The sequence below is a fragment of the Cuculus canorus genome, chromosome 6 (assembly GCF_017976375.1).
Source record: "Cuculus canorus isolate bCucCan1 chromosome 6, bCucCan1.pri, whole genome shotgun sequence".
Classification (NCBI taxonomy): Eukaryota; Metazoa; Chordata; class Aves; order Cuculiformes; family Cuculidae; genus Cuculus; species Cuculus canorus.
Window position 1 is genome coordinate 34,748,649 of NC_071406.1, and position 60,948 is coordinate 34,809,596.

General features: G+C 37.5%; 1 protein-coding gene across 1 annotated transcript; it reads left to right on the plus strand.

Annotated features, from left to right (window-relative positions):
* Positions 1 to 12,708: 12,708 nt before the first annotated feature.
* On the plus strand, positions 12,709 to 60,665 carry COL3A1 (collagen type III alpha 1 chain). The gene is made up of 51 exons (XM_054069606.1): positions 12,709 to 12,927; positions 28,459 to 28,664; positions 30,516 to 30,554; positions 31,143 to 31,259; positions 32,106 to 32,177; positions 35,547 to 35,612; positions 36,199 to 36,252; positions 36,463 to 36,516; positions 37,132 to 37,185; positions 37,343 to 37,396; positions 37,832 to 37,885; positions 38,367 to 38,411; positions 38,616 to 38,669; positions 39,578 to 39,622; positions 40,335 to 40,388; positions 40,846 to 40,944; positions 41,064 to 41,108; positions 41,220 to 41,318; positions 42,061 to 42,114; positions 42,234 to 42,341; positions 43,543 to 43,596; positions 43,721 to 43,819; positions 44,953 to 45,006; positions 45,337 to 45,435; positions 45,591 to 45,644; positions 45,775 to 45,828; positions 46,351 to 46,404; positions 46,709 to 46,762; positions 46,978 to 47,022; positions 47,114 to 47,212; positions 47,314 to 47,421; positions 47,957 to 48,010; positions 48,985 to 49,038; positions 49,144 to 49,197; positions 49,802 to 49,855; positions 50,189 to 50,296; positions 50,462 to 50,515; positions 51,025 to 51,078; positions 52,433 to 52,594; positions 52,721 to 52,828; positions 53,619 to 53,726; positions 54,147 to 54,200; positions 54,378 to 54,485; positions 54,791 to 54,844; positions 54,953 to 55,060; positions 56,289 to 56,342; positions 56,543 to 56,650; positions 57,318 to 57,597; positions 58,088 to 58,275; positions 58,460 to 58,702; positions 59,738 to 60,665. The coding sequence occupies exons 1-51, from the start codon at positions 12,852 to 12,854 to the stop codon at positions 59,882 to 59,884; spliced, it is 4,377 nt and encodes a 1,458-aa protein (XP_053925581.1). The 5' UTR covers positions 12,709 to 12,851; the 3' UTR covers positions 59,885 to 60,665.
* Positions 60,666 to 60,948: the final 283 nt, after the last annotated feature.

Below are 60,948 nucleotides of genomic sequence, written 5' to 3' on the forward strand. Positions count from 1 at the left end.
GTAGTGCAAACAGGGACATGGAACCTGGAAAGAGTTTAGGTATGCTGCCCACTTGTGTAGGGATGGGGTCAGGAAGGCCAAGACGCAGGTGGAGCTGAACTTCGCAAGGGACGTGAAGACTAACAAGAAGGGCTTCTACAGGTATGTCAGTCAGAAAGGAAGAATAAAGAGAATGTCATCCCACTGATGAATGAGAATGGTGACCTCATAACAACAAATGAGGAGAAGGCTGAGGTACTCAACATATTTTTGCCTCAAGGCTTCACTGACAACCGCTCTCCTCACCTTTCCAGGACAATAAGATGGTGACCAGGGGGGCAAGCCCCTCCCCCTGTAGGGGAGTATCAGGTTCATGACCATCTTATGAACCATGAATGTATACAAGTGTATGAGACTTGATGAGATGCACCCCAGAGTCCTGAGAGAATGGGCTGATGCAGTTGCCAAGCAAACTCCATAATATTTTGAAAAGTCATGGCAACTGGAGAAGTCCCTGGTGACTGGAAGAATGGCAGCATTGTGCCCATTTTTAAAAAGGGTAGAAAGATGATCCTGGGAACTACCAACCTGTCATCCTTACCTCAGTGCCTGGGAAGATCATGGAACAGATCCTCCTAGAAGCTATGCTAAAGCATGTGGAGGACAGGGAGGTGAGTAGTGGCAGCCCAGCATGGCTTCACCAGGGGCAAGTCCTTTATGACCAACCTAGTGGCTTTCTGCAATGGCGTAACCACAGCAGCGGACACAGGAAACCAACCAACCGATATGATCTATCGGACTTCTCTGTAAAGCCCTTGTTATGGGCCCCCCGCAACCGTCTTTCTCTCTAATTTGGAGAGCTATGGATCTGATGGGTGGACTCTTTGGTGGATCAAAAGCTGGTTGGATGGTCATATTCAGAGAGTAGTGGTCAATGTCTTGAAGTCCAGATGGAGATCCGTGAAAAGTGGTGTCCCTCAGGGGTCTGTATTGGAGTGCTGTTTAATATCTTCATCAGTGATATAGACAGGAGATTGAGTGCAGCCTCTGCAAGTTTACAGCAAGTTTACTCCAAGCTGAGTGGTGCAGTCGCCACTGCAAGGGTGGATGTCATGCAGAGAGAGCAAGTTGGAGCAAGTTGGAGAAGTGGGCCTGTGAGAACCTCGTGAGCCAAGAACAAGGCCAAGAACAAGGTCCTACACCTGGGTAGGGGCAAATATGCAATTTCAATACAGGATGGGGGATGATGTGATTGAAAGCAGTCCTGTGGAGGACTTGGGGATGTTGTTGATGTGAAGCTGATATGAGCAGGCAATTTGCGCTTGCAGACAGCCAACAGTATCCAGGGCTGAATCAAAAGAAACGTGGCCGCAGGGAGGGGAGGGGATTCTGCCCTCTATTCCGCTTTTGGGAGACCCCACTGGAGTACTGTGTCCAGTTCTGGAATCCTCAACTTAAAAGCATATGGAGCGGTTGGAATGGGTCCAGAGGAGGGCTACAGGGATGATCAGAGGGCTGGAGCACCTCCTGTATGAGGACAGGCTTGAGAGAGTTGGGGTTGTTCAGCCTGGAGAAGAGAAGTCACCAAGGAGACTTTATAGCAACCTTCCAGTACCTGAAGGGGCCCTACAAGAGAGATGGAGAGGGACTTCTTACAAGGCATGTAGTGATAGGACTAGGGAGAATGGCTATAAAATAGAGAGGGGCAGATTTAGACTAGACATAGGAGGGATATCTTCACGATGAGAGTGATGAGACAGGGGAACAGGTTGCCCGGGGAAGTTGTGGGTGCCCCATCCCTGAGGTATTCTAGGCATGTTGCATGGGGCCTTGGGCAACCTGATCTAGTGGGAGGTGTCTCTGACTATTGCGAGGGGCAGTGGAACTTTTAAGGTCCATTACAACTCAAACTATTCTATGATTCCTAAGATAATTTTTATTGTTTATAATTCATGGAATTAAAAGCTACACCTTATTTCCAGAGCTTTATATTAAGAAAGTTTTTAAAAGTTCAGAACCTGCACATCCCTAATTTCTGGATGCACTAAATTATGAGGGTTAAAAGTTCATTACCTGTTTCTGTTGTAAGGTTTACTCATTCCAGACTCTGTTTTGGACCAGAAATGGGTCTATACCTATAAGAATTTTATTTCAGACATCATATATTTAAATTTATAATTTGTAAAATATCTGATTCCAGATCAGTTTTCAATGGAATGGCAGTTGTTATTGGCCAAGAAATGTGCTGCTCTGCTGCTGCTGCCTTTGCCTGGTGAATTTGGAGGCACCAGAGTTCCTCTTGCCTCCTACACCTTCCTACTGTACTTCTCTGCTCACAGAGTAGAAAGGCTGCCAGTAGAACTGGTGGGCCTGAGATGTCACCCCTTCCGCACTTCTGCTCTGCTCCTGGACATAGTTTTTCTTCCATTCACAGAGCCCATGGTGTAAATGTCAACCTTTGCCTGCATACCTGCCTGGGCTTGTTGCTACCTAAACCTGAGTCTCATATTCTCTGCATCCTGTTTCCTGGTTACTCTAGTCAGGGCCATCCTACACACCTTGATAGTTAGCTCCTCAAATAGCTGACACTCTGTTCAATTGTCTGTTTTGACTGGAAATTGTTTTGATGGTTATCATTGGTTGTGTTTGAAGGGAGAACAAAAGGCAGAACAGCCCAGTTTCTAATATCTGAAATTAACACTGAAAATATGTTACTTGAGTAGTTAATTTGAATTTGACCTAACTGTCAAAGCAAAAGACAAAGAAATACTGGAAGGTCTTTGGGGCAAACTTTTCTGTCCATGGTACACATGTACTTGCAGTGAAATAGTAGGACACAAGGAAGCATCCATTTAGATGTCCTTAATTTTTTAATGTGTTAAGCACTTTAAAAAAATCATTATTGAGATGACTCTGAAACTCTGAAATGGTAATAGAAAGAGCAGCTTCTAGCTCCTGATTTGCTCAAGATAGCTAAGACACTGCAGGGTCAGCCAAGCAACAACTTGATGCAAAGTGTCTAGGTTGTGCCTTGCTGGCTTACTGTGAGATTGCTTTATAGTCCTCCAGGGACAAGGGGTGAGGCATTTGGAAAGCCAGCTCTTCAGCTGTCACGGGGTCTGAATATAGCTCATCTTAACTTCCTTGCTAGTGCCTTTCCTTTTGTCCAGCTTGACTCCAGATGTCAGTGATGCTCTTTGTTACTCAATTAATGCGTAATTAGAAAGAATCAGATCCAAAAAAAGAAAATGCAGTGAGTGAAAATTGCAGGTATACAGACCATCCAAATGCTCTTTGGATCTTTTAGAGGTAGACAGAGGTTCCTACTGTTGGGGATAGGGAAATACATATAGTGGTCCTATTTCTACCCTCCTAGTACATTGCTCTCTTGAGACAAACTGATAGTAATTATTCTAAAAATCTTTTTTTTTGTTCTTCGTAAGTACTGTTTGCGTGTGTTTGAACCTAGATTACCAAGGAGAATCAGCCAACTTACATACATAGGTGTAACATTTGGGAAGTCAATATATCTTCAACTCTAAGGAATGTGGTAAGTCTCTTCATGCTGACACGATAGGTCTGTGATGTTTATACTGTGTTTGACATATTCAGGGGTCTTGCTAATGTGTTATTGAGCTCGTTGAAAAGAACACAATGCATTTAGCAAGTTTTAAAACACAGTCTTTTCTTGTTTTCTAATACATGCAACGTCATTTCCCACAACCATTCCTGAAGTTGTAAGAATAACTCTACAATGCAAGAATATTACTACTTTCATGTGCCATTTTGCCTGAATCTTCTGCAGAAAAAAAAAAAAAATGAGTAATATTCTTGCTTGTTTATGCTTTCTTTCCACTGTTCAGGTAATTAAAAGACCTTGTTTAGCCTGGAGAAGAGAAGGCTCCAAAGAAAATCTCATTAGCAACCTTCCAGTACCTGAAAGGGGCCTACAAGAAAGCTGGAGAGGGACTATTCATAAAGGTTTGTGGTGACCAGGAGTGAGGGGAATGGGTATAAACTGGAGAGGGGGGCAGATTTAGACTAGACATAAGGAGGAATTCCTTCATGATGAGAGTGAGGAGCCACTGGACAGGTTGCCCAGGGGAAGTTGAGGATGCCCTGTAACCTGGAGGTGTGTTTAAGGTCAGGTTGGATGGGGCCTTGGGCAGCCTGATCAACCCATACTATTCTATGATTCTATGATTCAAGTTATAATAGTGACTTGCAATAGTGACATAAACACACCACCTTTCACCATTCTACAACAGAAGGTGACTTTAAAATAGTACAAATTTGTCACAACAGTGCTGTATCGTGTGGTAATCTGTTGCAATGTGGCAAATTTGCTGCTGATTTGATGTTTTCTTTCTGCTTGACATTTCAAGGTGCTCTTGTGCATTCCGTGGGTCTTTTGTTTTCCAGCCCCCAGGTCTCAGAGCTGGGCACCTAGCCACTTGGCTGGGCACGTGAAAGGGTGTACAGAGAAAGCGGCAAGGCTGTCTAAAATGATCTTTTATTCTGTTTTGAAACAAGTAAATATGCTTGTCAGTATTTTCTTTTCATAATTAATACCTACAGGCTGCATGTTTCATATCATACTGTTCTCTGAAGTCTATGTCACACCAGGCGAATGTGCATGCACAAACCCACAGAAGTGTACTATAATTTTTGTCTCGAGGTCACCCCAACCTAAAAAGCAGTAGAGTAGACTTTAATAGAAGCATCACGCAAGATCCTTCTTTTTTTTGTTGGTTCCTAAGGCAGTGACCTTGAATCATGAAAAATGGAAGGAACTCTGCTTACTGAGAATAGATGTGTGGCAAAAAATCAATTCCCATTGTACTGACATTTATTGTATCAGTCAGTGAAACCTTCTAGTTTGTTGGTACCTTTGCATTGCAATGCCTGATTTAGCTCAGAACATAACATCAACAGCAGAACAGCTTTCTGTAGCTTGTATCTGTGCACGTTTAGAGATGCTAACCATTATAAAAATGTTAATTGGATGCATCCTCCGAAATTTGTTCTATGCTGTGCCTGCATTTAAGAAATGACTTTTTTTTTTTTTTTTTTCCTTCAAGAATTGAGAATTGTAGGCAAAAGTGTAGAAGGTCTGAATCTGGCAATCTGGAGCATCTGGATATTGGTAGAGGACAAAAGAATTTGGCAAAATAAGCTTCAGAAGGTTTACTGTGTTCACTCACGGTGGCACAACTCTAGTTCCAAAGTACAAAGAGTTTTGATGGGAATGCCAATTATGTTTCTGAGGAATAACAGTGAGTGTCCTTTAGCTGGTGAGGAAATAATTTAAGTACATGCCAACCTCCATAAACTGTAATTCATTAAAATGGCACTGGATCAGGACCAGGATTCTGCTCATATCTTTATTTTGTATTTTTTTTGTCACTTCTTTATTTTGGATTTTCCATTTGCTTAACGCAAGATGACACTTGATAAAGTTCTCAGAGATCTAGAGATGATATATGTAAAAGCAATTAGTAATTTTGAACTGTCATTGGTCTTTGACAGGAAAATCTTCCCTCTGCTTTCTGAGTAGCTAAATGATCTTGGGTGATATCTTGGAAGCTGGAAAAAATAACAGTAGGCAGTGGCTTTGTTCACATGGCAAAACATAAAGAGGCACAGCAAGGCAGCTTATGGGAAAGATAGTGCAATAATAACACTGACCTCCTGACATTTAATAAATTAGAAAGAGCAATTTCTAAATCAAAACAGCACCAGAGCTCTGGAATGGAAACAGGCTTAATCCTCTGCCATGTAAAGAACCCAATATTTCCATAACAGCAGGTCAGATTTTCAGCCCTGCCTCTGTGTCCTCTAGTTTCATAAATTCCCGACAGCTGTATCTTCTCCTGGCCTTGGGAACAAGCAGAAGCCAGTAATGAAGATGAGGGATGGTGCCTGGGGACTGGCACTCTTTCCATGCCAATGAAATTCAGAATTGCCCAGGAGGAGGTGGGATATGAATACTCCTCTATTCCCACTGGCGATCTCTTTGCAGTTTGAGACGCTCCCTCCTACAATGTCTACTGAATGGACTGAACAGTACCACAGCAAACAACATACTGCTGCCATTGGAAAGAATGATCCAGACTGGACGTCTCCTTAAAATAAATACTAATCAGATATAAGACATACTCCTAATCTTTACTCACCAAACCTGACTATAATACTCTTCCGTAATCATAGTACTAGCCTTTTCGTCTTGTTTTCAGTATAGTCATACCAGGCTAATTCACTGTTCTGCCACTTGGAAAAAGGAGATTTTTCTTCCAAATATAGATTTAATTAATTGGAATATATACTTCTCTGAATTTCCATGTGTGTAAAAAAAGTGATCTCCTCAGAAGAATGTATTCTTATATTGAGTAAGATTTCAACACCTACTTATTAAAAAAAAATATATTGTTTTAATTGGAACAATATTTTCTGTTATATTTATTTCCACTTTTTCATGAGACACAGTTGTTAGGAGAGGAGGTAGAAAGCATCTCTTGTCTTTAGGAACACAGTAAATGGATCTTGAATGAGAAATAACAAATTTTGTGATTCACAGAATAGTTTAAATCCAATTCATTAGCATAAGTGTTTTCACATAAAATGTAAAAATAAATGTACTATTGCTATTTTTTGTGCCACAGAGTTTTGTGGGGATGAAAGATTGAATGTGTGGTATTTTCATTTTGTTTTCCAGTTGATTCTTCCTAACTGTTTAACTGGTCACCAGAGTCCACCATATCTGGGTTGTTGCTACTTTGGTGTGGTTTGAAATATTTTTTCACTCAGAGTATCTGGCAAAACTTGTCGCTATTGGTCCATTCATAACCCAAAGAGTTTTTATCGATGTACAGCATGATATGTTTGAAATAGGGTATTCTCTTCTGTAATATTAAAACAAATACAGCAAGGCCATGTAAATCTTGGCTGTAAAATTAGTTCAGATCAGTAGTATAACTATGTTCTTATTTGTATTTTATACATATGTATTTCTTTATCTCCCTTATACCTCACATTATTAGTACATGAGGCTGTCCACATACGAGGTGGTGATTTAAGTTCTCAGGACAGGATTCATCTTGAACGAAGGTACTTTTAAAGCTACCTTTAAAAAGGTAGAACAGATCAACCCAAATATCTAAACTAAGGTCCAAATTTGTTCACCTATGCATGATATTGGAGAGATTAATTCATAAGTGCTGCCAGAAGCAGATATATAATGGGCTCTATGACAGTAAGCTAGAGTTAACAGCAGAGAAAAGATGTGACAAGAGGTCGTGGATCAGAAGATCGATGTCAGAGAATCCTTGTAGTCAGCCTCTGAGGCCACCTGCCCACCGGCACGAGCAGCAGCAGGGCTGGCCCCAGTGTGGTACACTTTGCTTTCTTCACAGAAAAACAGCTGGATGCTGTTCCTTCATTCTAGGAAATCAGTGTTCTTTTGGACACCTGGAGCACTTACAGTCCAGAAGAGAATGTCATACCTGACTCATACCCATTGCTAGTGAAAACTGGTCTGACAACTAGTCCTGAAGACTGCTATCTTTTTCTTTTTTTTTCAAACTGAGATATTTTCAGTGAAAAGGCCTTGTATTTACATGTTCGTTGACACTACTTGCACATCTCTAGTGGCCTACATTTCTTTTCATAATTCAGTTGTTTTTTCCTTGGTAATGCTTTTGCTTCCAATCATATTAATACTGAACAGATCAAGAGTTAAAACATTTAATCCCGCGTTCTTCTGTTTTCTCTAAAGGATGAGTCATATGACTACAAATGTTATTCTTTAGTAATCTCAAACAAGAATATTTATTCCCTCGTTAGAAAAACAATAAATCAGCAAACAGGAAAATGTGAAACAATGATGTTTTAAAACTCCTAACTATATCTTACAGTTATTGTACTTTTTTTTTATTCTGAAAAATTCTCCCCCAGCCCCACAAGAAAAAGTGTTCATAAATGTGCTGGATTGCTAGTGCTGAAGCCTAAAAACTGGAACCTTTCTATGCCAAAGTCCCATATGAACAAACAGCTGAAGTCCATGAGTCCTTCTGGGAACTACATGTCTAGTGCAACGGTGAATTGAGCAGAAATAACAGATCAGCAACTGGTCTGAGCAGAGCAACAGAATGACTGTTTTGATTTCCATCATGCCTCCACTTTCTGCACAAACACCATGATAGAGAGGTTAACCTGCTTTTTATGATAATTTGTTCTTGGCACTTCTGACGGATTTAACAGGTTTTTGTTAATTAGAGATACAGCAAAACATGTTTTTTTGTGATTGTGTAAAACTAAATATAGACATCAATTCACAACCAGGTTATTCTTAAATGTATAAATATATCTGCCATTTTATGTTATTTTGATGTCCAAATACCGAAAGTATAGAGCATAAAAGCCTTTACAAGACATTTTTCTGCCAGAGAATATTATAGCCATTTCGTTAAGTACTTCCTTAGGTGAATATGACTGTGATGTTTCTTTAAAAAGAGAAGTTCTGGGGTTTTTGGGTTCCACAGTGGAAAACTGAATTAGGGACAAGAAGAAAGGATTCCTTGCAAAATAATTGGGCCTCAGTAAGGAGGAGGAGCTTCCTCGCAAAGGCATTGGGCCAATGTTCTAAATTAACACTAAAGCTGGTGACAAGAGTAGGTGCATGTTCAGTACAGAAAACCATGCCCTGACTGTAGATTTTGAATTCCCCAGTATTTGTTAAACCCAAAGGTCATTAAACTTGTTTGGCTTGTGTCTCTCCTACTGAGAAGAGAAAATGCTGTGGGTGCTGTCTGCTTCACCCATATGCAGTCATAATGTTGGCTCTGCCTTAAGAGCCTTCACAGCTGTGCTGTAGCACTTAGTTCCCAACATGACTCAAATGGAGAATTTTATTTAATCTGCCCAGGACTTTTGCAAAAAAAAAAAGAGAATTTTCTTCTATGAAAACTGCAAAGATGAAAATAGCTCATGTGAACAAGAGGCTGCATCTCAAAAGCAGATTTCCTATTATCTTAGAAAATAATTTCAGTGAAAATGGAAAGATGGGAGAAGAATAAAATAATTTCATTGACTTGGCCACCTTAATTCCTGCAATTTTCATTAAGACGTCAGCCATAATTTGTCTTCCTTCTAGCTCATAAACAAGAATGGTTGAAGAAGTACATGAATTTTTATGGGTTCTTTGTTTGTTTAGTGGCTCTAGAGTCAGCTTTTCTTGTAAGCCAAATGTTTTTTAAAAGTGGGCTTTAAGAGAAAACACTGTCATATGTGCATCTTAGCCCTGTATGTTGGTTCACTAAGCACAATTTTTTTTCTCCCACCCCTGCTCCCCTGCATTTTTGTTCACTATTTGCAGTGGTTGATTTCTGTGAAACTATACGCTCCTTTTAAAATTCTAAGGTTCTTTACTATCAATAAAATTCACACAGAACAAAAAAATAAATATCTTGTTCCTGACAAAGAGGTAACAATGAAAACTGAGCATTCAGTTCACGTTAAGCTCTCTTGGAAACAAGGAGTAGCCGCTAGCCTTTTCTACAGGTCAGAGCTTTGGGAACTTTTAAAGTAACGCTTAGATCATTTGCTTAAAGATTGAATTTTGGGGAGGTGAACCTGAGGTCACCTGATAATATATAAGACCATGACTCTTATTTGTCATTCTGAGACAGAATGTCACTAACCACAAGACTCAAACACACACAATGATTACCGGTTTGCGGAGTTGGCATGAATACACCAGTCATTTAACATAGAGTCAATGGTTTTGGTTTACACATCTTTCATGGTATTTGCAGTAAAATGCAAATGCATTTGCATTCAATTACTCTTTGAAGTAATTATTCCACGTCACACCATGCAAATATGCACTGATTCTGATATGAGTACCTTTTTCAAGTTTAGTCCAGACGCAAGACATTCTATCCCTGGAGAAGTGAGTGTTAGCCAAGAGCTGTCTGCTAAATACTCCTGAACTCCCTGCAAGACTCAAGAAACAAGACATCTAAGCTTCTAGAAGGAGGGGTTGTTTCTGTGCAGAGGATATGAAAAGGAAGGCTTTGGTCATAAAGCGTCCATGGATATTCAAGGAAGGTTGTGCCGCAATTTATTAGGGCTAGGTAATGAAATCAAAACAAAAATATACAGGGAAAAGAATTGACTCATGGTGTTAAATGGCACTTACCTAGTGTTTTTACACTAGAATTATAAAATCAATTCTACAACCACTGTTATGTGAAGGTAGAATTAATGACTAATTCCAATGCAGCTGAGAATTGCCATTAATTATTTGTTGATGCACAGCAAATATAATGCAAAACCCAGGGAAGATAATGTGCATAGGTTATTTTGCTTTTTATGGGATGTAATCATTAAGTGATAATTGGGTTTTGCTTCTATATGGAAATCTCAGGAGTCATTTTTGTACAAATTCAAGCACACAGATTGATAACCCAATGCCTATGGGAAATAGTAGGCAATGTGAATACATCTAGGTTTATAGTCTAGTTAGAATCTAGTTTAATATCCAAGGTGAATGATCCAGAACTCTTCTTAGAATTTAATTTTTAATTTAAATTTTTACTTGAAAAATCAATTATAAAAATGGAAGAGAAGCATCAGTGAAAGTAAAGTCACCAAGGGCATTCTTTTTCTTTTTTGAAAGGATAAATTTAAAAAATACAGGGAAAGGCTTATTGTAGTCAAATGGGCTGAATATAGAATTCAATAGGAAAGTGTCTTTAAGTCAAAAACTGTGATGAAATATCTCTTTGGTTTTTTTTTCTTTGCTATTTAAACGTTAACACATACTAGTAACATTATTAAGTCTCAGATAAATTAAACAATTACTGTGACATACGTGTGGGCATTAATACAGAAAACAGATGGCAGTAAAAAACTGATCTGCGTGTGATTTTTGATAAGAGGTTAATTTATTTTAACTCTCATCCCAAATCTGAGAATGGCTTGCATCCAGTGTTTGGTCTGTTTGTGCATTTCTATTGAAGACAGCCCAACAAATCAGTCCAGGTATTACTAGATATTGTGGTTCTAATTTTCATTCTGAACATAACCCTAAAAGAGAAGAAAGGTTTGTACACAAAAAATTTGTAAAACTTGAAACATTTTGTCCTGAGCTCGGTGGGAGCTGCTAGAAATTTGTAAATCAAATAACCTAACCCATGAAGCTATATAATACTGGATATAAAAATCCAAAGTTGAATTAAATAGTTCTGCCATCCCAACACAGGCAATGTGGAAAACGGGAGTTTTTAATTTATGCAAAAAAATAGTGTGTAATTCTTCTGAAGTGTATAGAGCCATTCATCCCTTACAAGTGTATAAGACACAGAAAAGACCCTTAGGGTATGTTGACAGTGGCACCAAATTGTTTAAGAGGTTTTCAAACTTGCTTAAAGGTCTTCCTTAAAGGACCTGCCAGTCACCTCAGGTGACCCCAGCAGAAGAAGACTTTCCAGTTTAAGTTTAAGTGTAAATGTATTTCAGATAAATGTATTTTGAAATAAGATCCAATACCTATCCGATTAAAAGGTAACTTTAAGACCTCAAGCTGCCTTCATTTTGTTATGCCTACAGAGATTTGGGTCCGTTTTGGCGGATGACATTTCATGACATTAATGAGTTACTGACTGGCAGGATGGTTCCCTGCATCACTGTCAGCTCAGCAACACCTGATAACGAATGAACATTCCTGCAATTAATGACTGGTTCAAATTAATGGACTGAGAGTAGCAATTAGTTTGGTCAGTGTTTTAGTAGAGATGCACACTGTGACAGCTTTCTGCATTGACTTTTGAGTCTCCCAAACTTGTACTTCAAACTACATTCCCATCAAAACTACATTCATAACAAAACCTGTTTAAGCCATCCTATTTGGATAATAAATTTGTGTGTTCTGATCCTATAATCTCATTAAAATTTTGTGTGGAATAAAAAAAGAACTAATCTCTATATATATATATATATATTATTTTTTTTTCCTGCCACTGTATCTTCTTGTTTGAGGAGCAAACATGAAGAAAAACGTGGTACTTGTTCTGCCTTCCTTTCAAATGTTGTAATCATGGCATCAAAATGAATTATATTGAAAAGTTTTGGTTTGAGGGATAGGTGCTTGTGTTCTTTGTAATTTATTTTTAATATTTGCTTTCTCCCCAGGTCACATGAAATCACGGTATGAGGCAGAGATGCTGAGAAAAGCTCTGGAAGAGAAGTGTTGCAACTTTCAGTCCTCCCTTTCATTAACTCATTGCTCATCAGCAGAAATACCCAAGTTTGCTACCCCACTTCTGGGATTCTTTCACATTATGCAATTGTATCAGGTACTTACCTTCATCTTTGTTAGAGAGCACTAAGAATTAAAAATTGTCTTCAGGCTGTACCCATTGACTCATAATTAACATGAGAAAATGCTTTTCCACAGAGGCTTTACAACAAGACTTCCTTTTACACAGTTGCATATAACTCAAAGTGCACTCTAACTTTTCACATACAGTCTCAGAGTGTATTTCATACACACATACAAAAGTTCCAGATGTGCTGTGTATCTTGTTTAGTCGACTTTATTCTTCTGTAAAGCCAAGAGAAATATTAATCATTCATTTACTGTTAGGGGATGGGTCGTCTTCTCATGTTTCAGTAAAGGGGGTGGAAAAGTAAAGTGAGCCAATTTTTTTCCTATTTAAGGCCAAAGCTGGAGAATGCTTGTGGCTGAGTTCTGTACATGGCCCAGTGCTGCAAGAAAAGGGAACAACTGATGTTGCTATTTTGAACAGATTTTTCTACCCCCCCCTTTTTTATTTTTGCACAGAGAGTCTCATGTCTAACATTTAGACACGATGAGCTTTGTGCATAAAGTATCTTTGCTTATTCTTGCTGTGTTTCAACCCTCAGTTATTTTGGCACAACAAGACGGTGAGTAATTCAAGCTTCTTATGATTTCAATGTTTCTATTTTACTTTTACTTTTTTTTCACCAATGATTTTAATATCTGTTAAGAAATGTGCACTCACAAATCTCACTTTTCCTTTGCTAATTCAGGCATTAGATACCGCTATTTAACGCTGAAGCTGAAAGCTGCAGGAGTTTGCATTACCATCCCGAAGGTTTCTGTGCTTTACTTGTTTCTGTGGCTAAAAGGACTGTACAGGACTCTCTCCCTTTGTTCTTGTTCTTACTTGTTTTCCTCTTGCAGACACCAGAGAGTTTTCAAACTATTTCTTTTAAGTCTTAGAATAACATTTTAACTGTTATCTCTGTGCTGTCTGGAAGTTAATTATCACAAGCATTAAGCCTTTTTTTCCAGCTTTTTAATTTGGAGTTCTCCTTTGTACTTGTATGTTTTCCACTGGCAACACAGGGAAGTGTTTAAACAATTTGTGTGTGGAAAACAGCCTTAAATTCTAACCAGTTTTGATGAAACAGTTTTTAACAGTGATGAGTGTCAGCCTATGGCATTTTTACTTTGACATAAAGCAAGAAAGTATATTAATTCCATCAGCTGAAATAGTTTGAATTGTGTATCTGCAGGCTGTTTTGTTCCCTCACAAGACTGGTTGGCAGCTGATAGTATCTAGAAGTCTGTGCGAGTGTGTGTGTGCATGTTTACAGAGAGAAAGAACACCAAAACCCAAATAAACATGGAATTTGGAGAGAAAAAATACTTCATATATAATATTTCAACTTAGACTGAAGATAAGTATGGTATGAATATTAAAGTTAAACAGCTGACATTCCAAAAGTACAGCTGACCTTTTTTGGATGTACCCTGTTTCTACTTGACAGACATTGTAAACCAGACCTTCCTTAAGAGAAAACATTTTTCTTTCTTGTAAATATGAAAGATCTGCAATGTATTTATTCCTGCATCTAGGCAAGGAATAACTACAAATAACTTGATTAACAGCAGCCAAATGAATTGTAGTGCAGTAAAGGAAGCCAAATGCCCTTAAGACTACACCCTATACTATTATGTATGATGCAAAAATGGAAATTAATACTTTAGCCATTTGTCTAATCTAGCTGCCTCAGCACATCTGGAAAGGCCCCTGAGCTGAGAAGGTGGATGCGAGTCTGTCAGCTATTGGAGCTCAAGGGGTTCTGTGCCTGAGCAAGTTGGGTAACATCATCTGCAACAGTGGTGTACCCAAACAGCAGCCTCCCTCATGAAGCACAGCCACAGGCCAAGCCTTGTAAAATATCTGAAAAGGAAAATAGCACATGTAAAAGTGTTCTATAGAGAATAAATACAGTATACTGTAACTGATACTTTTCTGTTTCTGCTTTTCCAGTATATAAACTGTCCCTTCAGTGATCTCCAGTGAAGAAAATACTATAAAACTTGAGCAAACATATGCTATGAGTTTTCTCTGCTTACAGCAACAAATATTATGCATATTGTATATATGTAATATACATCACATATATTTATATATATATCTTCAGAAGTAATAAGGGACCATCCAATATAAAAAAAAAAGGAATATCAGGTTTATTCATCTCAATAAACAATCGCCCCCTGAGTGCCAGGTCTCTTTCTCTCACTCTGGCCATTTCTGAGGTGCAACACATATTTGACTCAAGAAATGGTAAATTTTGTATAGATGAACAATATATAAATGAAGTGTGAGCAAGTATTCTCGTTTCTCTGCCACATTCCTGTTTCATGGTGTAGCAACATTTCCTAACTGGGCTAACTTCCATAGTACTTACAGGGATAAATTTGCACAGAAAGACTGATAAAACACAGATTATCCCGTAAAATATTGAATTCTGTCCTCTCTTTAGAATGCTCCTTTCCACACATTTGAATATTATTTTCTCACAGAAAATAACAATTTAAGGAGTTGATTACTAGCATCACAGATTCACGTGCAGGGTAGTGATGGACTGGAAGGCCAAATTTTCCACAACTCAAAAGAGGAATTCCAGAGAAGCTAAAATGCTCTTTCTTGTCAAGAAAAAATGTTTCTATGGTTAGTGTCAAATGTAAGTCAGTATAAAATTTTCCTTGGGAAAGCCTGCCAGGAGACAAGACTTGGCAAGATATTAAAGAAACTGTTCAGTATACATTTCGTTTAGGATAGTAAGATGTATCTCTGGTTATGTATTTCGTCTTGCTGTAAGAGCTAGGAATGAAGATTCAAGTACAGCTTCAGGATGAACCTCTTCAAAATCTCAGGATCTGGATATTGTGGAACAAGGAATTTTCTGTTACTTCCGTGATCAAAAGCTGTAACCCACTAGGATGCTTTTAGCCTGCAAACTAAATCACCTTGATGCAATCCAGGTTTCCCAAGTTAGTGTAAGGCATTTGCAAGCTCTGACCATGTTCAAGATAAAATGCATCCTAGTTGCTGACATGACATGAATCTGGTGCTTCAGATCTCACAGATTATTCAGATTCAAGCAATGTATATTGAGTTCCACCATTTGAAGGCACCTTTACATCCTTCATATTAAACTACTGAAAAGTGTAAGAACTTTGAACTCTTCTTTAGAACGAAATCCATCCTCTACCCAGGCAACATGATTTGTGCAACCATTCGCTAGGTTTAAGGCCTACATTCATACAATTTATCTTCAGTTTGTACAGTCAATCTAGACAGCTACTTCCAAAAGACTGCATAATTTTTAGCTAGACAGACTGGAAGGATTTGGTAGTTTCCACCAACTACAAAGGAAGCACATGCACAGTCTGGCTTACATCAGTGCCAAAAGGGAGCTTAGATGGACTTGGGCCTGTCTGAGCTGCATCTGAGATTGCTAAGGAAAGTCTCAGTCACCTGGAATGTGATACTTCTCATAAGTACACCCTGTAGTCCTTGAAGAACTTCACTGAGGTCATCAAGAAAACTACTGCTCTAAATACAGTGATAGCAAAGGCAGAAACCCTTCATTATTATTCCAACTAATTTTTTGCTCTAATGTAATTTATTATTTTCCTTGTGATACAATTATTATTATGTTTGGTCAGGAAACTCATTTCTGAGGGAATGACTGAATCCTAAAATATTTGAGAAGAGTTATTGACCTTTAATATTACTTTCAGTTGCAAATCACAGTTTTAAAATAACCATTACATACTTTCAGGAGGCAACATGCAAAGAACTCTATGCTGAGCCCCCACTTCTGATCCCCCAGAAAAGAAAGATGATGTTTTAGGAAAACTTATAAACACCTTCGTTTAGCCATTTTGCTTTATTCTTTTATAAACTGGAAAGGATTGGATAAGCAATGAGGTAGATGGGTACTGCACTGATGCGGTATACTTGCGAGACTGCCAGACCAATCTTTTTAGCATTTACCTATATGCAACGTTGCACATATACGTTCTTTGTTGATACATCAGCTAGTTTAAGGGTAATGCTAATGACAGAACTATCTTTTCTCAAAGGTTTTCTTAACACAGAAAAGTCTCCCTCCAGATATTTGAAGGTAAAACCAGATGATGCATGACTAGAAGCCAACAGATAATTACACCATCATAAGTAGTCTGGACAATGTGAAGGTATGAAAGATTAGGAATCTCCTGCTCTTCCATTTTTCCTAACTGCTTTTTACCAAGCACACAGGTTGCTTTTTTTTCACCAAGCAGACAAGGTTATGCTTAGGAAAACTGAAACATTCCTTTCAGATCTGGAAAAATCATGCTAAATGAAAGCCTGGGGAATCCACCCCCTCTAAACTCTATATATATGTTCTTGGAAACCTGACAAATGTCATAAACACATTTTCAATCACACATCCCTGGAAGACAGACTGAGGAAAATGAGACCATTATATATCCCTTTCATTATTTTCCAGATTTGTTTTTGATTTGAGACCAAATCTACGTAGATTGATTTTTTAAAAGAGAGTTGGAGCTGGAAACATTTATTACAGGGGGAAGATGTAGAAGGACATTGTGTCTGGCATGAATATTACTGTCAATGCCTCAGTAAGGTTATTTACATTTGCTCCCTTCTTAGTGCTGCAGAATACAAGCAGATCATATTTCCTCTTCCAGCTACTGCCAAAGTTTTGAGGTTTAAAGTAGGCAACCAGTTGTCACTTACAAAATCTTAGCTGGTGCCAGTCTTACGCAACATCTGGGTTTTTGCCTAGTTTTGATTAATGCAATTGAAGAGAAAGAAAGGAGTGAATTACTATCGCTTCTTTGTTTCACTGTCTGATAAACCAAACTGACATGGAACTATTAGTCATTGCCCCACTTAAATACTAATGTTGTTCAAACCTCCTTTTAATCAGAAATGTGCAGAAAATGGGACATACCTGTCTTCATAACTGGGGAAGTATGCTATAGGTCAGTAATGGAAATTATGCAGACTGTCATGTAGTATTTTGGATTAAAAGCATTCTCTTAAGAGTTGAAAAGTTCAGCCTACCAGTAAGGGGTAACAATAACAAAGCATGACTTCCTAGGCTATCAGGTACCATGAAAACTGAAAACTGTTACTTCCAATGTTTTTATGGCAAGTTAGTAATCTGGAGAAGACCTCAAGCCACTGCTGCTGTAACAGTTTTAATTTTTTGGTTTGAAGTAAAAATTCATACTTCAAATTATACTGTCCTTTAGTCATACTTGTTTAAGAAACTAGGTAAAACACCTCAGCTAGAAAAAAAAAAAAAAAAGAAGGAAACCTGTTGTTAATAGCAAAGAACTGTTGCTAACAAAATGAGGGATTTTTGTCTTGAGGTAACTGGATTAGATTCCCTCACCATTACAGAAATTTGATGTGGTGGAGCAAAATTAGATTTATTATTAGCAACACCCAAAAATATAAAACTCAGACTTGAAAAGGCTATAATAAAATCCTTTCCAGTTCAACACAATAACTGCTAGCTCATTCTCCTTGTGGTAGATGGTGAATTTTAAATTGCACAACTTTAATGTAGTTCAGAGTTCAGTACCTACGATCTGTACATCTACAATTTTGAGACATTTTGATTTTGGCTTTTTGCAAGAGTTTCAACCCAAAACGGAACAAATATTTTTGTGTCATCATTTTACTTGCTGCAATACTTAACCAGGCTATCCCTCCTTTGACACATCCATGTTAATATCCCTGTGCAGAGAGAACTGGCAACAAATGTCATTCCTTCTCCAGAGTGATGTAAAGGTTATTTTGCTTCCGTGCCTAAAGGTCAGGCTGCTGAGGGCAGTATGGATGGAAGAAGAGTGTTACAGCCTCTGGTCCTCAGTGTGCTGCCCACTTCCAGCCCAGGGGATCCAGCAGATTCCCTTCTGGTGAGATGGCTGTCCGAGGCTGTGCTGCTCACAATGATGTTGTATCTGTTACAGAGATGGTGCATGGAGACTCACTGTAGTTGGCTTCTCTTGGCCATGTTGGTACTAGATACAGGAGCCAGTGTTCTGGCTTAGTTACTGCTGCAGGACAGTTACACCTCTATGGGTTTTCTTTCTTCCACTGAATCTTCTGATGCACAGGTTTTCTGAAGCTTTACTTTCTGTTCTCTCTGTGGCTTCCCTGACAAGAGATGCTTTGTCCCTGGAAAAATCTATAAGGAATGCCAAGAGAATTTTTGCGCCTTTCTCCATTCAGCACAGACTTTGTGTATCAGGGAAATTACCATATTTATGTTTAGGGAGTATGCCATTAATATTTCACACATTGCTTTGAGACTGTATAACAATTTCAAAGATTAACCCTTACGTTACTCCCGACTGTGGCTGATGAAATGATAACCTCCACAGGCAGTAAAAAATTGCATATTACAGGAGTCAGGAAGTCTCTTCTGTAAATATAACAGAGATAGAGAGGTACGGTTATCCTATCTTAAGTTCCAGAAGGGTGCAAGGACAAATGAGTTCCAGCAGTGAATGTAGAGGAATGCATCTTTCACAGAGAGGCATAGTAGATCATATTTTGCATTTACATTTTCAGGTGGTCCTTATTTCTTCTGGTATTATATTTCCGAAGTTCTCCCCATTTGGTTTTTAGAAAACTTAACCTACTTCTGACTGCTGCTTCTATTTTTTTTTTTTTTTTGCTTCAGAGCCCATCTTGTTGTCTCCAGATTTGTAAAGTTGAAGCCTCTGCCTGTTTTGTGTCAAAATGATGATGGAAAACATGACACAACCTGCTCCAACAACAACCGTTTGTTGGCTTTAATATGGATAAACTTTAGCTCTGAGACTTCTGGCTTTGTTTAATGAAAGTACAGCAGAGATTCCTTTCAGATTAGCTAAGAGACTACTTCCATTTTCTCTCATTTATGTCAAAGCCTTCGTTTAAACATGAACTATCACATTGAGAATGAAAACGGTACCTACTTTAACAATGGATGCATATTTTTGTCTTTCTTGATTCACACAAATACTCTGTGAAGAATTGTCTGCCAGGAGGAGAGATCATCACAGGACGTTGAACAGGAAGAATGTGATGATAACGGAAAGAAACATATTTTAAGACTGAATGTGTTATGTTATTTTAAAAATCCTGGTCTTCTCTTACAACTGAAGGGGCATTCAAATGACTCTTAAGAAATGGGAGATGTGACTCATAGATTTAAGACTTTAGCTGACTTTGTACAAGAATGGCCTTCAGCATAATACAAAGCTGTCCACAGCCACAGGAGACCCCAAGTCTTTCTGCTGCTTGTTTTCTCTTACAGTCACTGTGCATCCCATCCTGGAGGGTGGCACAGGCACCTCCGCCCTTCTGCCAGGCAGCAAGATTTCCTTCCATGTACAAAACTTCTATGGGCTGCTATGGTGGCTTCAGGCACCAATGCATTCCAAACCCCAGCTCTGCGAGGGACAACAGAATCACAGGAACATCCTGTGTATGTTTACAGCAGTAGATATGAAAGGATGATCTGTGTCTGAAAACTACTTCACACAGCAATTTGACATTGGCAGTTCCTGGAAAACTTCTGGACATAATTAATTTCCACTGAAATTCCCCCACAATTCATGCTCAGTGACCAGTCATTGCACTAACTTTCTGCTGCAGACAACTTTTTACCTCTATTCTTTCTGTTTGTGCTTCTTCTGTCTCTTTTCCTTCTTTCCATTTTCTTCTAGGAAAAGAGGCAAGGGCAAAACTGCATCTCCTTTTTCAAACAGACACAACAGAAACGGTTGCTCACCCAAAATGGAAAATATGGGAAGCACCGCTTGTTGTTTCTTTGATGCTCAATGTAATAGCCACACTGAGTGTCAAAGGAGAATGACCTGTATTCCTCATGCTTTTCTTCAACTATAGGCAGTGAAAATAGAATTCATATTATCTTGGAAAACACTTCTATGTTCATGAGACACTTTTTAAAAAAAAAAATATATTTTTGTGTGTGTTTGGCTTTAAATGTACTGTGTGGTGTTTTCTTGTTTCCTTACAGAGCAGTAGTCATTCTGGGCCAGCTGTTTAGGAGAAGAATGTCCTAGTGAAAGCAAACAATAGACTGTGTAGTGGGAACTGCAAATCTTTGAAAAGAGTAATTGAAAACTACTCAGGCGTTTTGAAGATTCTTTGCACAATATTCTAAGCCTGTTGGTGGCTTAGTCTTTGGCAGGGTGGTCCTCTTTTTAGATTCCTCTTTTTTTTGTATGAACAAATAGCATATATATGGGGGGGGGGGAGAGAAAAAGAAGAGAAGAGAAACTTTCAAATCCAACTGATTCTTTTCCTGTTAGAGTCACTGAAGGAGGAGCATTGTAAATGTCTTTCAGTGAAGAGCAAAAAAAAAGTAAAGACCCTCTTTGTTTATCATATTTTCCCTGGCTCACACTGTTCCACTTCTACCTTTTAAGGACTCCAGCAGATAATTTCTGGTGGGTCTGGCTGTGTCTGCTGAAGACGCTTTATATTTATTATCATCCTGTGCCAGCAGCTATTGTTGCCGCACAGAGCAGTGAGAGCTAAATGTGTGCCAGGCTTCAGGCAGCCACTTCAGCAGCCCAAATGAAGGAAAGTTCTAACCAGGCAGCATTTACCCTTAATCAGGAATGAATTGTATACATTCCATTGATTACAACCAAAGAGGTCTTTCTCTACTAAAAAGACAGAAGTATAAATATAACTATCTGAGTTACAGCATTGATCTGTTGAAAGAGGAGCTGAAATCCCAGAATAACATCTCAATACAAATGGTCATTCAGGAACATCTTTTTCCCTTACAAAATACAATTTAGGCCATGATGTTGTCAAGGAACAGCTAAGAACAAAAGGAGTGCAATCACCTCTTGCATCCATCAGGTGTTTTTCTCAAAATTGCTTTTTAAAAGTTCAGAAACAGTTACAACAATCCTCTGGCCAACTCTCAAATGAAGCAAGGTGACAAATATACAGCAATCTGCTCTATCCTGCCTCCCAGATGTCTCAGTATGAAATGACAGTTCTGCCAAAACCAACCCCCACCAAATAAACAAACAAATAAGAAAAACATTTTGTTTTCCTGCTAGTAGTTTTGAAACAAGAAACCTCTTCTGCTATTATTTTTCATGCCAGACACTAGCTGAAACCAGTGGGGCTGATGGGATATTGCTGGTCCCTATTTCAAAGCAACGCTTATGTGGCAGGGCAACCTTTACAAGTTGTATGAAGAACATCATTCAAAGATTTCGACATGCATGCTTGAATAGAGTAATTTGTGAAACATAAATATTGAGATAGAGAATTGTGAAAGATTCAGCCACTTTAGACCACGTTACCTTTGAGAAGAACAATGTTCCTCTGAAGACAAAGGAGAAAAAAAGGAGTTCTTTACATAAACCACACTTTGAAAGTTTAGGGAAAAGCCAATAATCTACATGGAAAATAGAAGCATTTTGAGTTTTACTTGGTAGCAAATACACCATAAGGGTATTTTTATTAGTCCTGATATTTCTAAAACTTCTGAAAGCTACCAAAAGGTTGTAGCATTTGGAGCTTGTAAAGATGAATGAATGGAACAGGCAGTGATTTGTTTAAAAGGCAAATACTTGTTTGTGTTGGTACAGGCCTATGTTGATTTTTTTTTTTCCATTGTGTAATATGAAAGATAGATTAGGTGGGTCTCGGAGCAAGGACAGTTTGGTTATGTGACACAATGATCCTTTGCCAAAGAACCCAGCCTCTTCTTTACATTGCTAGTGAAACAGTGTATGTTCCCTTTCTGCAATACTTCTGACAGACAACTACAGTATTATGATTAACTACCATTCTTTTATCCTGCTTTCCCTTTCTGCTCTGCATGTGAGTCAAGAGGAAAATATCTGGGACTGGTGCACTGGCAGAACTGGCAGAAACACCAGCTTTCTTGGCAGACAAGCATCCCTTGAACTAAAATCTTCAACTTCAGTCTGAAAGCACAGGATGTAGCCATCCTTTTTGGTATGGAACTTGGGAAATCTGTGAACCGTTCATTCATACTCCTTTTCCATTCTACCCAACAGCTGTTTGTCCTCCTACAGAGCGTGGAACAGCAAAGCATCTTAAAAATGGACCTGCTCTAGTTTTTCATAGCATGCATTTAAGCATTTTATCAGTTGAAGTTTCATTCCTCATGCCTCCAATCACATGGCGGACAACCCTTACAAAATATTACATCAGTACTATTAAATGTGAAAGTGTCCTAATAAGTAGGAGTGCCCAAACTGGCCCTTGTGTCCTTTTGCACCATATGAAATACAGTCAATTAATTAGCTGGTTGTTTTAAGACAATTCCAACTGAGAGCAGGTCTGTAGGCCTTGCAGTAGAAAAAAAATCTCTTTAAATCATTTCTTACTTTTCCACATCTTTTCCCGATTCCTATGAAACAGACACTGTTTCAGACTTTTTGAGTACTCAGCACTTACCAGACAGGAGAACCTGCGGACAAACCAGGTCATATTAGCTCAGAAAGCCAATTACTTCATTATGTGAGTCCGTTTGTTTCCATTACTGATCACAGGATGGAATGAGTATGTTTGATTTTCTTATAAACATCATCTTCATACCAGACAGGGAGTCCAAACCATTTGCTTTGAGGTAGACGCCTTGGCATTCTTTTCCGCTCAGTAAATGGAAAGTAGCAATGCTGCAGATGCGGGGATGGATCCCTCCATGTGCTTCAGTGTAACAGAGAATTACAGCATTTCGATTGGAAACCAACAATATCTCTGCTTTCTACTTTGTCCTTTGATTAAACAATGTTTAAAACAGTGCTGGAATACACACTACATAGATGTGGTTACTATAGAAGAAAAGTAAAACCACTTTTTGAAGTAACCATCCAGTGAAGCAAATGACCAAGTCAGAGTAAGGAAGAGCAGACTTAGTGCAGTTGAAAGTCCAGAAGAAGCAACAGAAAGACCCTTCTTAGATTCGACAGAGTTTGGATCATGCCATAGTCAGAGGCAAGGCCTCCTTCATCTCAGTGCTTTAACCTTTAAGAGATTCACTTTAAATAACAACAAAAAACTGTTTGCTTGACTCATTGTGTTTGTGATTAGATTCTCACAGATCAAAGCTCCTCAGTTTTGCTTCCCAAGCCATGATCAAGGAGCTGCTGGAGGAACACGAATCACCTCTGTGTGGACTCTTGCCCTTTCTGAGGCAGAACCAGACAGATTCAAGATGTTCTTTAATTTCTAGCCATTTAGTCACACCTCTGCAAATGGGATACGTGAGTCTGCTACTAATGCAATAGCTGGATATTTGCTTTGTCCAAAGTGGAAAAGCCTGTGTTTTTTTTGAGGATACTATTAGAAGATATTTTCCTTTTGCAATATAAATGTGGTTAAGTAATGATCAAGGAACTTGCACAAATGCAAAGCCAAAGGTAAATACAAAATAGGTCAGCTTCTTAGGTCATGACACTCAATAGCAAATTTCCATTCACCTCACTGCAATCGGGATTACATCCTATATGCCGTCTGCCACCCTTCAGGCCCACAACAACCGGATTTGTTTTCCACAGTACACCTTTGGGCTTTTTAATGTGCCACACTTAGCCCTTTGAGATTAAATGGTGATTTTCCTTTCAGCTTTTGCTGTATGCCTGCTTACATACAGCTGATAGTCTGCTTAGGAAATGGGAAATAAAAACCAGCTTATGATGAAGATTGTGTTGCCTTTTTTTTTTTCATTTTCTTCACTTTTTAGGCTTGACCCAGTGAAATGCTATTCACAGCAAGATCTGTGAAGATGTGAACACTCAGTAAACAGCATAAATGCAAAGTTATTCAGGCTTTCAAATATTAAACTTTCATACTTCGTACAATGAATCATATTGACACAGCTTCTAACAAACTATTACAATAACTACCATTGAAATGAAGTGCTGTATAGCCACCATTTATAGGGCTTTGGGAAGAAGAACAAGATTTTGCATTCCCATAGACGAATACTGTTGCAATGTAATATTTTTTTAAATCTTAAGCTATTATATATGTTTAGAATCAATAAGAAAAGCTGCCAACTCTGTGACTGTTTCACTGCAAGTCTAGAAGTTAGCAAGTCAGATTTTTTGCAGCTTAATTATTCCTATATGTTACTTGTCATTGCTTCAGTATAAATTAGCTTTCCAAAGGATTTGGAAGGTAACAGTTAATCTTCATGAGCAATGCAAAATGCATTATGTCATAACATGCTGACACACAGATCTACATCTGAGCACAGAGGGGGTGTCTTGAATAGACTAAGTCTTCCCAGATGTAAGTTTCCTTTGGAAGCCTATTTAATATTTTCATTCTGCCAAAGGCCACAACAATTTTCATTGTAGCTCTCCTAGCTTATTTCTTAATTCATTTTACAGTGTCCAGAAAATTAGAAGCAGATATGAATGTCATCATATCCAGTTGTCTTCAATTTTTTTCACTCTTCTTTCTGTTAAATAATGCCATCTACTGCAGTGTAAGTGAATGACAAACTTGTAAAACTGCAGAGAAATCTGCTTTATTTCCATATTACTGTAAAATTATGTCAATTATTTTGTGACACATCTTAACTTTCCATTATTTTCATTGATAGTTTTGACTAAAATATGGAGAGGTGAGTATTCTTTGTGTGAAAATTTGGACACTAAGAAAAGCCTCTGCTACAGAAAAGAGCAGCTGTCTTAAAAATAGAATCTTTTCTAACCAGCAGTGTAAAAATAAGAGAAAGATGGTTTTTTTCTTCTCCCCATTTGAGCTTTCTCTTCACTGTAAGGCAGCAGAATCACATCTCTGGAAATAACAAAACAAGGAAAGAACAAAAGTGAAGCAAGAATGAAGAAAAAAAATGACACGTGAAAATGGAAACTCCTGGATAAAAATTTCCTCTTGAATAAGACACTTGCTGTCTTAAACACATAATTTAACAAAAAATGTGGATTTGAAAGGATAAGAGAGTGAAACCAAGAGCTGAGTACTAAAAGTAATCAAACATATCTTAGGAGTACAAAACTGTGTGTACACTATGCATTTTTTAATATATATATGCAATGTATATAACTGTGCATTACATGTGCACACAGCAACACTATTAAGTTCTTTGGGATCTATGTCATGGTATTTTTATTTAACAATTATGTATAAGCTATGTTTTGCCCTGAACTAAAGAAAAATCATCTCTTCCTCATTACATTTGTAAATGAAGACATTTTAACCCGTGGAGCCAGAAAGCGCTTAAGTGGAGTGGCAGCAGAGTACGTCACTCTTGACTGAGGTGGATCTATGCCCACTCATGCTCTCTACAGTGTATCAAACCAGCTCAAGCTCCAACCTCTGTAGTATCTTTAGTGGTATTCTGCCTGCCACAGTATACTGTTTTTGAGGTCTTCTTGTATACAAAAAATGCCTAATACATTGAGCAACTCAGCTTTTGCCACTTTAGAATTCAAGTTTTTTTTCATAAGTCATTAGGAAGACTATAAAAAGTATTTCAATCATAATGCCACACTTCTCAATTTTAAAATGCATTTCCGACTTCTTGTTTGTCAGGAAACATTTGTCATGATTTTTATCAGGGCTGGGCAGTTTAGTGTTTTTTTCCTAAGTTGCTGTCAGTGAAATTCTGGTTTGCTCTAGGAGGAAAATATTACCTCTCAGAACCAGTCAGCAATTAAAATTAAGCAGAGAATCAGCTTATTTACCTGGGATCCACTGACAAGATTATGCCATGTGAGATCTGGAAAGCCAAATAACTTTTTTAGAAACTAAATCTAACTTTTCAGATTAAGGAAGGATGCCTAGATCTTCTTCAGGGGCTGTGGCTACTAGGCAGCGTCCTTTAAGCATCTGATGCTTTGATCCTATGTCATGTGTTGATGTGTGAGGATGATGCTGTCCTGGAAATAAGCAGTTCTTCTCCATCTATCTTGTGAAAAGTCTGAAGTTTCTGGTGAAGTCCAAAACACAGAGAAGTCAAGGGAAAAGGAAAAAGTGATAAAAGTGTTTCTAAGTGATAGAGTATGTCTGAGGCAGATTAGTTTTCATATGCCACTGGAATGTTTTAGATTGTAAGATATTTTGTGTCATCAAAGGAAGGTTATATACTGCCTTCCAGCCTGATATCACACACAGAAAAAAAACATTAGCTCAAAAATATCTGAAAAGGATTTTTGAAACTTCTTGATCTTGTTGTTCTAACCAAGCTGATGGTCACAACATAAGCAAGTGTCGGACTCAACAAGTCAACTTTTTCTAGTTTGCTGCTTTTTATTTTTTATTTTAACTTAATTTGGTGTATGTAGAAGGCCTGTAGTGGTGTTGGAGTTGGGAAAAGAAACCTCCTGTCCCATCCCTTGACCTACTCCAAGATCCTCACTCTAGTTCTCCACTCCAGGAGTCAGGAAGCTTGTATTCCCCATCACCCTTGCAGTGCTCATATAAGGAGGTGATAAATTTCATGGGTGACATAGAGGAAGAAGTCGCGTTGTCGCGTTAAGACAGTCAAGGAAAAGCTGCTAAGTAGGACATTGAGAAGGGAGAAGAGTCTGAAAAAATAAGCTCAGTTGAGTACATGGCAATAAAAGAGGCAAACTGTTCAGGTACAAAAGACAAGAGGATTCAGGGAAGATGACAAAGGAAGTAACATCTTATGGAAAGATGAAACTGAATAGAGAAAAAAAGAACCAAAGCAGAAACAGAAGAGAGGGAATGCGTCCAAGTGTGTACTATGCCAAAGAGCATGGGCATAGGTATGGAAACATATACCCACAAATACAGAGAGAAAGAAAAAGAAAGAATGTAGAGAGATCAATGTTCTAACTTAGTAGTGGAAAACATTAAAAAATGGAGGTGAAAGAGACTGCCTTTAAGAAAAGAAAAAGGTATTGCATAACCCTTATGAATGGGCTGCACAATAAATTTGGGCTCAGTATTGTACTATATGATCATGACTGTTACAACAATTTGATGACATTCAGAATTTCTGTCTGGAGCCAGTGGAAATTTCAATGTCAGAGCTTTGAATTACAACTTCTTGGTTTTGGTTTGTATATTTTTTTTTGATGGATAATGTGCAATAGGTTACTTATTCTAATATTAAAGTTTTAACAACTTTACACAGGTACACAAACAGCCTTTCTCCAGAGTTTTTTGTTTATAAACAGAATTATTTTCTATTAGTGATGAAAAAAAGTTTTAGTCCATTATTCAAGATTTACATGTGCAATCAGAGACTTCTAATAACTTCACAACTCACAGGGAGCTCGTTCACATTTGTGTGGTTATTTTCATACTGGTCTCCTAAATGACTGGGTTTTCTGGGTCTTGTTTCTCTAGGAAAATACAAACCTAATATTTAATCTTTGAAGCTCGTTTTCATCGGTCTCTTCAAACTCATTTTCTGCAACAAACTTGACTAGCAGAATAGCTGTTGGAAAGAATTCACAGAGCCATTAATATTACAGATGAACATTTTTTTTTCTGAAAACATACACACGTAACATTTGAGCAGGCCAGATGGCTCATTCACTGCAAATTATTTGGGCAATTAGTGTGAACATACTTTTAGATATATCGCATACATTGACTTTCAAAAAACACTTTGAAAGCACTTGGTGCTAGCAATCAACGCAAGATGCTTGTGGCAGGAGTTCATGCTGGACAGATGGCTTATTCTGGTTCCGTGTGTAAGAACGCATGTTGGCACATGGGGGCAAATTATAATCTTGTTTGAGAGATTTGGTGGGTTTCCTTTTGAACTGCAGCGGATAATTAAATTGCTAATTACACAGTAATTCAGTCTGACATTAAAATTACTTGAGATGGAAGACTATCACAGATTTAATTGGGCTTTGGATCAGCTCCAGGATGTTTCCACTACTGTCTATTTACAGATTCAGAGCAGATTCTGCCATTATTGTAACAGATCCTCCCAGTGCCTAAAGAGAAATATTTAGCCCTTTACTTCACACATAAATTATATTACTGTACAAAACAAAACAGACTATCCAATAGCTTTCATGTTATTCATCTTTGACTTGGAAAACATTTGAAATAATATTGAACCCTATTTTGTCTTTCTTTCTAGTTGCAGGATGTACCCATCTTGGGCAGATTTATGCTGACAGGGATGTTTGGAAACCAGAGCCATGTCAAATCTGTGTGTGCGACTCAGGATCTGTTCTCTGCGATGACATCATCTGTGATGATCAGGAGCTTGACTGTCCCAACCCAGAGATTCCCTTTGGAGAGTGCTGTCCAGTCTGTCCACAAACGACACCACAACCTACAAAAGTAAGTTTGTCCTCTGTCTTGTTACTTTGGTGTTGCCACCTCCTTGTTCCATGTCAATCTCAGTTCATTCTCTTTCAGGTGCTCTTAAACATTTTTCTTTTAAATACTAAACTTGTCACTTTCCGACCTTAGGCAAATACCTACGATGGGAAATTTTTGCCAAATTAAATTTAAAAAAACCCAACACCTTGGACTTTCACAAAGTTTTATCTTTTTTTTGTTACATTTAAAAATACGTCTGTATTCTATCAGAACATTGGTACCAGTTCTGATAAAAACTTGTTAGCCCTTTAAGCTATGCAGCTGAAAACATGAAGTCCTTTCACTCAGTTTTATGGAGACAACAGGCACAGATAAATAGTAGAAAGGGACAGAGGGTGAAAATTATGCTTTATATTTTTTATTTTATGGAGAAGCATGAGAATAATGCAAACTGCGAATTTGTTGACTGCATGTTCAGTCTATATCCATGATACTGTTGTCAACACAGAGTTAAAGGAAGTTAGACAATTTTTGCAGTATACTGCCGGTCTGCACAATTCTACATCATCACAGAGCAGATTTCCTTTTGCAGAGCGATTGCTGACTTGATGCTCTGTAAAGGAAAAGTGATTCAATCTCTACATCTGTAATTTATCATCATCTTGTTTATAGACACCAACATTATCTAAACCAGTTGCAGCAAGTTAACCTCAGGAAAATCAAGAATGTTAGTGCATGCTAAGTCCGCTACCTAAAACACTTCAGTGAGTGAGCCAGCTATACTGAACTCTAAGGTTAACTGAACATTTCATCCTTGTTTAGGTTAGATTAGCTTTAGATTCAGATTTAGAATAGATTTAGTTTAGAGTACATTTCATTCTTGTTTATATACATGAGATTCTGTTGAAGTATATAGGTTTCCACAGATGTGTTGAAGATTCTTATCCAGAAGGTAAAAGAAGAGCTTGAGGGATGTGACTATGGAAGAGAAAGGGATAAGTATTTCTGCTGTTCTACAGGATATCTACTTAAAAATGAAATATCACATACAAATATGTCACCTAGTGTTAGTCACCCCATACTACTGCAACTGTACTGCTTCCAAGATTACCTTGAACTCTAAAAGAGTGGTACATAAAAGCATGCTGGAGATTTACACACAGCTCCCTCTCTTGTTGTGGCTAAAGACCCTTTTACCAGTTCTGTGGTTCCTGATAATAAAGGATGTGTGGACTACTTCCTCCAGGCTCTGTCTTCAATATATGAGAGTTTGGCCAGCCCACTGGAAGATGTCCTGCTCACCTTGGATAGTGTATAGGGAAATGCCACCTTGAAAGATCCAAGATAGTTCCAGCTCACTATTCTTTACTACCACTAGCAGCCGAATACATAAAACCAGTTTAGAATAGTGGTTTGAGAATCCAGATAGTAATGTGTTACTGAATTATTAACTGAAAAATAATAAATTGGAGGAGTACATAAGAGAAATTAAAATAAGCTACATTATTAAATCAAACATGCTGGACTTACAAGGATACAAGAAGTCTGCTCCTTACAGCTTTCCACAGTGGATTACTGACCTATTGTAATCAGTGTCAAGCCTCTACTGACTTAATTATCACCATGTTTTTGCCTACAGGAAAGGTGCAGCTTTATGGACGAACCATGCAAATACAGATGAAAGACTGATCCATAAGCCATGGCTTTTAAATATACTGAATAAGAATAAACAGAATTCTTTTGATAAAACTATATTTTAATGTTTAAATGTGGGGTTTTTTTCTTGCTTATATATATATATATATATATTCAGTTTTTTGTTTTATTTTTATCTACTGTCTTAATGTCACTACATTTCCTTTTTCCTAGACTCCCGGAGTAATCAGCCGAGGTCCCAAAGGAGACCCTGTAAGTGCAGCTGGGTTTTTTTTTCTTTTGTTTTGGTTTTTTTTATTCCCCCGTGGAAACTGACAAAATCAAAAGCCAGTTCCTACAGTGCTATATACCCCATTCAAGCTGCTGAGATATCCAGTTTTCATCAATACCTGCACTGTCTGCAGAACGGTGCAATATAGTTATTTCAAAGTAGGCCTTTAACTTCAACAAAACTCTCAAAACTTCAAATTGGAAAGAGAAAGAGTAAGAGTTTATTTCCAGCTGTGTGACATTTGTCATTTTTGTTGTATTTCTTCTCAACAGGAAAAAAATAATCTGTGGACTACACTAGTAGTATTACTTTTAGACTCAGGAATTGATCTGTTCTGTGTTTCTAGTGCAATCAAATATCAGCTGCTTTAAGGCTCCAGCACTATGAAGGGTTTCTACATGTGAATTCTTGCTACTATGTTTTTCCTAAATGTCCAGTGTGGCTTTAGTTATGTTTATTAGAGAAAATTTTCCACCACAATTGCACAGACTTTTTTATGTATGAATTTCTCCTGTTGTAGATGGAGCCGGGTGCTGATGTCTATATATGCTCTGTTTCTGTCTTTGCAGGGTTCTCCCGGGATACCAGGCAGAAATGGTGCTCCTGGCCCTCCAGGACAGCCAGGGAGTCCTGGAGCCCCTGGCCCTCCTGGTATCTGCCAGTCATGTCCCAGTATAAATGGTGGTGTAAGTCATCGTTATGGTCAGCTTCTGCTTTGTTCTTCATAAGCATGCAAACAGTACTTTGAGCACCTATCTCTTGCACCTTCACACGTACTTTGGTTTCAGTCACATCTCATTTGAGCCTTTGAAAAACACAGCTGAGAGGTGGATTTTTGTTGATGTTGTTTTGTAGCTGTGTCCACAAAATTTGGCTGGAGTGCAATTAAATCTCTTTGTGGCAAGGTGAATGGGAAGGGAGAAAGAGAAAGATGGAAAATAGCATTAGGAAAAAAGTGCAGAACTCAATTTTCTGAGATGTGTTAGTACCTGTGCATGAGGTAAAAAAAATTATTTGTAATTTGGGGAAGGAGATATGTAGGTAAGAAATATTTTGCTACAAAATAGTCTGAAATGAGACATTCCTAAGCCACAGGTAAAAGAAAAAGAGGAGACTAATTAACTGTTGAACTGTTGCATCTTTTATCAACTATTTCATCAACTTCCTTCAATGACAACTAAGGCCAACAGAAAAGAAGCTGTTAAAGAAAGTAGGGTTGGGGGGAAGCTTAAAATGAGTCAAACAAGAATGAGGAGAGAGAAAGGTAATTATTGGGCCCTGCTGAGGCCAGCTGTCAAGATTAAAACTGAATGGGCACAGAGTAGGGAGCTAATGCTACCAGGACCAAAAAAAGAATGATATTGGCTGGGCTTCTCTTATGGATGTTTGAAAAATATGGCAGCTGTATGTTGAACAAGTATTACTCAGTAGATACAAATGTGTTATTTCCAAACATTTGCCATATCAATGTAAGAAAAGGCTTATTTGGTTTGTAGCAACCATCTTTTTTTTCTTTTCTATTTCTTTTACAGAGTTTTTCTCCACAGTATGACTCCTATGATGTGAAGGCTGGTTCAGCTGGTATTGGTTATCCACAGCCCATTGTAAGATGATATAGCCTTTTTTTCTGTCCTTTCTTTTTTTTAAAAAAGAACAATTTTCTTACTTGTAGATTATGCCTTGGGTGCATGTGGATCCTGACTTTAATTTAACAAGAAAAAATTTAATTTAGTTATTGCCTGCAAGTGGAATGTAATGTAAGGCAGTAGTTTGCTTGGCACTATCATTTGAGAAAGTAACTATAGATTATCTGAGCGATTTGTCTCTTTCTTCCTTCTCTTACCTTCTTTTTCCTAATCTCTCTATGAATCACTTTCTCACACTACCTAGACATTTGTCCCTTTTCTCCCATATATACAATCTGCATTTTTCTGCTTTGGTACTCTTCTACTAATTGCTGCCCTCCCTTCGACCACTTTTTTACGTCTTCCACTGTCTCTAATCTTCCTTTATCCATTCAGTAGCAGTCCAGTCTTACTCAGTATGATACTCAACATTTGTTTGTATTTCCGCAACCCAAATTTGCCTGATAATAAGTTAGTAAACCCTTCTTATAATCTTTATTTTCATCCCAGAAGCTTGGATTAGATTGGATGAAAAGCTTTTCACTTTTTCTTTTTGCAACTATAATTTTTTTTACCCACAGCTATTCAGACTGTTAACTAAGGATGCTGATCTGTTGGTTAGGTCTGGCCTGAGCTTTTCACAGTTTTTTTTTAGTGAGGTTAAGTATGGATTGCCTGAAAAAGTCATGCATAAGCAATGCTTCCTGTATAAAAGTAATTTAAAAGTGGTACCTCATGATTTTCCTTTCAGGCACTGGATTTACAAATATTCACCACTGATTACGTGGAATGTTCTTGATTTAATCAATCTGCTATACAGATTAAGTGGTGAATTGCTATTATTTGAAGTTGGCTGCTGTTTCATTAAGCATAATCAGTGTTTCCAATTCAATGCTCTTTAACAAAGTTTGGGTGTCATGTATTGTAACATACTGAGGCAGTTCCAAGCAAACGTTATTTCTCAGGGTCCACTCAGATCATCTTGTAAAACAAATTTTTATCAGGACAGCTATTTTTCCTGAAATACAGCTCATTATTTCCTCACCTTTATTTTAATCTGTTCATTTCTACCTCATTCATTTGCTAATATGAACATCCATGCACTTTTCTTCAGCCATCCATATTTTTATTCGTTTATTCATTTATTCGTATTCAGCTCCTCACAATTTTTGCCTGCAACTTATATCATCCACATTTTGCTTCTCAGTGTCTTAAAATGGGGTGTGCTGAACCAGGCAGATAACCAAGATACCTTTCAGTTAGCAAACATGGTTAGTCCTCTCTGTTTTGACACTTTTCCCTGGACTTGGGTTAAAACCAAAAAATAAATTAACTGGGCTGCCTAGAATGTCTTCAATCAGAATTGTCTGTGTGCTTACAGGTCATATGCATCAGGCAATGCATGACTACAAAGCCTGTAACAGAAAAGTTACAGGCAGATGTGACTATGCTTGCTGGAACTCAATAATATTTATCACTAACATTACATAGATTAACTTCTTAAATGTTCATTTAAATACATATCCAAATTGAAATGATTTGTAGACGTAATAAAATATATATGCCAGCTGTAGCACCAACATTTGTCCATGGGTGGCTACCATGCCTAGTATTTCCTTAGTCACACTTCTTTCCATTACTGTCTTTTCAGTGGCTTTCAATTGCTTATACTTGTACTTTCTCAGTTTCTCTTTACTTGTGTAACCTCTCCATATGGTATTTCTCTCACCAGTGCACATATTCTAGCTAAAAAAATGTTCATTTGTTCACAGTTTGGAGATGCTGGCAGCAAGCAAGTACCATATCTAGTGATCAGTTTATGTCCTCAGTATGCACCTTGAAAAAAATAATGTCTTGCTTGTTTACAGCTGCATCTGTAGTTTATTAATAGCAATTGATGAGTTGATGGTTCATGCTGAGTTCAAACTTTTATACCAAATGAGTTCTAACAATTAACGAGAGACTGCTAGTTGTATTCATGTATCGAAACATTTACCAGTTTATCCAGACACTAAATACCCTTCCACTTAGTGTATTTCTTGTCTTAGAAAATTGCAAATATCACGATTCAATTTTTCAAACAAAAGAAAATCTAATAAATAGTATTAACATAGTATATGTGTAGTATAGTAATATACTGTACTATGTATAGTAGTATAGCTATACTATTAATCTTGTATCATGAAAATTATGTTCCTGTAACATCTATGCTACATGGCCTAGTTTGACACCAAATGACCATATCCCATGAAACACATTACTTACAATATTAATATATGGAATATACTGTCAGTATTGCAGTACTCATTGATTCTCACGTAATTCATATGTTTCAATTGTTTTGGTTGTATCAAACCCATGACAGGTTTCATTTAACAAAAGTGTTTTTTTCAAGAGCCACATATAGCTGCAGTAAGCCTTTATGATAATTTTCAAATGCTTTCTGTTTTGCAGAATCAAATGCTTTTTTGATTGTTGCTGCAGGAAGTAGAAATATCACCACTCTTCCCAAATTAAGAATAGTAATATTTTACTCCCGTTTACCAGTTAAAATAAGGAACAGTATTACTGATTTGAGTTTAAGCATACTGAGATTTCATCCTCTGAGTCCCTTTATTTTTCATGACTTAGTACTCTTGAAATTCAGAAATTATTTTCTTCTTGAGAATGCCTCACTGACAAGTTATAAAATTATGACCCTAATTCAGTATACATGTAAGTTCTACCAAGTCTAGGGTCATAAAGACAGTTTATAACAAAGTAATGGGCTGCATATGAAATGCAGTTGTTGTATGCAGGTAAGAAATTTTAAAATTAGTTTCAGAAAGCAAAATCTGGCATTAATAGACTAGCGAACAACTTTATGGGTACACTTTGATCCCACAACCAAAGATGGAGGATTAGGCTAATAAAGCTCAGTTACATGGCAGAGAAGCTGAAGCCCGTTTACTCTCTTTAATTAAATAGTAGTTCCAGTTATCTCTCCTTCCAGCCTAAGTAGCTGAAAAGCCGAGTTGTAAAAATCCCTCTGCAGAAGTAGAACAGTGATTCAAAAGAAAAAATTAAACTTCAAAAATACCTTATGGAGTAGGTGAGCTAAGGTTGCAAAGAGAAACACAGAGACCACTTTTCTGGAGGGACTGTAGGTACTAGACAATGTGTTTAGCAAGGTGTATATATATATACTGCTTCATCTTTTTTTTAGTGCACCAATTGATGTCACCGTGGATTTTTTTCTGTACTGATACATAAAAATTTATTTCACAGTTATTGGTGACTGTTGCAACTACATTAAGATTTATAGCTATATTACATGAATATAATGACTGTTTTTAATCTACACCATAGAGTGGCTTTCCAGGACCCCCTGGACCCAGTGGCCCCCCTGGCCCACCTGGTCAGGCAGGTCCCCCTGTAAGTAAAATTAATCTTCTCATAATCATCTGATTATTTTATACATGCCTCTCATTTTCACTATCATAAATATTAGGTGCATTTTCAACCAATAAATCTAAATAATGGATACCGAAGTTCAGGGTGTACCAGCTGTGCACCAGCTGTGCACCTCCAAGACTCAATAACTGAGGGATATATACTGTCTCTGCCTAAGTTTGTGTTGGCCTGGTGTTTTTTGCAGTTCTGGTGGGTGCTGGCTAAGGTTGTATTAAGGCATGCCACTGCCTCTCAACCTCTGTTAATATTCCCAAATGTTTATATATAAAAAAATTTAATAGACTATAAATGAAAGTGGGAATCTCAATACATGTTCAGTGAATACACAGAGGATATGAATTTTTTTATGTACATCTCTTTTTAGAAGAGTAGTTTTTCATGTTTCTCAGTGGAGGCACATTCTTCTTGCTTCTGCTAATTTCACCTTTGCTGTTTTGGAGACAGTTCTGATTTCTTTATGATTATGAGATTGTTAAAAAATATAGTAGTACTATGGAATAGTACATGTAATTGTTCACATCCTAACTCCCTTTTTGATGTGTTATAGGGCTCTGCTGGGTACCAAGGTTCCCCTGGAGAACCAGGACAACCTGGCCCTCCTGTACGTATACATTACACATCACTATGTATATTAATGGCATGATTATACAAGCATGAATTTGTGTTGTCACTGGATTGAAATTTTACAGTTCATCCTGTCTGTTTACTAACATGTATGTCAAATGTACAAGTATTTTATGACACCTAATGCATTTTTAATTTAAAAAATTAAATTTGGTTATTACAGTCAATATTAATTATTTTTCTACAGGGACCTCCAGGCCCTGTTGGAATGATAGGCCCAGTTGGTCCACCAGGAAAAGATGTGAGTTCACTATTATTCATCCAATAGTTAATAAATGGGATGAAAGAAAGTTCGATAAATCAAGTTTTAATTTTAGAAGGCAATTTGATTTGCACAATTTAGAAGAAAAAGAATAGAATACTTAAGCATGAAATACCCTCTTTTGATCTGGTGAAAAATAAATCAGCAATTAAAAAGAAAAGCAGATAGTAGTAGTAGCTGCCTTCCTTCAAATATTTCTTTAAGAGTTGAGGCTGTTAAAACCACCTTTTGTTTCACAGCTGGAAGTCCTGAATAGGTATTGTACAAAGCAAGACAATCAGCTAAATTTTTTGTCCATTTTGAATGGTTCACCATGAAAAATAAGCTTTCTGTGATAGTCTTTTTCTAAAAGCCATCTTGAAATGAGTTAGATCTTAAACAAAATCTTATTAAAAAATTCAGTTTATAAATTCTGGCAACTGTTTTTCAGAAGGCAGCCATATACTGAATCATCACCCTGATGTTAATTTTCCCCACTGTATTTGGTGAAAGTTTCACCTCGTTATTCCAAGTTGCTTTGATATACTAAGACTGATTCTTTGCCACTAACTGAATCAATAGCAAAGCAATCAAAAAATTACTTTTCTTCAATAGGGAGAACCAGGAAGACCAGGCAGAAATGGAGATCGTGGAATACCTGGATTACCGGTATGGAAAAGTCCCCAATAACAATGGTCTTCTAATCAAAGGGTTTGTTTTCCAATTTCAAGTTGTCCAAGTGAATATGACGCACAATGAACATTGACTTGTGCCCTTCATACAGTAAGTATGGAACTGATGCATCTTTCTGTATTTGTGTGTGCAGGGTCACAAGGGACACCCCGGAATGCCTGGAATGCCTGGGATGAAAGGTCAACGAGTAAGTATTGAGTATTGCTGAGTGTTACTCTACTTGAATTATGGTGTTGAACTATTGTGCTCTTTCAGTCATCATTTCCCAGTGAAAGAGACTGAATCATAGAATTAAAGATCAATTTCTGGACAATGTAACCTGACCTTCTGTAATGAAACGCAGTTAAATTTTGTCTAGTTACCACAGTTGTAGAGTGCCATCCCAAATGCTGGGCTTAAGCAAGCCATCCAGAAAAGCATAATTTGTTAATTAATGGCTATGGAGAGATAGAAGATTAAAAATTTTTTTTCAAGAAGTGTTCCAATAGCTGATAGCATTCATTATTAAAAATATGCCTTTTTATAGGAATTTGTCTTGAAGCATAGTATTTTGCCAAGAGGAATAAGTTTTCCAGAACGTTAAAGAAATAGTAACCATAGATGTGGTTTTCCTCTCCCACAGGGTTTTGATGGAAGAGATGGTGCCAAAGGTGACAGTGGTGCTCCTGGTCCAAAGGTAAAAAGCTCTCATGTCATCTTTGTAATACATAGAATAATACCACTCATCAACTGTTATATAGCTACACTTTGCATTTTATGCAGTTATAAATATCCATTAAACATTGAAGAAACTCATTGAATATCTCCATGAAAAGAATGTGAATGATTCCAAAGGAGCTAGACTTTCTGAACCATGTCATGTCCCAGTTTTCCAGTTGAGATACCAAAATGAAAGGACATGCCTGGACCATCTGTCTTTGTTGCATAATTTTCAAGGACTGAGCCTTCTTGATTTTTTTCTGTTTGAATATTTTGCTCTCCACTTGTTTAGATTTCTCAGACTTCACAGACTTCTACTCATGCCAAGGATACTCACCACTATGCAGAAAGGGGCAATAGATTGAGCTGTCTTGTTTCTATCTCTCTTCCCCTTAAATAAACCAAAGAATGTTTTTACCAAAGTTCATTTTGTCATTTGTGTTTTCTCTCCACGACAGGGTGAAACTGGTCTTCCTGGAGCAAGCGGATCACCAGGCCAACCGGTAAGTATGTGTATCCTTTAGTACTGAAATGGAAATGCCTATGGTACTTCCCCTTTGACAGATTTACTTGTCTTTCTTTTAATTTTAATTATCCCGCTGCATGCATTGAACAATGATGAGATATGCAAATAAGAGTAATGTCTCTTTGCAAGGCCATATTATTTTGGAAGTCATGTAACAGACTGGTTCTTTTGTGTTTTCTAGGGACCAAGAGGTCCAGCTGGTGAAAGAGGAAGACCTGGGAATCCTGGTGGCCCTGTAAGTGGCAGCTGTTGTTCTGTTCTTATCCAGAAAGATATCCACTTATCCTCTTCCTTTTTTTTTTTTCTTTTGTTGAGAATTCCCTACTTAAAACAGTTGTAATGGAAAGGATCATGAAACTATACAGGATCTATAAAATCACACATGAAAACTTAACAGTCTCAGCTGAAGATGTAACACTTCTAATGCACAACATGTTTACCATCTTACTCTCCATTTCACTTTTAAATGAATATAAAACATGTTGAGGGACAGTTTGGTATTTCAGCATACACTCAGGTTCAGACAAGAGGAACAGGGAGGAAGAGCAAAAGAAAAGGGTAGAAGAAGGCAGAGAGAGGCAAAAAAAAGAATCTCAGAGGTAACTTGCAAGAAAAAGATGAAATTACTCTTTGACTAAGATTAGGAGGTACACTCCTTGCTCTGAAGGAAATCATGATTGCGTTGGATTTGTTCATCAAATCCCAGTAATTTGTTTATGTAGACAGTACCTAACCTGACCAGCAGACTTGGTCTAACATGTCTACAAGACGGGGGGGGGGTGTGTGTGTCATTTTTTTTATGTGATTTAGGAGTTACTGTTGTTTTGAAATATACATCTATTTCTATTTTATTTATTGAACCTTAACAACTGTCCACAGAGATGTTTTGTAATGTTTATTTCCTTAAGAAATGTAATAATACATTTTTGTGTCTTGCTGTCTCATCACTGCAGTACAAGTCATATAAAGTGTTGTTCATAAAATAGTTATTTTTTATTTTAGAATTGAGGAATGCTTGGGTCTTGGCCAACAAAGTGGAAATGTATAGACACAAAAAGATGATCTGTGAATCATGGGCTTTAAAGCATATGAGTTCTGTGTCTGGGGTAGTGCTCTTATCCAATATCTTTCTTCTTTCTACAGGGCTCCCATGGCAAAGATGGATCTCCAGGAGCAGCAGGCCCACCTGTAAGACGACTTACAGATGCTTGACTTCAAATATTACTCAAGTCTAGTCAATTCTAGCTGATGTTTTCCAGTGCTGGCAAGCCCTAGACTGGGCGTGCACTGGTTTTAGAATGAATGTTTTCTTTAATTATATTTCATAACTGTATCCATTAAGATACTTGAAGCACACAGGGAAATATAAGAGGTTAAAACTGTAAATCAGAAAATAGATAAATCCCAATATAGATTATTCTCAGGAAACGTATAGATGGATAGAACTGCTGCTCTCTGTACAGATTTTGCATGGTCTTATCAAATATATTATTTAGCTCTCTGAGATTGTGAATATTTTTTGTTTTCCATTTGTCTAGAAACATGAGCATGTCCACTTGTATGTGTAACAGTTACATTAGCTTTTTTTTTCTTCTACACCTTTTTTATAATTGGAAAAAATCATTTTTTATAGCAATCTCTTTAATGACAGCTTTCACGTTTTTTAAATTTACAACACTGAAATTTAGTTGAACATGTAGAAGTTAGAGTAAATAAGATGTAGGTGTGATATTTTAGGACTAGCCAAAATTCATCTTTTACAGCATGATTTATATTTGCTACTTTGTCAGGTGTTTCCTGACTCAGAGAAAAATCTCAGAATCAGATATTTTTTTGAACTTACAATTAATTCCATATGACTTTTACCTTTTGCATTAATAGTATTTCTCTAACTTTTAAGGGTCCCCCAGGTCCGCCCGGAACTGCAGGATTTCCAGGCTCTCCAGGTTTTAAGGTATTCAGCTAAAGATAATTACTAATGTAGGATTTGTTTCTTTCTCTAGTTAGCCAGCTTAAGTCATCTTTGTTCCATGAGTCCTTTTTCTGGCTGCTGTATGCTGTTTGCAAGCTTAGAACTGATGTGTTTTCATATGCAGCATGAGACAAAATCTTCATGAATACTGATCCCGAAACACCATTAAGTGGTAGATCCAATGCTTTATGTTGCATTGTGGGAGGAGCTCAAGTGGACTCCCCACAACTGGAACAGCTATGCAGTGTGTTCTGGTTGAAGTGCACGGGTACCTTGTTCCTCAGCACTGGGGTCACCATGCTGATTTGATTCTTGCACTCAAGAGATGATGGTGGGAACCTTCTTCCCAAATCACTAAAGATGCCACAGTGGAGGAAAAAGCCATGCTGGAAAAAAGGCTAAAATCCATTAATTTTCTCCTTTTACTGTTTTTCTGTAGGGCGAAACTGGTCCTCCTGGTCCTGCTGGTTCTAGTGGTAGTCCTGGAGAGAGAGGAGAACCAGGTCCTCAGGGTAATGCTGGGCCACCCGGGCCTCAGGTACATAAATATCACGTGGGACCTGGGAAATGTTTTGGCACCTGCTCTTCACAAAGCCCTACATGTGCTTTGCTTTAGTCTTAGATTAACATCAGTTATTTATACATTTTTTTTTTCAGGGCCCTCCTGGAAGAGCTGGAAGCCCTGGCAACAAGGGTGAAATGGTGGGTACTTTTCACATCACTGTCTTTTGCTGCATCGTGTTGCTGAGGGTCACTGGGCAGTTTAAAAATGCCATGCTCTCTTCATCCTTATCTGCTGTTCACTCTCTACAGGGACCTTCTGGTATTCCTGGTGCTCCTGGTCTTCCAGGAGGCCGTGGTCTTCCTGGTCCTCCAGGTACAAGTGGAAACCCTGGTGCAAAAGGCACTCCAGTGAGTTACTAATATTCATTACACTGGCTGTACAAATAAACATGGTGCAAGTCGTTCTGATACTATTAAAAAAACCTAATTTTTTCCTATTCATGTGAGATGATCTAGTAAATTATTTTATAACAGTAGGCAATTATTTTTTAAATATATAATTTATTTATCCTTCCCACATTTATATCTTGCTATATGTAAAATTACATATAAACATGATATTTGTTTTCCTAAATTGTCTATTAATTCTGAAACACACAACAAAAAAGTATCTTGTCTAAAATGGCTGTTAGACCAAATCTGTTGTTTTAAAATCTAGTTTCACCTGTTTAAATTCTGATGGGCTGAGTCTACAGCCCACTACAGCTAGTGAATTATACCTACTCTTACACCATCATTTACTCCAACAGGCTTTCTGCTGACAACCTTACACCACACATAGTTCTTCGAGAAAATACTCAGGGTCTTCAAGCAAAAGTCTCAATGATACATACCTGAAATAACTCAGAAACAGATGTAAAATTTTACTCAGTAGTGTTTAAGACAGTATCACTTCTTTCCTCTGATGAATTTTTAAGGAGATCCATCCATTCTATATCCTGGTTCATCTTGTGCTTGGGAATTCCTTTGCAGGCTGTAAAATGATAAAAATGTGTCAATAATTTGAAAGATAGTATTTCACTGCATCTAGTAGCTCTAAAATAATACCCTGTTGCAATCCATAATTTTAATAGGATTTTCTCCTATTTAGGGAGAACCTGGTAAGAATGGTGCAAAAGGAGATCCAGGCCCAAAAGGCGAGCGTGTAAGTGACATTCAGAGACTTGTCCTATGGAAGTATGAAGCCTGAATCATTCTCCATACAAAACCCAGAGGTGGTGTTGAAACTTCTACTTCACTGCTGGGAATTTTTGTTGTTCACAGGGTGAGAATGGCACCCCAGGTGCTCCTGGGCCTCCTGGTGAGGAAGGCAAAAGAGGTGCAAATGGTGAACCTGGCCAGAATGGCGTACCTGGTACACCTGGAGAAAGGGTAAGCTGCTGTATATGACCAAGCACACAAGGTACATTCTGAGTACATTACACAGACAGCAAAATCTGGTCTTCAAAATACTTTCAGGACAAAGTTGACTTCATCTCTGTTCTCAAAAAATTCCAGATGTGAAACTGGTTTATAAAGCTGGTGAGAATTCTTGTCTAGTTTCTCATCTGAACTGCAGTGCTTGCGTCTATCTCAGTCTGAAATTTCTTTCTTTCTTTCTTTTTTGATATTGAAGGAGAAGTAGTGATTTAATATACCTGGAAGCTGTATCAACAGATTTGTTCTTAAAAATAACCATAAACCATGAGAACTACATGGTGGGGGGCAAAACCAAAACAAATTTCAGGATCGCTTCTCAGTTAACAAAAATGAACAATCACAAAATTTCAGCTCTGGAAAGTGAAAGCAATACAAATTATTCTGTCTTCAAGATATGTCTTTATGAAAACATTTTCATTATGAATAGATAGAAAATGTCAGGAATGTCAAGAAAAACAATATTGTCAGATTGTCTTCTCCGCTAAAATATCTTTAATGTCAATAGGGTTTTTTAGTTAGTAGATTCAATAACAACTCAAAGACTGTTATCACAAAGAAGTTCCTGAATTGAATTCAACAAAATAAATAGCAACACTCTTACAGATTTCAGATTTCTATTCCCACCTGAACCAAGGGAAATTGTGATGATCTAGTTATAATTCCTAATTTAAGAATTTATTGCAGTATTTGCTGAAGCTATGAGAGAAAAAAAGATGCACAATGAACAAATTATATTAAATCTATAAATGCAGTTGCAAATTCAATTTTTTAATTCAAATTTCTTGTAAGCAATAGAGATAGTAGTAAATATAAATATTAGAAAACACAATAGAGCTATTTTTGGTATTGAATTAGAAAAAAATAGTTGTTGAAGACTAATTGTGTTATTTTATTTTTTATACAAATTTAGAAAACTCATGAATAAAGTAACTAGTGGAAGTCTGTTTAAGAATAATGAATTTCAACAGGAGGGTTACATCCAAAGATGAAATAATTTTATAAACTTTTTTCTACTGCCATATCTCATTTCTGTTTATTTCTTTCATTAATTTTAGAATAATATATTTAATGGTAATTAGTTTAGAACAAAACACAGTTGTCATTACCTGATTCATATTGCCTGCGATCCACATTTAATTCTTTTACTTGGCAGGGCTCCCCTGGTTTCCGTGGCTTACCCGGTAGCAATGGACTGCCAGGTGAAAAGGTATAAGTCTTCCTCCAAAAAAATACCCCAAATACCTGGAGAATCCAAGTGAATTTGAATGCATAACTTCAGATTGAACATGATGCTGATTTCCTTGCTGTGAATTTCAAAATCTCTTTTTAAGGGTCCTGCAGGTGAACGTGGTAGCCCAGGTCCTCCTGGCCCCAGTGGACCAGCAGGAGAACGTGGACAAGATGGAGGCCCAGGTCTTCCCGGAATGAGAGTAAGAAAGGATGTCTCCAAGAAAATGAGATAAACTCTATTACAGATACCTCATCTGAGCTGATACAATAGAGGAGTCCAATTAGGAAAATTTTCTATTAATTCCTGTAAGCAGAGTGTTGTGAATATATCACAGTGCAACAGACAACCATGGAGACACATGGGGCATTCAGAGAACATCTGTCACAAGTGAATGAAGAAGCTTATTTGAAACTGAATGTGCTCCCCAGTTCTCAGAGTATGCCATGCACTGTCATGAGATATGGCTCTAACATGAATTAGCATTGGATGATTTTCTGTATTTTTATTCACATTTTAGCAAATTTTCTAATTCATTAAAAATGTAATAAGTTTTTATATTTAATAGATATTTGGGTTACTGTATTTAAATTTTTTTATATTTGAGTATGAGTTTAAAGAGGCTTAAAATTAACATTTACATAATTAAATTATACCTCAATTTAAACATTTTGATATACTTAAGTGTTTAACATAAATTTATGCTTATTTGCTACTAAAAAAATAATCTGTTGGTTAGATTTTCAGGGATAACCTACTGTGTAATATGTACAGAATGTAACATCATTTTGTGAGCTACACTAATAATTATCAATGTCTGACAACAACTATAATGAAACTCTAAAGTCAGCAAGACTACCAGCTTCTGAGAGCTAAACAAGATTTTATTGGAAATGAAAATAAATTATTACAAATATAACAAAAATTGTATTTAGAAATATAAAACAAGTTAACTAAAATGTTATTTGTTTTGTTGCTTTTAAGTAGGGGTACATAATCAAAATTGTTCCATTCTTAGATTTTTACCACCTGAAATTAGTTTTCTTCCCAAATTGTAAAAGAATTCAATTTTTGTGCACATTGATCAGTGTTTGGTGTGTTGATTATATACGATGACTCTCAAAAAGAAATTCCTAGCCAAAGAATTTGTTAGCTTTTTCCAGTTTTTCTCTTCAATGGCATAGGGAGAAATGGGAGGAGTTTTAACCTTTATTAAAGAGGGTAAAATCAAGCAAGTAGATTAGAATATATTTTCATATATTTATATTTATGTATTGTAACTTAGTGTTACCAATTTTAAACTGAAGAATAACACTTCATTTTCTTCAATTGCAGGGTTTGCCTGGAACTCCAGGAAGCCCTGGAAGTGATGGGAAACCTGGCCCTCCAGTATGTACATTGTACAAATATTTTATAGTAGTCCTCTTACTGACCTTACCCTCATCCCACAGTATCTGCATGACAGGTTGTTAGCACAGTTGTTTACTTTAGTTACTGGAACACTTTAATGCTGTCTCAGTGTACAAACATTCTTTAAATCTTGTCATTTAATACTGCTTAAAATACAGAGTCTTAGTTGAAATACAAAATATATAATAAGCTTTCAATGACGATGTCTCTAGCTGGATCTCACCCTCACTCATTATTTAAGGAGTCATGGATATTCACTTCTGTCATCCAACAGATGCCATGTTTTCATATCTTTTTTACTTATCTCAGGGTAATCAGGGTGAATCTGGCCGCTCAGGTCCACCTGGTCCCCCAGGCCCACGTGGTCAACCAGGTGTAATGGGTTTCCCTGGTCCAAAGGGCAATGAGGTGAGTGGGATTTCTCCATTTCTCCTGTGCTAATGCTTGATCAGGCAACTGTTATTTTACTCCGTAGTGAAGCTACGTGGTGCCATAGCTTGAAGTTATTGTGTGCTGACCAGAACAGGTATTCTATTATAAACGTGATCTTTCTCTTTTGTAAGGGTGCACCAGGGAAGAATGGAGAAAGAGGCCCTGGTGGACCACCTGGAGCAACTGTAAGTTTCATTAACATTTTGTTTAATTATCTAATAATTTATTAATGACATAATATTAATTAATAATTATTTTGTGACTCATAAAAATTAAATCAACCTGTAACCAAAGCCTAATTTTGTCTTTGTATAGGGTCCTGCTGGGAAGAATGGTGATGTTGGCCTCCCAGGTCCTCCTGGACCTACTGTAAGTATGGTCATCGCATAAGCGGAAATTATGAGCAAGGCGGTCTGGCATCTACAAATAGAGACTGTGAATTTAGGGGAAGAAAAATATTTTTAATGATACAAAGAAATCTTCTTTTATGAAGACAAAGACATTGTCTTTGCCATTATTTTTATAAATTAATACTCAAAACCATATTAGAAGAAACCTGAGTCTGTTATACCTGGTATAAGTTGAAATTAAAACTAATTTAGAGCTCTTGGGGATCTACCACCTTTTCAAACTGAAGCATGTTATTGTTCCCTTTAAGATTTAACAGGCTAGTATCAAGTATATATGTGTCTGCTGAACTACTAGTAGTGGGTGGAATGAAAAGGACAAATACCTGAACAACAAAGTACATTAGTCTTTAGGATTTTGCAATCTCTTCATCAGATCATAATCATTAGACACATATTAGAGGTGGTGTGGAGATATTTATATGTTGAAATGTTCTTAGAGAGTTTATTTTCATTTTTTTTCCCCTCTTTCATTTGGTTCTAGGGTGCCTCTGGCGAGAGAGGAGAACCAGGACCAGCAGGTCCACCTGGCCTCCAGGTGCTGTGTTTATTGATTTCTGACTATTTTTAATGAAATAACACACATACACAAAAAGAGGCATCTAAAATTTTCATTACAGTGCGTGTCATTGTATTTTGAAGTAAGACAGATGGAGCACTTGACCAAAGTTACTGCTTAGTACTTAATTATTGCAAACCAGATGGCTAACTCAGTTAATTATGTCACATAAAATCTTTAGATATCAAATTATCACCTACTGTTTTGTAAAGGATTGGAATTACTAGGGTAATTTTGTGTAAAGAAAATGCAACAGAGATGATAATACTGTTCCTTCATATAGGGATTGCCTGGTGGACCTGGACCAGCTGGTGAGAATGGAAAGCCTGGAGAACCAGTAAGTAGTAGTTCTTTTTTTTTTTTTAAAGCAATGAAAAATATGTGAAAAGTGCTTCCTAGACTTTGTTGTCAAATTCAAACAGCTATCGACACTCTGCAAAGCAAAAAAGTCTGCTTTAAGGGATAATAGGTGGGAGAAACAGGGTGCCAAACACAATGCAGATTTACTAAGTAAAGTGCATGGGTGACTTGCATTTACTTTCTCATAAACAGGGGCCAAAAGGTGATGTTGGAGGACCTGGATTCCCAGGCCCTAAGGTAAATCATACACCAATGGTTCTATAATTACATTAAGGAATTAATGAACTACGAGCTTGACAACAAAGAATAACACATTTCTTTGCCACAGGGGGAAAATGGTGTCCCAGGTGAACGTGGTGCACAGGGTCCTCCAGGACCTCCTGGAACAAGAGGTGGGCCAGGTCCTGCTGGCTCAGAAGGTGCCAAGGTACCCACAGACTTGCTTGCTTCCTGCTCTTACGTGCATAATACAGATCCATATTCTTTTTTTTTACGCTCTTCTCTAACTATTTTTTTGTTATTCTTTAGGGTCCCCCTGGACCCCCTGGTGCACCTGGAGGCACAGGGCTGCCTGGCTTACAGGGAATGCCAGGGGAAAGAGGAGCTTCTGGAAGTCCTGGACCAAAAGGAGATAAGGTAACACACTCACACACAACCACACACAAACTGTCAATTTTGTGCTAACTCGGTGTTAGCTGACTATTGGGTTTTCTCACACCTTCACTTTTGGCCTGCGGTATTGACTGTGTGGTGGTACTGTTGATCTAGTAGCGCAATATGGGTCCTATATGTTAAAAAAATACAGGATTTTTTACCTGGTTTAATGCTAGATATTTTGCTGCACTATATCTCTTGGTGGAGGGGTATATCAAATCAGTCCTAGTGAAGCTAATAAACAATGATAATAGTTCACACCACGAGAAAACAATTTGGCATAGACTCCACTGTGAATCAGTTTGGGTTTTTTTCAATCAAAGTATTCAGATGCTGAATACTGAGCAGAATGTCTTCCCCAATTTCAAATTTATGTGATCACAATAAGGAAATACGTGCATTGAGATACCCTTACTATGAGAACCTAGCCTTATTAATGTTAGTTTATTGCCCCACCTCCTTATGCTTATCTTATGATTGCTTTTTCGTTATTTTTTTTACGTCTTATGCTTGCTAGGGAGAACCTGGTGGCAAAGGTGCTGATGGCATTCCTGGTGCAAGAGGAGAGAGAGTGAGTAGTCTTTAAACATCTAACAGTTCACCAGTTAGCTTCACATACACTCAGAATATGAGTAAACTTACTGTGAATATATACTGTCTAGGAGAGGTAAAGTAGTAATCCCATTGTATTTCATCCTGGCATTGGAAATCTGGTTTTGTAAACTAAATTAGGCTTAATACTAGCTTTTGTGATTATAGCTGCTTGGGTAGATAGAATTTCTTGCAAGCTGAAGATTACAATTAACTGGGACATATTTTTAGGCGGGAAGTGGCAATGCAAAAGTAGACCTAATGTTACTAGCTTCCTAAGTTTAGCTGGTTGATGAGGAAAAATGCTGGTATAATTAAGCACAAAAAGATATCATGATAGTAAGTATTCTTATACAGAATACCCTACAGGTTACTATATATTTATGCATCTGTATAGCATACACACATAAAATAGACCCTTGAAATATATGTATATTTCTCTAATGAGTACATGCAAGCGTATACACATCAGAAGAACAAGGGATGATAGATATAAAAACACAGCCTGTATGAGCTGGAGGAAATGTAAAAAAATTTAGTTCAAATCATCAGGTACACATTAAATTCTCAAGAAAGAAGTCAGAAAACTAACCAGGAGATGTTTACCATATGAAAAAACATGGATTAACTGTCTATATGAAAAGTTAGGGCAATGGATAACTTTTATTGTTATTGAAAGATAACTGTTATATTCAGGTGATTTTGGATTAGGTTTTGATGGTGAGGGGAAAAAAAATGAGGTTAAATGTATTGGAGGTATCTCACATTGCAAAATGTCTTGATCTCGGTGTGTCATTCCAAAACATAGTGTAGAACAATACACTGGCATTGTAGGCTTGCTTCCATTTAAATATCTTTAGCTACTTGTTTACACTGAGACTTAAATGCTAGTGATCAAAATAGAGAAATTAACATATTTTAATACAAAATGTATTGTTTTCTAATTCTTTTTAGGGCAATGTAGGTCCCATCGGCCCTCCTGGTCCCGCCGGCCCACCTGGGGATAAGGTAAAACATCCTCTGTAATGATATTTGATACTGTAAATGGTCACACCAGTGGCTGTCTCATGGGAAAAAAGAAAAACACCTAGTAATCATTCTTGTTCCTTACAGGGAGAGACTGGTCCAGCAGGTGCCCCAGGTCCAATGGGTGCCCGTGGCGGTCCTGTAAGTGGTAGTACTTTTCTTCCACTATAACCTTACCATGGGCTCTCTAGTCTAGTATAGACATCAGTGTTGCACCTACCCTACCAGGAACACATGCAGCTTGAGGTCAAAATAAACTAAGTACATTTGGCAGCTTTTGACTCTTGGGATTTACTGATGTTATAGGCTTCAGAAAATCAGTACTTTTAACACTGTAGATAGGTCAGAGGGCTGTGGTGATGGGTCAAGGCAAGAGTGTGAGAAATAGCTGTTTCCATTTTGTCTTACAGTTAAGTAAACTTTTAAAAAGACTTCTATATTTATATTTTAGATTGATAAAACTGCTCATTTGGACCTTTGTTGGATCTGGGGAATACAATCTTGGATTGTTTTCAGAGTTCATGCAGGTGTAACTAAGTTTGTCACACTTTAGATAATTGTTACATGATTCTAGAAGAGTTGTTTTTAGAGCTCAGGAGTTGGGGGGTTGTTGTTTGGGTTTTTTTCCTTCAAGGGCTGATAAGACAAAGAAACTTTAGTGGCATTCATGGGAATGCTCTCTTACCTTGTAAAGTGAAGCTGATTTTTCTAACATCTTCCATTGCCAACATGTTGTTTTCTACAGGGTGAACGAGGAGAACAGGGTCTTCCTGGACCTGCTGGCTTCCCTGGAGCACCAGTAAGTATAAATACTTAAAGAGTAATTGAATGTGATTATCAGTTTTTAGCTTCTCTTAGTTCACCCACATATTGGAAAGACTTGCTGTAACCCCTTAAATATGCATACCTACTACATACACTTGATTTATTTGCTAATCTTTCTGCACTCAGTCACAAATAGAACAACATGTCTTTATTCTTCCTTTCTGGTGGACCGATAGAGTTCAACTGCATTCACATTTAATTGTATAGTGAAATTGCCTTCAGAAAAGTTATCTGGATAGGGTTTCTCTTCACAATGATCACACCTGCATTTCTTAAATTGTAATATAACAATGTAATTTTTCTACAGGGCCAAAATGGGGAACCTGGTGGGAAAGGAGATAGAGGTCCACCTGGTCTAAGAGGAGAGGCTGGACCCCCTGGAGCTGCAGGTCCACAAGGTGGTCCTGGTGCACCGGTAAGACTTTGCTGTTCCTTGTTGCTACAAAGAAAGGTTTCTCCCTCAATCTCAAGGCGGCTGTGCCCAAGTGCAAGCATTTGAACTGCTTGAAACTTAATGACACTTCCTGTAATTTTAATGCATTTATCAAATCATTTGATTCATCTATTTCCTTCCATGTAGGGTCCCCCTGGCCCCCAAGGAACTAAGGGAGAACGTGGATCTCCTGGAGGCCCTGTGAGTATCTCTTTGACTTAAGTCACTGATATATGGCTCTATCCGTCAAAAGAAATGTGATGTAAATGAAAACCAAGAACTTCAGTGACTTCAATATCTGCAGTTCAGGAATGATTAAAGTGTTCCAGAAGGAGTAACTAAAGTTGAGGTTTTAGTGATCTGGATAATATTAATTTTAATATAAGTAAGGTGCCAAAATAGCTTTTGGTACAATTACTAAAAGCTGTAAAATGGCTTGTTTCAAGAGTCATTAGATTTACATGCCATCTTTGCCAGCTTTCTCAGAGCCTATTAGTTCACCTTTAAGGAACATACGGGACCTTTCCATGGAACAAAAACCAACCAAACAAACAAAAATTTTGAACTTCTTCAGTTCCAGGACATTTAATATGGGTTTTAAGCAAAACAGTTAAATATAATTCAAAGTCATCTGTTGTATAAAGAAATCTACTTTTCATGTTTTTTCTAGTTGTCAGAAAACGACAACTAGAATTATCCATTTCTTGTAGGGTGCTGCTGGTTTCCCTGGTGCTCGTGGTTTACCTGGTCCCCCTGGTAACAATGTAAGTTGTCTTATCCCAATTTTCTTTTATTCTTACCTAGTGTATATATTTGGACATATATCAATATATTAAACTATATTAAGTTATATGGACCTTGACATGAATATAACATAAGAAAAGCATCCTCAATATCATGTTTGGACTTAGCAAAACACTTCTGCAAAAGGGAATTTACTGTTCTCTTATTTCATATGGAATAGCAATTAATTCATTTACCATCAAGATAATCCTTATTCTATTATATTTTGCTTTCCAAACCCCATCAGAGCTAGAGGAGTCCTGCTTCTGGACCTCAAGTACTTCTGTTGGTGGCAGACATCCTACCTTCTTTCTTGCTCTTTATGATGCACAAAATATTCAGTTCAGGATCTTGAATTGGTCTGCATTTTCAAAGCTACATTTTGTAGATCACTGTTAATGATTTTTTTTTTTTAATTCCTTCTGGATTAAAATGGTGTAGGATTTGACTGTCTTGGGACAAAGGAGTTTGGAAAGATTCTTGCAGCAAATTTTCTCCTTTATTATACAGCCTATATCTGAAATTTAATCTACTAGTCTTATTACAAACCAGTGTCTTAATCTACCAGTGTCTTGTTATAAAAAACTTGTGCTGATGTATCAGGTAATTGCAATACTTTGTACAATATCTGTGTGTGAAGAAAAACTGTTTCATAACATCCTTGGATATTTATATGCACCTGTTTTTGACTGACATATTAAAAATTAGATTCTGATTTTTTTATTGTCTAAAAATTATGAAAATACAAAGAATACTATGGAGTTACTATTTTTAAAATCAAAATTGTTATCCTTTATTGTATGGTAATTGAGATACAAAGTAAGAAAAATTTTATGCTTGAATAAACAGATGTTTATTTTCTGTATTATAGTTACAGACAGATGCAAATTGTTGCTGAATTAAAAGAAAAAGTAGGATTTTACTTAAGATGCTCTTAATGTCAATGTAATTCCTTCCATTGATTGGCTGAGCTAGTTTTAGAAACGTATGTCGTTCTGCATATATCTGTCACACTACTTTACAGGTATTATATCTGGCATCAGTAGGGTGTGAAATGATTTTGAATTTCTGTGGCAGAGCCCTGAGTAAGAAATATGTATCCTGTGTTGGATGCATTACAAACACTAGGCATACAAGCTGCAGGTGTTGTATTATGCAAACTGCATGTCCAGAGAGCAGGGAGAAAAAAAATCATGTTTGGAAGCAGGTCAAAAGATTTGGTGCATAGAGCTTGAATCTCTGGTTGACTTTCGTGGGGAAAGATCAACACCAGCAAGCATGCACTAATTTTTCAGATAACACACCTAACGTCCTCCTCTTTAAAATTCATTTTAGGGTAGTCCAGGTCCCCCGGGTAACGCAGGGCCTGCAGGCAAGGATGGGCCACCCGGACCCCCTGGTAGCGCTGGCTCTCCTGGAAGTCCAGGACCTGCTGGAAATAGAGGTGAGCCTGGCTCACCAGGTGAAAAAGGGCCACCTGGAGCACGAGGAGAAAGGGTAAGTACGTGTCCAGCCAGGGACCACTATATGAAATGACCGGGATTATGTTTGTCAAGAATAAGAAGCCACCTACTGAATGCTGAAGATCCTCAATATTGACTAATCTGACCTTTTCCTAAACAGGGGGCACCAGGAGAACCAGGTCCTCAAGGCATTGTTGGTGGCCGGGGTAACACAGGTTTGCCAGGTCTGCGTGGCCCGAGTGGTCCACCCGGTATGGCAGGTGCCAAGGTGAGAGTGCATTTACTGCAGCAATAGCCTCAAAGCTGATGCAACAACTGTAATCCAGCTGCTAAATGTAGCTTGGTGTTACAGAAGGTAATGAATGTGTTGTATTTTTAATCCAAAGACTCCATTATTTACAGTTATTTCTGTTTAATTCCCTAAGATCAGGCTTTAAAATATCTGGTAACAAGTAGCTGTGGGATGTAATGAGGTTGTTTTTAATCTCCGTTACCAAGAGTCCTGGACCAGATTATTTAGAAGTATATAAACAGCTTCACCCACTTAAGGAAGGCAATGGGCTATAACCTCTCCTTGAGACAAGAATGCAGTTATAGTTTCACCTACTGCAAGTTGTTTATCTTCGCTTAATTCTGAATATGTTTCTTGCTTAAATAATACGACCAAGACAGGAAAATACTTCTACCTCTTTCCTGAAAAGGTGGTGTGAGGCTTCATTTGTATTTTAGTACTAATATCATGATAGACCAGTATTTTTTTGTTGTAGTTGCTTTGGCTATTGTTTTGCAGCACATAAGAAGAGGCATCCATGTTTATTATTTCTTATTTGACAAAACAGTAAGGAATGTTCCTTGGTTTCAATGCCTTGCATGAATATTACTAGAAATGAAAAGAAATGTCTTTCTTAATTTGATTATTCACAACAACCAAAGCCACACTGTTCCTTCACTTTATTAGTTTTCCTTCATAATTACTGCATATTTAGTTAAAGATACATAATATAATGGTATTTCATAAGTACATTATCTGAAACAAGATCTTTTCCACTTTTGTTCAGGGTGAAGATGGTAAACCAGGCATCAATGGTGTCCCTGGAGAACGTGGTTCTCCTGGTCCACAAGGTCCTATTGGACAAAGAGGCTTACCAGGAGAGCCTGGCAGAGATGTGAGTGGATGTGTTAGACCTTCCTGCTAGTTTACCAGTTACAAAACGGAGGCATGGGGACTAAATACGCTTTAAAGGTCACAAAGCCTCCCTCAAGTCCCTGATGTGCAGGAACTCGGGCAGATTGTATCCTCGTGTATGGTAGCATAGCCTGCTGTCTCCGCTATACCTTTTACTACCTGTGGACGGTGTCTGAATCACTTGAAACTGAACAAGAGACTGTGCTGCCTGTATGTCCACAAAATAATGCAAGTCTGATAGATCATTTATGGACCTTCTACCTTGAGGAACTTTTCCTTCCAGAAAAAAATTCTCTCTCTTTCATGACCATTATTTGAGGTTTCTGGAAAACAACCTGTGTATTGATCATCCAGCTGATGAACAAATTGTACTACTTTTTTTTTTTTTTTTTGCCCCCAGGGTAACCCTGGCTCAGATGGCTTGCCTGGACGTGATGGATCCCCAGGAGGCAAAGTAAGGAATTGCCAGTATCTTTAGATTGCCAAATAAATGTTACGTAGAGATGACATAGCTGGTTCTGTGCTATTTTACTTGTTCCTTGAATCCCTTATGCTCCTCTGAATATACTCTTCACACTGTAGTTCTGTAAAACATTACATTTCTTATCCTGTCAACTGTGACTATCTGCAGGGTGACCGTGGTGAAAGTGGCTCTCCTGGCCCTCCAGGACCTCCTGGTCACCCCGGACCTGCAGGTAATGTTGGTGCACCTGGAAAAGCTGGTGAAAGAGGATTTCAGGTAAGACTACAGTAAATAGCTTACTGCTTATTTACAGACCTTTCATATGCAAAATCTGGTTTATGCTGTCATAAAGTGGAAGTTTGGAAGAGTCATACACTTGTTACTGTCATGGTTTTTTGCCCTCTTTTATAAGACCTCTTTTATAAGAATATCAAGGAGAAAGATTATATAGTGTGCGGGGAGCTTCCCCTCATTTCTGAACAGCTGCTGGCTTTGAACATACTGCCTATCTGGAAATAAAAATGCGGTCTAGTCGGCTCCAAGTGACTAGACCAAGTAATTTTATTCTTATTGTGACACAGGGTCCACCTGGCCCTCCTGGCTCTGCTGGTCCTGCTGGTGCTCGAGGTCCTGCTGTAAGTTATATTTAGAGTATTTGTTTTATACATTTGCTATTTCCTGTTATTTGGACTTTTTTTTTTATTTCTTTATATATTCATTTTATTGCAAATCTACTCTTAAAGGGTCCTCAAGGTCCTCGTGGTGATAAAGGTGAAACTGGTGAAAGAGGCAGCAATGGCATAAAGGGTCATAGAGGATTTCCTGGTACTCCCGGTCTCCCTGGTCCTCCTGTGAGTATTTTGCATTCAAATAGGAATTGCAACTATTTTTAACTCCTGTGGTTTGGATCCCAGATAACTAGTTAGCCTTAACTAATTTACTGAGGAAAGAAAATTATGAAGCAGCTGTTTAATTTGATTGTTAGATGTGTTCAAAAGCCCAGATTCGCTGAATCAACCTGAAATAAGTGTTAATGAAGTACTGGAAGAAGCTGCTAAGAGCTGAAGCTGGGTTTGCTAAAATCCCTCTCGGCTGCATACCCGACTTTGCCCGGAACAAATGCTTTCCCTATTCATTTATATAGGTTATTCCTGATTGAATCATAAAAGATAGGGTGTGAAATATTTGTCCATAAGAAATCTATATTAGATGGTTATCTAAATCCATGAAAAAGCTGCTTGGAGTCCAAATATCTCTCATGTGTCATGTATCTTTTTTCAGTAATTATTTTTAGGACAAAATAGGCATAAAACGGTAAACTTTGTAAACTACTGACTTGTAAACATGCATTACAATTTTGAACAGTTTTTTAATGGCTAAAAGAATCAAAGGATAATAGGCATAGCCTAGACATTTATGACAAAAATTTTAAGAGGGATTTATATTAACAAGAACTATTAATAATACTTAGCATAGAAGTGAGAATCAAGAAATCGAAATTCACCTATTTAACATACTAGTGGTGGTAAAAAGATGGAATTGTTGACTATGAATGCCACCAATATCAACCTATTTAACAACACAATGTAACCTGTCATCTCACTTATAACATTAGGAACATGGTTTAAGGGAGTGTTAGGAATGGTTGGACTCGATGACCCAGTGGGTCCTTTCCAACCTGGTGATTCTATGATTCTGTGAGCAAAAAGACATCTGAAAAGTTCTTATTTACACTATGACATCAAGATGATTATTCATTTTTAAACATACAGCTTAGTACTTTATGGTGCATACATAAGAGCAATTTTTTTAATGTCTTCAAAATGTGAGTGTTTGTCAAATTATTTTCATAACTTTATTGGTAATATGATTTGATGGTAATATGAAGTATTTTGCATCTATGTCATATGTCGTATTGTTGTGAATACAAGATTTCAATCAAAGCTCATTGATGTCAGCTTTCTTGCTTTCTTATAAGGATGTGTTTCATATAATCTTAATATTTCTGCTTAAGGTATGTCCAGATAGATAGAAAATATTAATAGGAGGTGTATGACTTGACTCATCTTTTCTTCATAGGGTCCCCTGGGTCCACAAGGTGCGATTGGAAGTCCAGGAGCTTCAGGTGCCAGGGTAAGAAAAACTCACCACTTAGTGCAACTGCAAGGAACATTCAAAAACATTAAAATTGACACTCTTAAGAGGCAATGGCTGGAGAAAGGTGACTTATAAATTATACGGATATGTTTCAAATCTCTCTCAAAGTATTTCTGATTTTCAGAATATCTGGTAAACTGTTTTGAACATATTATTTTTGTTCAACATTTTTCTAGGGTCCTCCAGGACCAGCTGGGCCACCTGGAAAAGATGGTACCAGCGGCTATCCAGGTCCAATTGGTCCTCCTGGTCCTCGTGGTAACAGAGGTGAAAGTGGCCCTGCAGTAAGTAAATTGTGCACACTCAAGCAAATAAATATTCAGGAATTATTCATGAAACATAAGGTGCTCTCACATTTAAACATCTCCCTCAAAAAATTCTGTACTTCATGGACAGAGTTTGTGGTGGAAGATATCTAGCTAGCAAGGCTAAATAAAAAAAAAAATACAGGTCATTTCCAGTTCAATGTAACTATTGATGCACTGGGCATTGTGTTTGTCTCAGATAAACATTGACTTTTCTATGCACAACAGGTAGGCAAGTTCTCCTCTTCATTTGAGAGCACAGGATCCCTTTGTGTCTGAGAAGCTCTGAAGTGGGTTTCCTAGAATCCTGTAGAGAGGCTAGCACTGGAAAAGTCACTGGTATAGTCACCTCTCCTAAAGCCAAGAAATGGTTGTTTTCTGGATCTTGGTGGAAAAGCTTCCTTCTCAAAGCTGAGACAGAAGGAGGGCAGTTAGAGCTTGACAAAGTTAGAAAAAGAAAATTCCAGTTTCAGCAAAATGAAATCCTGGAAACACTAGCATGTTTATATATAGCAAGTGCTATTATTTAATGAATAAGTAAATTATATGCCTATGTGGGGATTCTCACTTTTAAGATTAGGTCCCACACAGACTTTTAGTTTTAACCTGCAATCTCTACTAAGCGCTATGTTCACTATTTTATTAGGGTCCACCAGGCCAACCTGGTCTTCCTGGTCCTTCTGGTCCTCCTGGTCCATGTTGTGGTGGTGCGGCTGCCCTGGGTGCTGGTGAAAAAGGTCCAGTGGGCTACGGGTATGAATATAGAGATGAGCCAAAAGAAAATGATATCAATCTGAGTGACATCATGTCTTCAATGAAATCAATTAACAACCAGATTGAAAATATCATTAGTCCTGATGGGTCAAGGAAAAATCCAGCTCGTAACTGCAGAGACTTAAAATTCTGCCATCCTGAGCTCAAGAGTGGTATGTTTGTTATTTTTTTTTCTTTTCACCAGTAGTATCAGATCTTCACTTTTTTTAAAAGGAGGTTATTGTCTTTGAGTATTTACATGTAGAGACATGCTATTGAAATTTGATTTTTGTTTAATAAACATTGTGATAATAAGTGTAATAATGATTTAAAACTTTAATTGAGTATGCATTTACACAGTGTATACACTAATCTCAGCTTCAGTGCTTAAATGTTTGTATGTGAACATTTGTTTGAATAATTTATAGAAAAGAAAAACCTATCATAAGTTCCATGTTTATTTCAAATGTCCATTGTATTAGAGAACTCAGAATATGTTTTTATACCATATTATTATCTGCCATGTCTCTTCTGTCAAAATTAACGTTCTCCTTAATTTGGCTCAGGAATCTCACATAGAAATGAACTTCACCATCCTGAAGTCAGATTCTTCTCCAAATATATTAAGCTCCTTAACAATTTTTTTTTTTTTCTAACCTCTAGGAGAGTACTGGATAGATCCAAACCAAGGCTGCAAGATGGATGCTATTAAAGTATACTGTAATATGGAAACTGGTGAGACATGCCTCAATGCTAACCCCAGCACTGTGCCAAGGAAAAACTGGTGGACCAGTGAAAGCAGTGGAAGGAAACACATTTGGTTTGGAGAATCTATGAACGGAGGCTTCCAGGTAAGAAATTACCACAGATAACAATCCAAAAAATAGTGCCCGTTGTACTTGCATACATCTCAAAACTCTAAGAAATAATCGTGAAAGTAAACAAAGTTAAACGTTTAGTGTGTAAAATAATAACTATATGGACTGTCCCTAGACAGTTTTTTAAATAAAAACTGTTTTTCCTGTGCTTTGGCAGTTCAGCTACGGAGATCCTGAACTTCCAGAGGATGTATCCGAAGTTCAGCTTGCCTTCCTCCGCATCCTCTCAAGCCGTGCCTCACAGAATATCACCTACCACTGCAAGAACAGCATTGCCTACATGGATCAAGACAGTGGAAATGTTAAAAAAGCTCTGAAACTGATGAGCTCTACAGAAAGTGAGATCAAGGCTGAAGGAAACAGCAAATTTACATATGCTGTTCTGGAAGATGGCTGTACTGTAAGTGAACAAGACTTTAGTATGATAGTTTAGAGGGTATCATTTATTAGAGGACTAAACTCATAACAAAGGAAGAGAGAGCTCTGCATGACCAGAGTAAGGAAAGGATGTAGTAACACCTATTTGGGAAAATTTAGATTCTCCAGAACTGTCACTCCTCTTGAAACTGTAGAAAGTGATTTGCACTCCCACTTAATCTGAGCTTTACAAGTAGCTCCTTGCTTTAAAGCCAAAGTCAGTGAGGTCACAGTGACCAAGATTTGTTCCATCCCATGTCAACTCTAAAACTAAAAGTAGCAGAAATTATCTTAGTCATTAAAAAAAAAATTAAGACATGGACTATAATTATGGGAAGGGGCAAATGCAGTCATTTCACAGATACAACATACTGCTTCACTGTGCCTTGATGACTGCAGCAGAAAATACTGGAGAGGAGCAGTAACATCAATGCGTATGCTGGTCAATGAGCAGCCTTTTCAGTAACAAATGCAAATCAATGTTGATAGCATCTCCAATTTCTCCCTCCTGGAGTTTAAGGCCCCAAAAATATAATAAACGCTGACATATTTGGTAAACCTGTCATTCAAGGATGCACAAACACATTTACTTTGCAGCCACATTGAATAAAGAGTTTACCTCATTACTGCCATTGCTTTTTTTTGAGGCCAAATCCACTTTCCAAACAGAGTAGCCATTTGTACCATCTCCCAGCAAGCAAAGCACATTTCAGTCCTAAGTCAGGGCACTGGCACCACTTCTGCATACTTTAATGTCCATCAAGGATCCCATAGCTTCTGAGCTGCAAGGTCAACAACCCTAAAAAACCATGCATAAAAGTCCCAGAAAAGAATAATATCTACCTATGTGTTTTTTTTCTACAGAGATGGCAACTAGTTTTCATGGTGTTGAGAGGGATGTATGAATATAGAAAGAGTCTGAAATCCAGTAAACTGTAATTTAACTTGCACATAGCCCAATAGCCCGATACTGATTTCTCTAACATATTTGTTGTTTTTTTTCTTTTCAACTTCACAGAAACACACTGGTGAATGGAGTAAAACAGTCTTTGAATACAGAACACGTAAGACAATGAGGTTGCCTGTCGTTGATATTGCACCCATGGATATTGGTGGTCCTGACCAGGAATTTGGTGTGGATGTTGGCCCGGTCTGCTTCTTATAAATCAAAGATCCTGCTCTATCTGAAACCCCAGCAAACAGATTCACACTCCAATTGTGCTCCTTTGTTTTTGCCTTGTCAACTAGTGCAGGCGACTATCTATATCCCAGTTATTTATTAACAAAATTTCTGGGGGAAAAAAATCAGTTTGATAGCAAGGGTTTTGTTGTTTTTTTTTTTTTTTTTTTGCTATTACACAAAGTACAGTAAAAAAATGCTTTTTTGCTTTATTTTTTTTACCAAATTTCATGTTCAGAAAATGTCTCCGTGGTGCTATAATACAACTTCAACACTTAATAAAACAACACTGTCTTCTATCAGTTGAATGTTATCCAATTTACAAAGCACTGATTGCTCCCAGTACCAAAGTTTACCCTTCTTTCTAAGATGCAGTCCATAAAGCTAGAAAGACCTCCCTGTTTCAACTACCTCAACATGGACCGAAACTGGGATGTGTCTGATGCATCAACCCAAAAATTGATCAAACAAATCAAAACACATTGGACCTGTAGGGAATCATTTAATACAAAATTTTCTATGTCTGTACTGATCAGCCGTGAAAAAGTACAGAGTTTAATATCTTAATAGTGGTAGCCACCATAATTTTATTGTTGAATTGTATTGTTATCAAAGGTGCTTCTCTACTTTCCTGTCATTGCTGGTCAAGACCACTAAAATTAGGGAAGTGTAAAAGACTAATGTCATGGTGCTAATGTATCATTCACTCCTAACTCTGCAAGTCTTTGCTTAAAAAGGGGAAAAAAAAAAAAAAAAAAAGAGTAAAGGATTTAAAGCAATTTTAAATGTCTCCTGTCAAAGTTCATCATTGGCATGTCATAGTTGAGAATGTTCTCCCTTCACTCTGTAAAAGTCAGTAAAGATGCAAAATTGTGAACAACTTCTGTCATGTTACACATTTATAGTGTTGAAGGTTAACCATCTTTGTAAGCTTTTATATGGTTGTCGGTCTATTCCTTACAGAGACACATAATAAAATATCTTAATAAAATTCCTCGTTGTTTCATAAAACTGACTTTTTCAATTATTGTTTTATTATTTGTATCTCT

What these genes read in the sequence shown, in the direction of transcription:
- COL3A1 (XM_054069606.1), top strand. Translation starts at nt 12,852, where the DNA reads ATGAGCTTTGTGCATAAAGTATCTTTGCTTATTCTTGCTGTGTTTCAA. An exon ending in CTGGTGCAAGAGGAGAGAGA is followed by an intron (nt 48,011 to 48,984) that starts GTGAGTAGTCTT and finishes AATTCTTTTTAG; the next exon opens with GGCAATGTAGGTCCCATCGG. An exon ending in CTGGTGAAAGAGGATTTCAG is followed by an intron (nt 54,486 to 54,790) that starts GTAAGACTACAG and finishes ATTGTGACACAG; the next exon opens with GGTCCACCTGGCCCTCCTGG.